At 35.6% G+C, this 72,089-nt stretch overlaps 2 protein-coding genes and 1 pseudogene across 14 annotated transcripts in view; all 3 read left to right on the plus strand.

Annotated features, from left to right (window-relative positions):
- Nucleotides 1–17,608: 17,608 nt before the first annotated feature.
- Nucleotides 17,609–17,708, plus strand: LOC113254173 (U6 spliceosomal RNA; annotated as a pseudogene).
- Nucleotides 17,709–18,680: 972 nt separating this feature from the next.
- LOC113254033 (phospholipid scramblase 1) lies at nucleotides 18,681–47,598 on the plus strand. 13 transcript variants are annotated; one of them, XM_057315783.1, is made up of 10 exons: nucleotides 18,859–19,399; nucleotides 21,791–21,853; nucleotides 22,944–22,969; nucleotides 25,824–25,910; nucleotides 30,175–30,419; nucleotides 32,052–32,094; nucleotides 34,762–34,982; nucleotides 36,414–36,575; nucleotides 44,488–44,649; nucleotides 47,065–47,598. In XM_057315783.1, exons 3-10 carry the CDS (start codon nucleotides 22,957–22,959, stop codon nucleotides 47,101–47,103), a joined length of 972 nt encoding a protein of 323 aa, XP_057171766.1. In that variant the 5' UTR covers nucleotides 18,859–19,399; nucleotides 21,791–21,853; nucleotides 22,944–22,956; the 3' UTR covers nucleotides 47,104–47,598. The 13 variants fall into 13 exon arrangements, with proteins under 13 accessions (XP_057171773.1, XP_057171766.1, XP_057171765.1 ...); XM_057315782.1 differs by lacking the exon at nucleotides 21,791–21,853 and adding an exon at nucleotides 22,694–22,852; XM_057315789.1 differs by having other exon boundaries at nucleotides 18,861–19,399; nucleotides 25,830–25,910.
- Nucleotides 47,599–67,062: 19,464 nt separating this feature from the next.
- Nucleotides 67,063–72,089, plus strand: part of LOC113253622 (phospholipid scramblase 1-like) — a 14,410-nt gene continuing 9,383 nt past the window's right edge. The window contains exons 1-2 of the mRNA XM_026496567.1: nucleotides 67,063–67,128; nucleotides 72,005–72,047. Coding sequence (XP_026352352.1) covers nucleotides 67,063–67,128; nucleotides 72,005–72,047 — 109 coding nt within the window. The remainder of the gene's footprint in view (nucleotides 67,129–72,004; nucleotides 72,048–72,089) is intronic.

Raw genomic sequence — 72,089 nt, forward strand, 5'->3', positions numbered from 1 at the left:
GATAAATACCTAGAAACATACAACCTACCCAGATCCAATCATGATGAAATAGAAAATCTAAACAGGTCAATAACTAGTAAGGAGATTGAATCAGTACTCAAAACCTCCCAAAAAACAAAAGTCCAGGACAGGATGGCTTCACTGGTAAATTCCACCAAACATCAATCAGTGAATGAATGGATGAAGAAATTGTGGTATATATACGTACAAGGGAATATTATTCAGCGGTAAAAAGAATGAAACCCTGCCATGTGCAGCAAGATAGAAGACCTCAAGGGGATTATGGTAAGTGAAATAAGTCAGACATAGAAAGACAAGTCACAGAGGAACGGAGAGGTTAAGTGACCTCCTTAATGTCACAATACAGAGCCAGGTAGCCTGGATCCAGAATAGAGGCTCTTAGCCACCTCAATATGTAGGTATTTGTTATACTATTCTCTGTATTTTTCCTATGTTTGAAACAGTTTATAATTGTTTTTTTAAAGGATCTGAAGTAAATATAACAAAATGTTTTAAAAAAGATTAACAAAGTATAATTGCTCACAAATGTCAAATATTTAACATATCTGTACCTATAATTAATCCTGATTAAATACATTAGATGATGCATCATTCATAATGTTCATATATAAACATACAATATGCAGTGTATCATAAAAAGAATAGAATTTTTTAAAAACTACAACAATTCCAGATCCAGGTAATATGGATTAAGTACAATGCATCCTGTCTTTCCCACTTAATAGTGCTATAAAACCTGGATTGGACATAGAGCAGCTATTTAAGGCCTCTGAAAATGTAACAATAGAAGCCAGATTCAATGAAGATCCCAAAGAGCTTTTGATCATGTGGGCTTTATCTAGTGACATTTGCCAGATTTAGAAATTAGAACAGTAACAGTTAAAAAAAAAAAAAGCACAAGTTCACATTGCATTAGCTGTCAGAGTGGTGATGTTATCACCACATATCACAAACCTCTGGAAATTTCCACTCTATAACCATATGAGAGAGGCAAATAACATCTTTGTGATAGAGAAGATAGTTTTGACCACATCTTGAGAACGGCTGCCTATGTGCAACAAATAAAGAATAAATATTGTTTTGAAGCACACATGAAATATCCACCAAATTATAACAAAGAGAATGAATCTTTGAACAAATATTTTAAAAACTAATTTCATACTGAACATAAGGCAAAAGTGGGGGGGGTGGGGAGATTGGAATACTCTAACAAAATGTTAGAAAAAATGTTTAGAATTGAAAAAGACAATTCTAGGTAATAGAGACACATGTTCTTAAATGTCCCTTCCCCAGCCCTGGTTCCCAGCATTTACTTGCTTAAGGCTCTCCATTCACATAGAATCATGGCACAGTTAAGAGGGATAGCAAATTCATGCTCTACCACTACTTTTTACACTTGGGTTTACATTGCCATTGAGAAAGAACTCGTTTTAATACGTTAGGTTTTATATTTAAGAGACCCTCTACATAAAACTCTCCCAATTTTTGGACCAAATTCAATGCTAGCAAGGCCATATCTGGGGTGGTGGAGTTGACCAATACCAGTACTCAAATATCCTTGAACATTCTCAACTCTTTCAGTGCTCTGTAGAGAAAACCTCTCCATTAAATCTCTTATTATCTAAGAAATACTATGAATAAGGTAAGTGACTCAGCATTCACCAAAAAACATCTACGAGAAGTTAGCAGATGTCATGCCTATACTAGAAATGTTAGACTTATGATGACCTATCTAAATATTTTTGAAGCCTGTAAGAAAAAATATTATGTAGATTACTTTTGATTTTTTATAAGGTAGCATTAATTTCTGATATTTAAGAGACTTTCAGTAAAAATGATTTTCCTTACTTGGCTTTAAGAATGTCAGGGGCTAGGAATAAGCTTTACTTTTTCGAAGAAATTTTTACTTCAATAGAAAAATATTTAAACTATGGTTTAGAATTTTAGAACACATAAACAAATATAACACATGATAAATATAAAATGAATTTGGACAATATTAAAATGTGAATTTTAAGGGTGACTTAAAAATATCTTAAGATATTTTAGGCCTAGCCATGGACTCTGGCACGAAGGGATAGATAGTCACTTCTTAATAAATGATGTTGGGTAAATGGTATAGCCATATGCAAAAGAATGAAGTTGGACCTTTATCTTATACCATACACAAAAATCAAGTCAAAATTGATTAAAGAGTTAAACATAAGACCTGAAACCACAAACCTCCTAGAGGAAAACGTAGGAGAAAATCTTCCTGTGGTTAGTCTTAGGAATGATTTCTTTTTGATATGGCATCAAAATCATAGGAAACAGAAGCAAAAATATATAAGTAGGACAATGCTTCTGTGCAGCAAAGGAAACTATCAACAAAATGAAAAGGCAGCCTATAGAATAGAAGAAAATATTTGCAAAACATTTATCTGATAAGAAGTTGATATCCAAAATATATAAAGAATGCATAAAACTCAGTAGAAAAAACATCTAATTTAAAAATGAGTAGAGAAACTACATAGACATTTCTCCAAAGAAGACATATACATGGCCAACATATACATGAAAAGATGTTCAACGTCACTAACCATCAGGGAGATACAAATCAAAACCACAATGAGATATTACCTCATACCAGTCAAGATGGCTACTGTCGAAAAGGAAAAAAAAAAAAAGAAAAAAAAAGACAGCAAATGTTGGCCAGGATGTAGAGAGAATAGAACACTTGTACATTGTTGGTGGGAATCTAAATTGATGCAGGTGCTATGGAAAACAGTATGTAGTATCCTCAGGGAAAAAAAAAAATCATGAGACCCAGCAATCCCATTTCTGAAATATAACCAAAGGAGATGAAATCAGGATCTCAAAGATATATCTGTACTCCCATGTTCAAGGCAGCATTTACCACAATAGATAAGACATGGAAGCAACCTTGGATGGATGAAATTGATAAAGAAAATGTGGTTTATGCATGTAATGGAAAATTATTCAGCCTTAAAGAGAGGCATTCCTGTTATTAGTGGCAGTGTGGATGAACCTACAAGGCATTATGGTAAGTGAAATAAACCAGACACAGAGGGATAGATAATACATGATACCACTTACATGAGAAATCTAAAGTACAACTCATAGAAGCAGAAAGTAGAATGACGGTTGCCAAGGTTTGAAAAGGGCAAAATGGGGAATTATTAGTCAAAGGGCACAAGTTTCAGTTATGCAAGATGAAGAAAGATCTGTACAATATAGTGCCTATAGTTAACATTACTATTTTGTATACTAAAAAATTGCTAAAGGAGTAGATCTTATATTGTATGTTCTTATAAAAAATAATGAAAAATAAAGAAGGCAGGAGGAAACTTTTGGAGGTGATGGACTTGTTTATGGCATTGATGTGGTAATGGTTTCATGGATGTACACTTATGCCCAAACTCATCCAAGCTAAATATATTAAATATGTACAGCTTTTTGTATTTCAATTATAACTCAATATATTATTTTTAAAAATCTATTTTAACTACTCAATGTTGTTTCTACACCAGCAGATAATATGTTATTGGTACACTGTCATATGAGAGGACTAAATGGTATGTGATGTGAGAAACAAAGGTAGAAGAAAAATGATTAAATTTCCATACTACATACAGCCCATTGACAAGTCCTTGAAACAGGCAGAGTGATATTCTTCTAGGAGCTCAGCTGCCTTGATGTTAATACTTTGCTAAGGGCAAAAGGCAATTTTAGCCCGACCCCCAGAATCCTGTAAGTCTACTTTAACATATAAAAATTCCTTAAGAAACTTCCTTTATCTCTACCCCCAAAATACATGCTGGCAATCATCATTCAAGCATATGACCCACCAGTATACATTTGAAGAGCCTCATGACTGAGATTTAATTAAACAGTAATAAATGACCTTTTCCTAACAAGAGCTAGCCCCCTCAGGATCCTGGAAACCTTGTTTCCAAAATACTTGGGAGGCTTACACTATCCCTAGCCCCATCCTAACTTGAAAATATATAATGGGCCACTCCTCATGACCTCAGTGCAGCACTTTCTGCCCATAGGTCCTATCCCTGTGCTTTAATAAAACCACCTTTTTGCACCAAAGACATCTCAAGAATTATTTCTTGGCCATTGGCTTTGAACCCTAACGTCTTCTCTATGTCAATATATACTCACTAATTTGATATTTCCAAATGACAACAAAAAATCTGGTAATATGACTAGGGTCTTATTGCGACAAGTAAAGAATAAAGGAAAGCAAAGAACGAAAGCTCACCTACATTTCTTATCTTTGTTATCTTCACTGTCCTCAGCAAAGTGAGTCATACCACTTTTGGTAACTCTTCTCCAATTTGTTATTAACAATTGTCATAAAGCCAAATGCAGATAACCTCCAACCTAATCTGTTTTGCAATAAACAATTTTAATTTGAATAGGGACCAAGACTGTCATGAGAAGTTCCTTGGTCCATATTTTTTTTCTCAGTAATGTGATAAAATGATGACATTTCTAATTTCATTATATGTAATTAAGATAGAACCTCTGGACTCCTGGGTGCCTGGGTGGCTCAGTTGGTTAAGCTTCTGTTTTCGGCTTAGGTCACGATCCCAGGGTCCTGGGATCAAGTCGCACATCGGGCTCCCTGCTCAGGGGGGAGCCTGCTTCTCCCTCTCCTTCTGCTGCTCCCCCTGCTTATACTCTCCCTCTCTCTGTCAAATAAATAAATAAATAAATAAATAAATAAATAAATAAATAAAATCTTTAAAAAAAAAAAAAAAGAAGAAGAAGAAGAACCTCTGGACTCCTATTAAAACCAGTTAGTAGTAGTGGCAGTCGTCAAAATAAAAATAGGAGTAGCAGAAACAGGAGTCTTAATAGAAATAGTAGTTTAATTATTGCCCTTCCACAAATCTACAAATTTGGGTCATTCTCTCTTTCACTCCCCAGTTAGCTGTTTTTTAAGCATTGGAGTCTGAGGCAGGTCTTTTAAAGGGAGAAGAGAAACATGTGTTTTCCTTATACACAGAGTTAAGTTTGCTGGGAATATGAGGATGGAATGAAGGTATTTGTGGAGTGACAGCTCTCTAAAAATTCTGTGCCAGCCAGATGTTGGAGAGAGGGTCTAAGGCTGTTTCTATGTTTAGATAACCCTGGACCTGGTAAATGTCTGATAAAGGCCCATACTAGAGATGCTTACCTGTCCTAGGAAATGGGAGAATTCCATTCAGTGGTGGCAGGCTGCTCAGGAGGAAGTGCTGTGTGACTGCACGTGTGTTCCTTGGTGGCTTTGTTTGGCTGTGATTTCAAGGATCAGAACCTATGTAGAAGTTAGTTTTTAGCCACTTTTAACTGTTGCCTATGGAAAGAGGTTAGTACCCTCTCAATTAGGTAGCCTAGTCTCTGGGTGAGTCCAAACCTGGTTGCAATGGTTACTGCTTCTTTTAATGAACAAGGTAGACCCGTGGTCCTCTCCTAACAGGATATCCAAATTCATTTTTCTCTTTCATTTCCCTTCTTTCTTCCTCTCTCAGACTCTCTCTCCCTTAGATGGTACATAAATTGAGACTTCACTCTTTCTCATCCAGGATGCAAGAAAACTATAATAGTTTCACAATATGCAGATGGTCACAAAATTGTCAAAGGGTCAAAGTAATTAAAAGGTCAAAGAGAAAGAAACTAGATTTGAGGGCACCTGAGAAAAAAAAAAATCAGCTTTCTACTCATTTACCATACAGTGAAGCAAAGCAATCCATAAGGCCTCCGGTTGAAATCTGTTATTTTACTCCCTCCAGCATCTATATAAGTGGGCTAAATATCACCAGATGTTTGAGAAAGGCCTCAGACAAGAGAGAGAAAAACAAACAAAAAGAAAAGGAAAACTTGGAAAAAACGGATACATTGCTGAAAAAAAATAGCCAAAAAATCCCCCACTCTAAACCCCATAATAAATATCCTCTCAGACATAAAAAACGATCTACAAAACAAAGATAGAAAACTATAAGGAAGGACATTGCAGGGGCGGGGGGATGTCAGCAGTTGAAAACACAATAGCAAAATTTTAACTTAGGGTATAAAAGATCAATTGAGAAACATCTCAGAAATTTTAATAAACAAAAAATAAGGAGAAGGAAAACAGGGAAGAAGAGGCAGAGAGGATGGAGAGAAAAGAAGAGAGAATACAAATAAGAAAAAGGTGAATTTGAATATCCTGTTAGGAAAGGAACATGGGTTTACCTTGGCCATTAAAAAGAGAAGTAATATTTGTAACCGGTTTTGGACTCATGGAAAAAACCAGGCTACTCTTGTCCAGAGGAAACTAATCTGGGTGGTTGTTTTTTTCATTTTCCAAGAATGAAGGAAGGGTAGAGGGCAGAGATAAGTGAAGCCTGTTTCCTGAATTTATGTGTTCCATTTCACATTTCAGGAATACTCTTTTTCGAATCGAATGATCCATCTCTTCTGCGATGGGTAATTTCAAACAATTTGTGAGAGAGTCCTTGAAGTATTACTTGCAAAGAATGGCTCAGCTCTAATTATAAATGGAGAGGAGTGCCTGGGGGTCTAAGTTGGTTAAGCTTCCAACTTTTAATTTCAGCTTAGGTCCTGATCTCAGGTTTGTGAGATGGAGCCTGATTTGGACTCTGAGCTCAGTGGGGAGCCTGCTTGAGATTCTCTCTCTCTCTCTGCCCCTCCTCCCTGTCCCTCCCTCTCTTTCTCTCCCTCTTTAAAAAAAAAAAAAAAAGAAGATAATGCTCTTATTTTCAGAGATCCCTCTGTATTTCAGATCCACTAAGCCAATTCTATTCATTCTTCAAGCCTCAAACTTCTCTGAAGAATGGATTCTGAATTTTCACTCTAATCAAAAATAGGTCTTTCCATAGCACATCATACTGAGACCTATTGCTGTCTCATTTGGAGCTAAAGAGACCTATATTTTTTATTATCTATGAGCCCAAGGATAAGTACCAAATAAACAAGCAGCTTTTTCCCAAGCCTCAAAGCTTGAACTATTTTTATAGGCACAACAGATGGTAAAGTTTAACTTGATTTATCCCTGAGAGGCTGTCCCCTCGGAAAGGGAATCGGCCTTGCAGAACCCCCGGTAGAGTGCTGAGGGGAAATCAGGACTGGTCCACATAATAAAACAGCTGTAACTGCAGGGTTTGGACCCCACTACCCAGTCATGCAGGGGAATAACCGGTGCTCCCTCAACCAGTAATAGTGAGTAGAGGAATAGGGCTGACAGCCAAGGTTCTGACATAGCTCTCTGCTATCAGCATTAGATTATATTCAGGAATTAAAATCAAAAGTATAACTGGCATGGCATGGGGCCCAAGCAATCAGAATAGGTCCTGGAGTGGATGGAATTATAAAGATTTGGGCGCCTGGGTGGCTCAGTCAGTTAAGCATCTGCCTTCAGCTCAGGTCATGATCCTGGGGTCCTGGGATTGAGCCCCACGTGGGGTTCCTTGCTCCGCAGGGAGCCTGCTTCTCCCTCTGCCTCTGCCTCTCTCTCTCTGTCTCTCATGAATAAATAAATAAAATCTTAGAAAAAAAAAGAATTATAAAGACCCTCCCCCCCCAATTTTCCATTTTCTGCTTATTTGATCAACAGCAGTCTAGGTACTGCTGTGGAAGTTATTAAAGTTAATCAGCTGACCTTAAGATGGGATAGTCTCCTGGATTATCTGGGTGGGTCCAATGTAATCACATGAGGCCTAAAAAGCACAAGAGGAAGACAGAAGAGGCAATAAGAAGGTGCAGCAGAGATGGAGGTCAGACAGACTTCAAGCATAAGGAGAATTCAACGGCAGTCACTAGCTCCGAGGTATAGAGACCCTTGTGGGAAGGCCCCTAGCTGACAGCCAACAAGGAAACTGAAATCTGCCTCTAACCACAGTGGATTCTGCCAACAACTTGAATGAATTTGAAAGTGGATTATTTCCAGAGCTTCCAGTTAAGAGCCCAGTTGGCAAAGGCGTTGATTCAACCTTGTGAGACCCAGATCAGAGAACCCGGACAAGCCAACCCAGACTGCTGACCTGCAGAATTGTGAGATGACAAAGTTATGTTATTTTAAGCTGATAAATTTTAGCAGCAATAAAAATCTAATACAAATGCCCAACCTGTAGTCAAGCAACCACTATTGGCCCTGGCTATGCCATGTAATGTTTTACTTGAAACTAGTGTTACTGCCCAACTAACCGCTGAAATACAGAAAGTTGTGTGGTTCATATTTCTTCCTACACTGTATCTACAATTAAATAACACAAAACTAAATGTCTGAATATTTTTTCTCTATGAAGACTAGTCCCACTTTGGACGCGTATTTATTACCAAGGACAAATAGCACTGACATCTAATAATTTCATATTTAGGATTGTAACCCACTCAAAGCATTCTAGAGGCTCACATGTTTGATGTAGGAGATTGTTCACAGCATTATATATATTAATAGTAAATAAACTATGGCACAATTATTACATGAAATATTATGCAACCCTTCCATAAATTTTTGAAGGAAAGGATTACTATATATTAAATGAAAGGGGGATATTAAGTTGTATCAACTGAGTCTAATTTTATTATAAATACAAAACATTTGCACATGCAAAGAAGACTGAAGACAAATACATTGTGTTACAGCAGTCGTTAATATGTGGTAGTTATTAGTAATTTTTACATTTCTTATATATTTTATAAAATATATTATTTACAACTTGATTTTTTTAAAGCAAACATTAATCTGTGGAATTGGTTTGCTATGTAAACATATGCCACTGATTCTATATATTACTTTCCCAAATTAACCTTTTAGCACTTTTGTTTCCTCATTTTCCAAAATAAATGGACCCAAAGGACCTAACATCTCTTTGAATACAAAAATTCTAACAATATCTAAATATAGAAGGGTCAAGAAAACCCGAGGTTTATAATATATCTCCCTAGAGTCATCACTTGGATTTGGCATTTTGCTATTTTTCTCTTTCGTGTCACTATTGCATACGTCCCTCATGAGCATTTTCTGAATACTGAGCATGTCATCTCTTAAATCACAACAAATAATGTTTCTGTTTTTAATGTTTCTGTTTTTCATCCTACCACTACATGAGTGTTGAAGACAATTAAGACAGTAAGAACAAGGGGCGCCTGGGTGTCTCAGTCGGTTAAGCGGTTAAACATCTGCCTTAAGTTCAGGTCATGATCTCCTAGGATGGAGTCCCACATCGGGCTCCCTGCTCAGTGGGGAGTCTGCTTCTCCCTCTCCCTCTGTCCCTCCCCCTGATTGTGCTCTCTCTGTCTCCCTCTCTCTCAAAGAAATAAATAAAATCTTAAAAAAAAAAAAAAGACAGTAAAAACAAGAACAGAAAGCATTGGGAAACTGCTATCTTAATTTTTCTTTAGATTATTTTAAGTAATATTCTCATGTAAATGACAACCAATAGAATGGTTTGTGACTTTCCTTTTCAAAACAGTTATGCTTTTATCATTGCCTTATAATAACATTTGGCATAACAAATAAGGTTTGTATATATGTATATAAGAAAAAATTTTTGATTATATTCATTATTTTAATGATTATATAGAGAGGCTACATTTATCAAAACTATTTTTTATTTTTTTAAGATTTTATTTATTTATTTGAGAGAGAGAGAGCATTAACTGAGGGAGGGGCAGAGGGATAAGCAGACACCTTGCTGAGCACAGAGCCCAACATGGGGCTGGATCCCAGGACCCTGAGATCATGAACTGAGCTGAAATCAAGGGTCAGATGCTTAACGAACTGAGCCACCCAGCTGCCCCTATCAAAACTATACCATTAAAATTATACTTTAGCATCTACCTTAAAGCTTAATAACTCTATGCATAGCAGTTTTAACTTGGAAAACCTACTCTTTAAAAAAATATATTTAATTCTCTAAGTAGAAATATAAACAAATGTTTAGGTGGAAGAAAATTTGATACAACCCTTTTGGAAAGTTTGTTAGCAAGATATATTAAAAGAATTTAAATGACGAAGCACATTGACCCTGAAATTTACCTGGTAATTTAGCCTCATTAAATGATTCAAAAGAAAAAGGGGTAAATGAATATTTAACTCTATTTAAAAGATTTTCTTCTAATATTAGCTTTAAAAAATCTAGCATCTCTCCTAGATTGTTTGAATTCCTCACCTAGATTAAACCTAACTGCTTAATGCTCCAATGTGCATTAACACTGTAAGTCTAAAGGATGAATTAGAAATTCGAAACTCAGTGAAAGAATGGTTTGGAATATCTTTACCAGGCTAATAAGCACAAATTACATTCCTTAAAATATCACTATATTTAAGCTATCACACACGGCTATGAAATTTTTTTTCACTATTACCTGTTTACAGATGAATATACGATTAAATAAATAAATGCAATTCCTGCTCTGGTATGAATTTAAAAGATTACCTTGCAAGTGAATTTAGTTCACCATCTGAATTTACAAACTTACACTGAACATCAAACAACAATTTCTTCTTTTTTCCACAAAAGACGTTAACATCATGTTTTTACTGGAAAGATTGAGTTTAAGGTGTTCTTTTTAAAATGTAGTTAAAATGTTGAATTACCACCAATACCGAGCTGGCGAAAGTAGAACTAATCTCTAACAAAACCATGATACATGGTTGCCATGTTACTACTTGTTGTCACTGTTGATTCCATTGGCAACTTGATTCTAGGTGGTACAAATAAGGAGTAAAGTGACAGAAGAGAGAACAAGCAGAAGGCAAACATGATGCAGTGTAATTAAGTAACTGATGTTTTATCTATTGACCTTTTTAAATATATAATCTATATGCTGAACTCGGGTTGACATAGGACATTCTTATTACAATGACTTATTGAGGAGCTGAAGGCATTGTTGACCTTCTATGGGTTTCTGTTTGTAATGTTTTACTTTGTTTTGTTTACATTTGACACTCACAAAAAAGTATGACATGTAAGCCCAGCCTCTGACTCAGTAACCAAATATTTGTACTTCATAAGCATGAACCCTTATAATCTGAATATTAAGTTCTTCAGTTAGAGTTTTGTAAAAGTGTTCCTTCTCTTGTTTTTGCTCCTGATACATCCAAGAAAGTTTATGCTTTCAACTAACAAAGGTTTAGTCCAATGAACTTGATTCTCCTTCAGGTCTCTCATTACATCCTCGTGGTTAATAATCTTGATATTTGCTCATAATTACTTTTAAGCATGGTTAGCAGTAATTGTAGTTTTTGTTTTTTAAATCCTAAACTTATTGTTTATATTTTATTGCCTTCCCCTTTATTCTGCAAACCACTGTAATATGGTTTCCACTCCTACCATTCCAATGAAGTTGCCCTTGTTAAGAATGGTAATGGCCTTTTAAATGTTAGACTCTATGAAAACTATTAAATCTTCAACTGAAAGCCAAAACAAATGTAAATTAAAAAAAAAAAAACCTCTTTTGTGGTTAGATTGTCTGGCTTTTCCTTCTAAACCTAATAATAATTCTCTCTTTAGATAGCCATTTGATATTGGCTAAATAAATAGCATCTTTTAGGCCCCTAAATTTAATCATTTTGTTTTGTTTTGTTGGTTTGGATTTTGAGTAAGTGAAATTGTTTGATGTGTACGAAGTGAAGAACTGAAAGAGGTGAGCTTATCCAATGGTGACTGATGCTACAAGGGGTAAAACTTGCAAAATGATTCAGCTCTGGGCCCCTCCCAGGGTGATCTGATACTGCAGTGTGGTCACTCTCACTCTGCCCACTGAAACACAGGATCTCCACCCCCACCCATCTCTGTCTCTCTCTGTTTTCTGCTTGAAAAAGAATGAGAACTACAACATTAGAGGGACCTGGAACTACAGGGTGAGATCCTACTTTCTTTCCACTCTGGTTATATCCACCAACAAGGCTTCAAATTCTGGCAAAAGATTATGAGATATGTTTTCTGTTTAGTGACCTCCCTTTCCATCTAGAACTGGGGAGGTTCTGTTTAGTGACCTCCCTTTCCATCTAGAACTGGGGAGGTGGAAAGGACAATTAATTAGGCATTGTGTTTAACCACAGGGTATGTGGAGCACTCTTTTTCGTCATTGGATACAAACTGAAGGACATGATCTTGTGACTTACACATAGCACTTGGCCACCACAACTGCAACTTCTTTTCCTTCTTTGCAGCTTGTGACACTTTTACTTCTCATTAAAAGTCTCTTTCACGTCAGTTTTAGAAATAGCATACTTCTGTTTTCCCTCTTTGTCTTCCCTTTCATTTTTTTTTCTTTTCTCAGGCAAAAGATAAAAAGTCCATGCTCTTTAAATGTTGGTGTCGCTTATCTCCATGCCTGACCCATTCTTCACGCTGCAGTTTCAATGGATGAGTCTACCTGTTTCGATAATTTGATTACTGTGCATATTTCTGTTTCTCCCAACAGGTAAGTAGGGATATCTTAGTCATCTATCGGTTGTCTCCACTTTGTCCCATAGGCATCTCAAACGCAGCTAATTTAACTGGTCTCTATCCTAATCTCAGTTTGTGATCCTTATCTATATGTGTGTACTACTATCCATTCAATTGTTCAAGATGAAAACATTCTTGCTTTTTTTTTTTTAAGATTTATTTAGTTATTTGAGAAAGAGAGAGACAGAGAGTGCTGGGGAGAAGGGCAGAGGAAGAGGGTGAGAGAGCCTTAAGTAGATTCCACGCCGAACACAGAGCTGTATATGAGGCTTGATCTCACAACTCTGAGATCACGACCTGAGCTGAAACCAAGAGTCACTTAACCAACTGCACAACCCAGGCACTACAAAAACATTCTTAAAATAATTCTCTTCCCTTTCCCTACCCAAAATCTCACCAAGCACAACCTATCCTTCCTTTTTTTTTCCTTCTTTCTATCCCTGGAATATGTTACTAATTTTGCTAAACACTACCTCACTATATTTTTCAGTATTGTATTGTTTTATGTCTGGAATTGTCACTAAAATGCTACCCTTGTTTCTCCTATGCTATAAATCCACACTAATTTCGTTTTTCTAAAGCAAGAACCTAATAGTGTCCTTTTCATACTTAAAATTATGTTATCAACCCACTCTCCAACATCAAACCCAATCCCTTTGCATAGTGTATGAACTTTTACCTGTGGTCCCTGCCTACCTTCCCCAGGATTGATTAGTTTAGATAATCATAACTGCTATAACCAATTTCAATGGCTTTTCTTAATTCGAGGCTATTTCTTGCTTACTTATCAAGGTGGAAGTTTCTAGTCTGTGGGTGGCTTTTATTCACATGGAGTTTCAGGGCCACAAGATCTTTCTGTTTTGTAGCTCCACCATTTCATAGGTCTCATCATCTTCAGCAACAAGCCAATGGGAGGGAAAGAGCATGGTGAAGGCTCACCTAATTCCTAAGAACCTTGGCTTAGAAATAATGTACGTGTTTCTTCTCACAGCTATTGGCTGCAATTCTGCCACATGGCCAAGTTAGCTGAGCACTTATTGGCAACAATTCTATCTCAAGAAAAAGAAAACACAAATTTTGGTGAACAGGTCATTGTCTTTGCATCAATATCAAGAGTTCAACTCCTTATCCTGCCCCCTCTTACAGTGTAGCATACTTAACAACTTGTACTTCTGAAAGACACAGAGGCCTTACTTTCCTTATGTCCCAGTCTTGTGCTCATGGCTGTCTTCTACTCTTCTTTCAAAATTTAGCTGAAAAATCTTTTTGTATAGAAAGTCATTACAGAACTGTTATTTCTGGATAAATATCCTGTCTATATGTTCTATATTTTCCTGTTGTAAGAGGTGCTTGGAAAATCTTGATAGACTCAGTTACATACATTTTTACCTTTAAAATGCCCATTCCTCTTCTCAGTGGGACTGGAAAAATAAGAGTATTGAAAATGAAACCTGACTCATTTGGAGTGATTCTTAATACAAATTTCTGAAAATATTGTTAGTAAGGTAACAGATTTTAAAATTTTATAAACAGTTGAGACCATACATCTGGCAATGTGTAGTTTTTTGTTAAGGAAGAACTTTTGGTTTGTTTTCATCTTTAGTAAAAACCTGTAGAAGATGATATAAAAATCTTTTGCTTAATAACAAATTCATTTCCTTATCTTTCTGGGAAGACACCAGACAGCATCTCCCAGCTTGTTTTGCATTTCAGTGTGGCCATTCAACTAAGTTCTAACCAAGGAAGTGTTACCACAAATGATGTGTGTCAATTCCAGGACTGGTCCGTAAAACCCTCCCACATACAACTAACTTCTCCTTTCTTCTCTCCGCAGACTCAATGTCTAAGCCCAGAAAAATCTTGGAAGCCATATACTAAAGATGCCAGTGTTGCCATTAGCCTGGGTCCTTCAGTCATGCTGTAAAGCAAAGCCCCCACCCCACCAAAGGAGAACACTTCAATTTGGTTGGTCTATCATGTAAAAAGAAAAAGGGGGAAAAAAAGCTTTCTGTTGTGTCATTGAAGTTTGGAGGTGGAGATTGATAATGCCACCAGCATTACCCCAAATAATATGGCACAATGTGACAACTAAAGAATTTGTGTTTGGTAATCTAATTGGAAAATTAAAAATCTTTGCTAATGTAATATTTCAATACAGAAAGTTTTGTCCTAATACAAATAAACTTGAAGCACTAGATGTCAGGATCTTCTCCTGCTGCTTCCAGTATATCAACTGACCTTCAGGCTGTGGGACTCATGGAGTTAACGTCTATAGCACTTAGCCTAGACAAGAAAACAGAGCTAAGAGCAATGAGGAGAATTTTAGAAAGAATATTTTTAAGATTCTCAATGGTACAATGCTTTTGACTAAAAATAACCTTAAGTAGCTTAAATAAAAAGCCTGAATCACAAAGAGCTACAACCGAGGTGTAAAACTTAAAAATCCTATACACAACCATGCAGAAGAGGACACCAATAAAGAAGCTTGCTAATTTTGAGTACGAAACTGGATAGAAGACAAAAATAAATATCCTTGGCGTGTCCACACCCACAAGCAGCCTTCACAGAATAAGTCATCTGGAACTATGTAAGTCCAGGATCAGTGCAGCAGGTCATCAGTATCATCAAGTTCTGGAGCTCTTTCCACATTGGTTCTATCATCCTCAAGACTTGTCCTCACATAGCCTCAGGATGGCAGTTACAATTCCACATATCCATTGCCATGTACAAAGAAGAAGGAGGCATATACATACCTACATATAGGAGGCATATACACACATATATGTATATATATAGGTATGTGTATATGTGCACATATATGTATGTGTATCTGTGTTTACATACATATATACACATGCACATATACACATATAAATAAAATTAAACAGGAAGCACATTTCTAGAAGTCCTCTAGAAGATTTTTCCTTAGCCAGATCTGTGTAATATGCCCACATGTAAACCAATTGCAAGGAAAGGAACAGATTGTCTAGTAATGAAAAATGATCCTTTGGTTTAGGACCCTCCTTCCATAAACATATTGTTTCCCAATACCTTATTAAAATAGGATTCCCTTCAGGTCTATAATTGATCTACTGATTCAGAAAAACTGAAGGTAGAGGTTCATAAATTGAGTTTTAAGGAGAATTTCAGGTAGTTCTATTGCACACTAAAATCTGAGAACCGGGGCGCCTGGGTGGCTCAGTCATTAAGCATCTGCCTTCAGCTCAGGGTGTGATCCCAGAGTCCTGGGATCGAGCCCCACATCAGGCTCCTCCCCTGGGAGCCTGCTTCTTCCTCTCCCACTCCCCCTGACTGTGTTCCCTCTCTCGCTGGCTGTTTCTCTCTCTGTCAAATAAATAAATAAAATCTTTAAAAAAATAAAATAAAATCTGAGAACCATTATTTGACCATGTAAAAGCAGATAGTAAGTTTTGGGTACTCAGCTGATAGTTTATACCCTACTTAAACATCTTCTAATTAAAGATGGTACTCTTCTTCAGAGATTATAATAAAATTAAATCAAAGACAGTTAAAACAAAACAAAAACACAAAAGCTGTAAAAACCACAAGGATTACAAAAAGATGATAATGTACACGGGAAATAGATTTCAACAAATTTAAGAAAATGGAAATAAGAGTCAAATGTAGTAACTATTTTGTAAGACATAGGAAGTTATAAAATGTGTAAAGAGGGATGTAACAATAAGAAGGTTCAATTTACCTCCACAGAATCCCAGAGAAACTAAGCACTTAGTGATGCCAAATAAAGGGGAGGATAAAGTTGAAAATTAGAAATTAAAGTGAGGAATGCTTGAAAGCCTATCTTCAGAAGACTATTCAACCCTTGTCATTCACTACCCCATTGAGAGAATGTGGAAATGGTATGTACCACCCTAAGCAATGTGTATAACACTTCTGCTTAAAACAGAATGGAAATATCTAGGGATTCAAGAACAATATTCATCAAGGAGGAGAGGTTGAAAAATAACATTGGAAATGGAATCTATTGGATCTCTACAGTTTTACTGCCCCACCTACAGCAGAAGTTCAGCAGTTAGGAGCTAAACCATAAACAGAAGCTTCTGCAAGCACTGGAGACTCTGGGCATCTACTCTGACTACCATAAAAGTGTTAAAACCAAAGATAAATTTCAGGCCCACAAAGAAGGAAAAACTAAGAGAAGACACCCACTAAAACCTGGGTTCATTGAATTACTACCTTTTAACATGAAAGAGAAGTAAACCCCACCATGTAGGAGGGAAGAGCACAGAGAAAACTTACCCTCTCGACCTTGGTGCCAGATATGAGAAAAATGGATCTATCTATCTATCTATCTATCTATCATCTATCTATCAATGTAAAAATCCTTAAGTTATAATAACAGCATTGATTTCAGACAGAATGGACTTTGAAGGAAAAGCATTACACTTCATTATTTATAAAAGTTCAATTTACCAGGCTAATATAACTACTTTTAGTTTTTGCCTTATCATGTAACCACAAAATATAAGGGAAAAAGTCAAAACAAGAAGAAATAGACGGGGTGCCTGGGTGGCTCAGTTGGTTAAGAACCTGCCTTCTGCTCAGTGGGGAGTCTGCTTCTCCCTCTCCCTCTGCCCCTCCCCATCCTCATCATTAGTATGCTCTCGCAAGTTCTCTCTCTCTCTCTGTCTGAAATATATAAATAAAATCTTTTAAAAAAAGAAGAAACAGACAAATCTATCATTATAGTGAGAGATTTTGATATTCCTCTGAATAATTAGTAGAGTAAGCAAAGTACTAAAGTAACAGCATAATTAAGAAATTGACTACTACAAAAAATACAATACCATATTCAACAATTGAAGAATACACCTATTTTTCAAGTATATATAAAATATGTACAAAAAAATGGCTGTGTACAAAAGGGCCATAACGCAAGCCTCAAAAAATTTCAAATGGTTGAAACCATTCACAGCATGTTCTTGGGCCACTATACAATTATAAATTATAAGAAGATAACTAGAAAATTCTAACTTCATTGTAATTAGGAATAAGCAGATATCAAGAAGGAATCATATTGGATGTTCTGGTATATAGTAGGCTCTCTAAAATAAGATGCAAAGCCCAGAGGTCAAAAGTAAAACACATAGGTGCTCGCTTTGGCAGCCTATAAACTAAAATTGGAATGATACAGAGATTAGCATGGTCCCTGCACAAGGATGACAAATTTGTGAAGCGTTCCATATTTTTTTAAAAAAGTGAAAAATACAGTAAAAGATGATTAAAAATGAAAGAGTTTTGAAAGCAACTTTAAGTAAGATATAATCCAGAGACCCACTAGGCAGAAAAAAAAAAATCTTGTTTAACAAATGAGGTGTTAAATCCACTAAATATAAAGAGCACAACAAATCAGCAAGTGGAAAAAATATCCCAATCCAACAGAAAACTCTGTGTTAAATATCAGACATATCACAGCACAAAATGGTAAAATGTTCAGAAATCCAATGAAAGATTACTCAATATCACTAACAATCAGAATTAACAAAAACAATAATAGGGTCCTATTTGCCAATCAGAATAATGAACATTTAGAATTGATATTCAAGAAGTGGAGAAATGTGGTAAAACAAGCATTTTCATACTTCAGTGGCAGAAGAACAGAATGATGGGTTTTCTATAGTGTATACACAAGGATATGTGCAAGGATGATGACTACAGCATAATTTCTAATTATAAAAAGGGAAATAAACTACACCCAGATGATTAGATCAATGAGACCATTCTGTATTAGAGGCAAGGAGATTTCTAAGATGCATCCTAAAGGAGAAAAAAAATGCACCAGAGAACAGCCTGCACGAAACAATCCTCTTTATGTAAAGAAACACTATGTATGTGTGTATTTATACATTTGCATATATAATGATATTTATTGAGTGCTTACACAGTGGCAGGCATCGCTCTAAACTTTTTGCATATTTTAACTTCTTTAATCCTCAGAAAGATTTTATGAGATAGATACTACTAATATACCCTCATTTGACAGATTTAAAAAGAGGCACAGAGATTGTAATTTGCACGAAGTCACAGAGATGAGAATGTGTTCAAACCTAAATGTCTGGTTTCCTCCTTCCTTTTTACTTCTTTTCTCAATTTCATTTTCTATTCTCCTCCCTTCACACCCCCTCTTCCTTCCTGCCACGTATTTCTTCTCTTACCAAATCTTAAAATGTCTGTCGCCAGACTCTTGGGAGGAAAAGGGGAGGGGAGGTGGAGAAGGTACGTTTTGCTTTTCTCCATATTCAGCTTTATTGTTTGGAAGATCCTGTGTTACTTTTGTAGATAAGATATTTTAAAGAAAAAAAATCAATGAATCCTTCAGTTTAACAAATATTTGTTTATTGAGCCTGTTTGCGGGAGGGGGGGGTGAGAAAAATTAAACATTCTAAACACATCTAGTCAGTTTGACTCTTAAAAGTTACTAAGCGTTTGGTGGAGAATGAGAGATAGAGGGAAAACAGAGACAGAATGAGAGAGTGAGAGAGAGTAAGAGAGACAAACAGGGAGACGAAGACTAAGAGACCTAAAGAGAAAAACTACCATGAAAAGAAAAAAACAAACTTGACCCCTCATTCGTACTCTGAACCGCCACTGCTCCCAAGCTTTGGAAGCAACAGAAATCTAAGGGATGGAGGTTAAGGACAGAAGAACGGAAGTTCCTGAGAGTTTAGTGCCCACGACCCCACCCCGATGGCGGCCACTCCCCTGTTAATAACTTTCAAGTTATAGCTGGCGTCGACCTCCCAGTTCATTGTTGCTCTTGGCCACAGACCTTTGAAGTCTTTGCAGGGAGCAAGAAAGCGGGCAGGGGCAGCATCTCCGCCGCAGCCGGGCGCTCGCAGCAATCACGCCCTCCAGCAGGGACACGGGCGCTCGGGGACAAGGTAGGGGAGCTCTTTTGTGTACGTAGGAACCAGGAAACGAAACCGAGAGAGTTTCCCGGCGCTAAGGTCGCTTGGAGGTTGCCATACCTCGCCTCGAGGCAGCATCGGCACAGCGGCAGCCACAGGTGGGCGCGCACCGAGCTGGAGCCGCGCGCGTTCCCAGGCAGGGTGCGCGGCGCTGGGGTTGACTAGCGGGGGGGGGGGGGGGGGCGGGGCGCGAGAGCTGACGGGCTGTGTTTGCGCTGGGTGGGTGAGTCGAGGGTGGCGGTCGGGGTCCCGACGACCCCCGGGAGCCACCCCGGAAGCAGAGCGGCGACTTGCGTGGGGCCCCCTCCGGCCGGGCAGGTGTTTCCTGCCTGAAACCTCTGCAGGCTCAGCGCGCTCTTAGTACTGTATACCTCTCCGCCGCGCTGAAGAACCTGGCGAGAACCTGAACTCTATATCTGCCAGCATATTGGGGGGATTAGGAGGGATGATTAATAGACCCTCTTAGCTGTCATTTAACAGTAAGTATTAATTAGGTGTATGCCTGGACCCCAAAACTGTGCTAGCCACTCTGGAACACCAGATGAATTGGAAAGATAGAGGTGGTTTATAGCTTAGAGGCTAAGACCATTAGCTCCGAGTCCACCTTCCTAATTTGAATCTTGTCTATGCTACTTAATTTCTGTGGACTCAGAACCAGTTTCTTCATCTGTCTTCCTTGCCTCATCTCTGAAATTGTGTAAAGATCAAAAAGGAGTTACAAGAGTTAGTGTACGATATACATCAGTGTAAAGCTGTTGGAGCTGTGTCTAGCACTGCCCCAAATACTTAGTAAGGTTAGCTTTTAATATTTTAAATAGTAAAATCCCTACTTCTCCAAGATTATTATCTGCTTCCTGTGTGGTTTTATTTATATAGCTACTTCTGGAAGTCCTAGAATGGCTACTTCCCAGTTCCAGGAACAGGCAGGCATTGTTTCTCCTAGTTTAACAATTTAAGAAATGTTAGTACAAGTGTCACTTAGGGGAATTATCAAGTGATTCATGATTTCCTTTTTCATCGTTGAACTTTCTTAACAGCAGAACTTTCTCAATACCATGCCCGGGAGTATGACAACTGCAGGGCTTTGAACACTGAATAGATGCAAGGAATGAAGAATATGTGAAAAGGGAAATGACTGGATTTCTGCAGTTGCATAGAAAGTGGCATGTAAAATAAGCGGCTGAATCAGGGACTAAGCAACCTTCACATTTTCACAACCTTAGAACGGAAAGGAGTGAAATAATACTGTACACATCTTGTTCAGTCAAAAAGCACCCGTTCAGTACCTTGTTCTGGACAAGACAGGCCATGTTCTGGCCCTTGAGAGCATAGAATGCAGGTAGAGAGACATTAAATGGGTAAGAACTGTCCCTGTATACTTCTGTATCCTCATGTCTGATGATCTCCCTCTTTTTTTTTTTTTTCTGTAATCCACAAACCTTTCATTTCCTTAAGTGAGTCAAGCTGCCTCTAGCCACAGGACTTCTACCTGTTCCCTCTGTCTATAATCCCTCACTTCTCCAACTCCCACCCATGGCCTGGTTGATTTTAGACTTACTTTGGCTCTCAGATTGAAAGAAGTTAGGGACATAGAATTCTGTTATTGTCTTTAGAGCAGTAATGTTTTGCTAAAATCGTTCAGAACATGCATCCATATCTTGGGACTCAGAAAAATGTTAACTGGTTTGTTCTTAAACAATTAAGAAGGAAATGTGGATAAATAATGCAAATCTAGTTTATCCCTGGTTTATAGGTGTAGTAGTCTTAGGATCTTCCAAAATTAGGGATTCTTCCCTTGGGTTCCAGATTGTACATTAATATTTTTTTAAAGCAATAAGATAAAAATTTCAGGACCCCAAGAGATGGGTCAAGGATTTCACTGTAATATGAGTTGTGGAGCCATGACTGATGTCACTTGCATTATTTCTCTTCCCTGATGGAAGAGGTTTATAATTTTCAAATAGCCCAGAGCATCGATGGGCCTTATGGTGTCTGATAGAATAATTTTACTAGAGATACACTTACATGAATATAGTATATGATGCACTAATCTCCTCAGAAGCTCTCATTCAACAGAATTAGGGAAAAGTGTATAGCAACCAGATTATAATTTGAAGTTATATATTTGTCCTGAGGTAATTAAGATTCCAGTGGCACCATATATATGACTTCCTTGGAGACGGTTTTTCTTTAGTACAGGATGAACATGATGTTCTTTTTCTTAGAAGTTATTCTAGGATTTATTTCTTAGTAAGAGTAGTGGGGGCATTATTGAAAAGTTACTGTGTTAATTAATTAATTCACCCAAGACTCAGCCTAGTCATTTCCAAAACTGAGTGACATTACCTCTTGTTATGTTACTAGACTCTTAAGTTTGAGAAAATCAAAAGATCTTTAAAACAGCAAACAAGTGGACAGAGTGACATGGTGAGTATCATCCTTATTCCACAAGTGCTTTATTCTACCGGGCACAAATACAGGTAGAGCTGTCACTTAACATTTTGTACCCGAACTTATGACATACATTTTTCATACTTGAGATATTATGTAATTGCAAAAATTCTAAAACCTACAACACAGTGAGGACCCAGATTTTGTTCTGTAGTAGTTTTGCCATCAGGGACTCATTCTCACAAATCTGTAGTTTAAGACTAAAAATAATGTAACCAAATAGGAAAGAAAAGAACAAATACGGACAAATAAGCTCTGCTTTAGAGTCTGTTTAGTTTCTTTTCTTTGGGTCTCTGGGCAAGAGGTTTTGCCTCATGTGTTCATTGTAATTAGCAGGCAGAAAGGGGGTTGGGACGTAAAGTGAAGAGAACAGGGGAAAAGAGATTGAGTAACTGGAAGGGGGAAGTACTGAGTGCAATTTTTTTTATTACTATTATTTTCTGTGGAAATAACCTAACACAAAGTTTTGGTCGGATTGTGGTATTGCTGCAACTAGGACAATTCCTGAGAGTGGGTTCTCTGGCTAAAAGTGTATCTTGAAAGATAGAACAAGGGATCAGGCCTTTTCACATGTACTGTTCAAGTTGGGCAGACCATATCCATAGAACCTGGAATCCAGAGATATTTGCAGTAGTATGGTTTAATGTCTAACCCTTCTGTCCTGGTAAACTATGTCTAGAGTTCAGCCCTAAGTCTGGGTGCCGGATCACACACTTCTTTTCTGTAGATTGGAAGGCTTCAGTTTTGGAGTTTAACTTGGTTGCAATGTGGAGTCTTAAGATCACAGAGTTTTCCTTTTGGCTTTCTGCCTCGTAGGACCCTCTCCTCGCAAAGGTTTGTAGAAAATGTCAACCATCCAGGGGTGACCATCAACTTCTTAAGTTGTGCTCAGAATCACATCAACAGGGAATGGGATCAAGACCAAAGGCTTTAAATGACCATTCTGGTAGACGAGATGAATAGAATATCCTATGTGTATGTATAGTTTCAGAATATCTTGTTTCAACAGTCATATTTGACCTATAAATTTGTAGACAATGTAGTAATATCTGGTCTTCTTTTTCAGAACTCTTTAAATCATGGAAAAACAAAGTAAGTAATATGTGTTTACTTTCATTTTATAGTGTTAAATCTGTTGTTAATATGTTCTTTGTCATAATGTTTTATTCAGCAAATCTAGATATAATTTGCTTTGTTTTGTTTATGCTTCAGAACTCAGAGTCTAGTTCATTGTTTTGACTGTAGTGACAATGTACACATAAAGGTACAACCACTAATTTTTCCTGTAAAAATAAAAAAACCTTAGATAAGCCTAAGGAATTTTAGTCTTACTGGGAAATATGTTATATAATTTATAGTATATTCCATCTAGATCAGTTTTTCCCTTTTTATGTGTATTTTATATACATAAACATCATTCAACTCAAATTAACAAATAATAAATTTAATGTCAGTCCATTGTAATAAAATCTTCAGATACATCGTTGCTATATATTTCATAACATATACATGTAAACAGGTTTAAATAAATACCAATCATATGTTATGGCTTTTTGCTATCAAGAAAATTCTAGGGACGCCTCGGTAGCTCAGTTGGTTAAGTGGCCAAGTCTGGATTTCAGCTCAGGTCATGATCTCAGGGTCATGGGATCATGCCCCGCATTGGGCTCCATGCTCAGCATGGAGTCTGCTTGTCCCTCTCCCTCTGCTCTTCCCCTTTCTCTCTCTCTCTTTCTATCTCTTTTGCTCTATCTCTAAAATAAATAAATTAAAGAAAGAAAGAAAGAAATAATAAAATCTTAAAAAAAAAAGAAAATTCTAAATAAGATGGGTATTGACCAAACATATAATAAAAGACTTTGTCTTTTTTTTAAATCTAAAGTTCTGAAGAGAAAATAATACATACGGGGGAAAGTATGAAAAACAAAATCCTGTTTTGTGAGATTTATATTCTGTTAATTTTTATTTAGATACCAAAGAGACGTTTATCTCTCACCACAATGTCAGCCTTGCTAGATATATTAGATACTCTGTAGGACTAGAAACCTCAGCTTTCCTTCATTAAATTTCTTCTCTTAATGTTTGTTATATTAATTTAATTTTACTTGCAAAACTCAAGGCTTTTTAAATGTAAATTGATACAGTATTACACTGCTATAACCGCTGTAGCATCAGGATGCTTCAGATCACTTTAGAAACATTCTTTTGGCCAAGATTATAGTCACATTTTAACTCTTCATCTTCACATATATAATTAATTGTGTGTGTATAAATGTGCATAATTAGGAATAAAATGTATATATGTATGTAAACATATAGAGAAGTAAAAATAAAATTTCTCTATAACATGACAGTCCTATGATATCTATAAATTATTTTAAGTTCCATTTCACAAATGTAGAAATCCATTCATCATTCATATGCTCTTTGGTCTATTTGACCACTTCCCTATTAGCTTGTTTTCCATTTATATGAATTTCTGCTGAAATTCCTAAAACTAGGATCAATGCTCTGGAACCAAAACCCCAGAGATTATGAGCTTCTAATTTCTTGAATCTATCAGCTCCTGGATATGTATATGTATTTACTATTGTTCAAACAATGGTACCTATTAAGAGGTGCCAAAATGTAACATATTATTCAAGAGTAGATCTGTTAGTCAGACTTGCAGTGTGTTTTCTTGAGATCTGGTAATGTGATCCCACTCAGGTTGGGAGTGGGGCTGTGGGCAGGGCCTTGAAAGCTAGAGAACTAGGAGGTAGGCTGCCCACTTGAAACCAACAAACAAGGGAATGGTTCGGATGGAATGACCTGTGGTATTTCAGAGATCTGTAATAAATCGGGGTATGTTGCACTATCTGTTCAGGGAAAAGCCCGGACGGAAGTAGAAGATTCTTTGTTACCTGAATTTGCACAGGCTCCATGGACTCCATTCTGCTGAAGTTATTTTGAAGCCAGTTGAATGGAGGAGGAGGGTGGCTCACAATCCAGCTTTCCTACTGAAACCACATGAGTTGAGTGGTCTTTGAAGGCCTATGGTAAAGAAATATGTAGAAAATATATCAGATTGAAAGTTGACTTACTTTTTCTTCTGTATTAATGCCATGCCCTCATCATTCTGTAAGAAACTATTTTGACCTTATAGTGAGCCAGTCATAACGAAACATGGTATCAGTGCAATGTCCACTAGACCATAAGTTGCATGAAGACAGAGGCAGTGTAGTCTCAGAGCTCAACCCAGAGGCAATACAGGAGGTGCTCAATGAATATTTATTGTCTGACTGGGGTGGCTACTAAATGAGTGACTAGAAAACACAAATATGAAGAACTATTAAAAATATTCAACAAAGTTTAATATGTTAGTTTATTGTAATTCAGTCAGTTATGATTTCTGTAAGTCAGAATCAGTCAAGTATTAGGAATTTCCTATGGTTCGACCTTATTGGGGTAGTTGCAGAGTAAGCATAAAAAGGATATTTAAATATTGAAATGTATGCATTATTTTACATATTTTAAAAATAATTCTTATAGCAGTAATTATAGATATCTTTGAAATCATCCATAATGTTTCCATTACAATCCCTATAGCTTTCTTCATTGTCTGTATGTGGTTTTAAAATACTGTTTTCCTAATTCCAACAGAATTAAAATATGGAAGTGAACATTCATTAGGCATATTTGAAAACTAGAAATTCAGCCCTAGCAACTCAGCAGTCTCATTTTATCCAAAAATGAATTTTTTTGAAACAGGATTCTACTGCGAATGAAGTCTGATAGCAAACATAGCTTTTGTTAAGTGAAGAATTCACTTTATCAATTTTAGTACAGTACAAGATCATATAAATGAAATTATCTATGGACAATGTATTTTTCTTTCTAAGGACAATGTATTTTTCTTTTTGACATATGTTTTACTAAAGTAGATATATGTTTGCCTCTCCCTGAGTTGCAGATGGGCAAATGAATGCTTCTTATCCAGGAACAGATTTACCACCTGGATATCCCCCTGAATATCCTTCAGCAGCATTCCAAGGTAAAATATTTGTTTAAAGAATAAAACCCCCCAATTTTTCAGTTATCAGTATTCCCCAAAGGGTGTATGTATGTATGTGTCTGCCTGTCTCTGTGTGTGTATTTTAGTAGTGTCTTTTACTAAAAGTGCAATAATGAAATTGGCAGCCTAGTTCTTGATTTTTTTGCTTGACCATGTAGTATCAAAAATATCATAAAAGTAATTTTTACTCCTACAGGATAGTAAAGATGTAAAGTAGAGTCAATAAAAAATAGTCAGGTTACATTTAGCAAATAAAGTTTGCGCATAAATTAAACCCCCAAAAACACATTTTAAGTAAAAGATTTAATTGATTTTTCATCTGTTCTGAAAATTGTCATCATGTAATCACGTTTAAGAGATTTATCTTTGGGTATTTTTGAGTCAGGTATTAGCTGATGGTAATTGTGTACAGTGAGAGTCACAGAAAAGAGATGACTACTTAAAACTGGAAGCTGTAGGTAATAAAAATGCAGCTGCCTGGGGATAATTCTTATTTTCATTTCATAACATATATGAAAGCTTTGCTTTTGTATACATCCTGAATAATGCCTTGCATCTAAGAAAAGCAGTTGAATCATATCACTCCATACTAGAGAGTACATTTTTCCCTTTGTACCAATGAATAGAAGACTTCAGAGATTTTCATTTAAACAAATGCAGTTATCAAAATTACTAGAACTTTACTAAATGGCAAAGTTCATGGTGCACCCAGATTTCCAAGTAGTCAGACCACTACCATCTTGAGAGACCATCCTGGGGATTTAGGATCAAAAGGTATCAGGTTTGGGCAGAAGGGTGTATCTGTTTTGTTTTCTACTCTGAGCAAATCAATCTGCTTGGGAACTAAATGGCCTGTTTAATTGTCTAGCCAGAAATTTCCCAGTAGAGCCTGGATCTCATGCAGATGTTTGCAGTTATGAGAATGTGAGCTAGAAAATCTCTATAAAGTTATAGTTCTCAAGAGTGCCTGCACTTAAGTAGTACATGGAAGCTCTTAAAAACACTGTACCAGGGCACTATCCCAGGAAAATTAAAGCAGAAGCTCAGGTAGTGGGACCCAGGGGTTAGTAATTCTTTAAATTCCCCAGGTAATTCTAATGTGCAGCCAGGGCTGAGAACCACTGCTCTAAATTCTTATATGGTGATTGTTTGAAGAATTATTAGCAAGCTGTAATATTCATCCAAGGCACTTGGAAAATGATTTAATCCACTCCACAGCTAATTAAAAGTAGGTGGTACATAATTAAGTTCAGTTATAATCAGACTTGAGAGTTTGTGAGAAAAAATAGCTTAATTTTATTTCTCAAGTCCAAGGCCACATATAGTGCAGGTCTTAATATGGCAATGATGCTAACAGTAGTGATATTTTAAAATTGAGAGCTCACTGTGCATAATGTGGGATTAACTCATTTAATTCTCAATCTTATGAGGTAAATACTATTAATTATCCCCACTATGCAGGTGGGGAAAAGGCATAGAGAAGCTGTATCAGGCTTCAAGTTCTGGCTTCTATACTTAATAGTTGTGCAGTGGTTCAAACAAGTTGCTATACCTCTAAGCCACAATTCTTACTTATAAAATGGGGATATTTTCCAAATCAGTTTTGTTTGGCGATTGAATGAGAGTATATGTAAAAAACCTAGTACAATGATTTACAAATAATAAGTGACAAATATTTGTTGACTGTTATACTAATAACAGATTAAATCAATTGGACTTCATACAAATGAAAATATTATCCAAATTTCAGGTAATTCTGTATGTTTAATCCATTGATTAGGGAAATAATCAACTATCCTAAGAGTCTCGAGAAGATTGAAATGATGCTAATAATGTAACCTGTTAACTCATATATCCCCATTTGGTTTGCCTGTGGTCTGATCTTTGAGCTGTAGCTAGTGATCTTTAAAAATGCTTATCTGTTCATATTACAGACAGTATTCAATGTGTACATAGTGGCTTTTTGTTGCTTTTAGGATAAAGGCCAAATGCTTAATTTGGTTCACTAGACCTGAGGGGTTCCCCTGCATTCTCTTTAACTGTCTCTTAAACCTGACTCTCTGATATTCAAGTCCACAGGCCTTTCCACAGATGAGTAGAAACCCTGCGTGTGTTACTATCCCAGAGCTTCTCTATGAAACCTTTTCCCCTGTGCCCCTGGTCTCCTCAACTCCTTTGTCTCCTTTAGATCTCAGCTGAAAGGTGCTCTTCAGGGAAGCTGTCCCAACTCCTTCCTTTTCTCTCTCCCCATTCCAACACTTTCTTTTGGCATATATAGTCATAAAAATCTGGTCTCTTTTTTCGAAGAGTTTATCTTCGACTCTCGTTAGTCAACTGATCATACTCGTGTTGTGGACCCCTAGACTAAAGGATAAATATAAAGTGACATTTCCCATTAGGCAGTGAAGTCAGGGAGTGCATCTGCATTTCTCATTTTAAATCCCAGTGCTCAGCACTCCTAAAAATTGTGTAAGATATAGATCAGATTATGGAACTCACTTGTCTGCTTAAAATCCTCAAATCACACTTAGAATGAAGTCTAAACTCCCTATGATTGGGCTCCCTAGTTGCACGGCTCCTATTTCTTCACTGACAACAGTTTCTACTCTTCCTCTCCGTGATGATGTTTCTGTCTTTCTCAGACATGCCAAATTCATTCCTAAAGTCGAAGGTTTTTGCATTTGATTTTCCTTCCTCTTGAACATTTCTCTTCAGATCTTAACACAAAGTTTTTTCTTTCTCATATTCTAGATCTCAACAGAGTTTTTTTTTCTATCTAAAGTAACTAGTTGATACCTTTCCCTCTCCACCATGCATTTTCTCTATGAATTCAATCTGAAATCTTTTTTAAAGGATTTATTTTCTCTTCCCCAAAAGTTGCCTATAAGCTCCTGAGGACAGGTTGCCTTGTTGATAGCTGTGTCCTCCAGTTCTAGAACAGAGCCAGTCACATTGTAGAACATTGGTAAATATTTATGTATTGTAAGAAGGAATGAATTATAAAAACTATATTTAAAAGATATTAGTATGAGATTTAGTCTCTCTTCTAAATCTTTTAAAAATGGTGTATTTATTTTGCATCAGTGATTTTTTTAAAGTATTTATAAATTATATAAACTAAGTATAAGTTTTACATGGCCTTTCCTGTTAAAATATTATGAAACACATTCCTTTGAAATTATATTCCATTCCTGTGGGATTGCTACTCTGTGGACTATTCCTGTAAGCTTATGAAACTTCATTGTAATCACAGACTCACATGGAATTCAGAATATACTCTTATTAAATTTCTTCCTCTCCTGTGCTTGTTAAATACTTAAGACAAGTTTGCCTGTTGTAACTTTTTACTTTCCTTGGTTCTCAAATTGTATTTTTCAGAGTGCTGAGAGCACTAAATTATGAAATTTAAATTTGTAACCTAACTATCATAAAGGATTTTTTTTTTTCATGTAGGGAGTCTTAGGATTAAGAATGTGCCATGGGTTAAAAGTTCAGGCCAACTGTTAACCCAGATAAGCATCTGGACAATACCAGAATTAACGACATGCTTTTACCTCTATACCAGAGTTTCTCAACAGCAACACTATAATATTTTGGGATGGATAATTCTTTTTTTTTGGGGGGGGGTTACTGTTGGGGCATTTCAGGAAATATTTAGCAGCATCACTGGCCTCTATCTACCAGATGCCAGTATCACCCTCCACTCCTACTGAAACAACCAAAAATGTCTCCAAACATGCCAGATATTCCTTGAGGGGGCAAAACCACCCCTAGTTCTATATATAAAGGAGGTCCTATTTCCTACAATTCCAGAATTATCGTATTTTTATAGAGTGCTTTGGTTTTAGAAATGCTGACTCAAAGCCTTATTTTGGGCCTTTGACACAATGCCATCTCTCTTTTCTATTAAGGCATTCCAGAATCTTTATGTAGGTGACTCTAGATCATTGTTGGTTTTCTGTTACTTTCTTAGGTTTCAAGAGTATTTTCAACTGAGTTTTGAACATTGGATAAGACTTGGGCCAACTCTGTTCACAGTCCCAATCCCTATATGAGTGGATATGAAACCACAAATATTTCATTGAAAAATTGCTGAAAGATAAAAACATAAACTTTAAGCTTCCTAGAAACAGGATTTCTGAGCTGAAGTTTCAGTTTATATAGTTTTAGGAGTAATCCCCAAAGAATTCATGTTTCAAATTTCCTGTGCAGTTACAAATTATTTCACCTGTTTGTATTTCAGGACCTCCAGGACATACTGGCTACCCTGGCCCCCAGGCTGGCTACCCTGGCCCCCAGGCGGGCTATCCTGGCCCTCAGGGTGGCTATCCAATTCCACCAGCTGGTTATTCAGGTGCTGGCCCAGTAGGCTTTCCTGTCCAACACCAGCCAGTGTATAATCAGCCAGGTGGGCCTGCAGGGGTGCCATGGATGCCCGCACCACCACCTCCATTAGACTGTCCACCTGGATTGGAATATTTAAGTCAGGTAATTTCAAATAAATGACACACTCATAAAAAAGAAAACTGTGCTTATAGTTTACTTAATGAAATTTAAAAATGACTAATTCACAAACATTTGAAATGGTAAAACAACATTTTACGCTAACAAATTACTATACTTCTTCTAGGTCAAGTTTACTTTTAAAGCAAAATACAAAGGTCTTAGGAAATTGTGTTTTCTATGATTTTTAATATAATCTGCAGTAATGGCCAGTAGCAAACCTTTATTAAGCACTATTTTCCAGACTTTGTTCCTAAGTATAACACATGTATTATCTTATTCAATCCTTGTAGAAGCTCTATGTTATATAGGTGTTATAATTATAATCATTTTACAGAGGAGGAAACTGAGATCCAGAGAGGTTATATAATTGACTTGGAGCCAAAACACTAAAGAAGTAGGAATGGCTTCTTACTTCTAGAACCTTGGTTCTGGATCTCACTGTCTTTAATCCCGACACCAAATAACTTCCTGGAAGGTGAAAAGAAACATTAAACTAATTTTGGTGTTGAGTGTCAGTATAGTGGTACCAAAAACAAAGGGTTAACATTTTGTGTATAACATGATTCACTTTTTATTATAATTAACAAAACTGTATTTTATGATGCTTTTTGTTCTTTGGGAGAACCAATTATTAACACCACCAGTAAGAAAAAAAAATCCTGGATTTTAGTGTACTGCATGATACCATATCCTAGCAGTGTGAGGGTTAGTATTTGCCCAGTGTTGGAAATCTGGTGGGTAGAGTAGGAATATAAAATTCTGTGTGTCTGATCAATAAACAAATAAATATATTCCTGTGGTAACCAACCAGTTTTCAGTAAATGAATTGGCTCTTTTGTACTCTGTACTCATTTAATTTCCCACAACGCACTTGGGCAGCATGTATTGTAAGAACTTTTATAGTTCATACATTCTCTGACAGATACCTTAAACAGATTCTTTTTAAAATCAAGGCCTTACAGAATATAGGGGGAAGTTATTACCTGTTCCAAAAGATGATATCAAGCACCCTTCGAATTTTTTTTTAGATTTAGAAAGAAGCTCTTTAAATGGATGAAGAGTCTTAATATTTCTTTTTTTTTTTTAAAGATTTTATTTATTTATTCATTCGACAGAGATAGAGACAGCCAGCGAGAGAGGGAACACAAGCAGGGGGAGTGGGAGAGGAAGAAGCAGGCTCACAGCGGAAGAGCCTGATGTAGGGCTCGATCCCACAACGCCAGGATCACGCCCTGAGCCGAAGGCAGATGCTCAACCGCTGTGCCACCCAGGCGCCCCAGAGTCTTAATATTTCTTAAGTCTTTGCAAGAAGGAACTTTAAAAAAAATTTTTTTAGAGGGATTCCACTGTAAGTCAATTTTATTTGACCTGAATTTGCCCACATTAATAGTGAACACTTTCAATAGATTGTTTTTTTGATTAAAGATACATCAACCTTAATTTTATACTTTTTTAGGCATTAAAGTTTAGAAGTAAGATATGCTATTATTAAATATTGATAAAGATTAATAATTGATTTTATACATTCCTTATAATATAAAAACACTGATATTAATTTGGTTGGTATAAAAAGCATGGAAATATAGTGCAATTTTTTTTTTTTTACTGTAATAGATCGATCAGATACTGGTTCATCAGCAAATTGAGCTTCTGGAAGGTATGTATTCATCGTATTGATCATATTTCTAGAAAGAGAAGATGTTTATACAGATAAAGGCATATAAGCAACCACAAATGTAGCACTTTCACTGATGTGGAACAGTTAAATCTGATTATTTACAAATGTCTCTCTTCATGATAATGAAATGATGGTAATCATCAGTAGCTCATTTCTGGAAATTAGGAGTCAGCTGGTAAAATACTATTACTCTGAGCATTTGTCCTCATGGTATATACCCCAACTTAGAAGGAAACCATTCAAAACTTACTTTTTCTCCCACTTCTCTCTAGAAATCACTTCAGCTGTTTTCTCCCCACCCTATGATGATCTTGATATTGACACAGAACCAAATGCACTAGTTCAGTGACCTTAGTACATTTCTAAAGCAAGTAAACTTCTTCAATTTGGATGGGTATGTTTTGGAAAATAGTATTCTTGCCCACATTTTTTATTAGGAGCTCACATGAACCCTGTAAGACCTTTGTTCTGTGGGCTGTAGATTATCACCTTGGGTACAGGGATAATTCAGTGTTGGAGAATGCTGACCAGCAGGCCTGGAAGCCCAGCTTCTTATAACAGGACTCCTGCTCATGTGAATGGCCAATAAGTATTTCCTTGGGTACATCACTCCTGAGATGCAAGGTAACCTTAGGAAGCCACTAGATGATTCAGGATTCTTGCCAGGGGAAGAGAACCTGGATGGATTCATGAACCACAGTGTCTTTCTTCTAGATATAAAGAGTTTAATGAACACTCAACTAGCTTTTAGAATATATGTTAAGGCCTTCTTCACCTCTCTGCCAATTCCCTTTCCACTGGTAGAAATTATAACATGAATTTTAAGAGTAGAGCAATAGATGTGGTTAGAATATATAGTTGTTGCCTATTTTATTTAAATGGCTTATAATGTACATTGTTAGATATTTATAATGTTCTTGTTTTTGTTAGTTTGTGTATACTAAGTTTTCTCTGGAAAGGTGTTCTTTGTTGTTTGATAATTTGTACTTTGAGTTTTTTAATGTTTTAAGAAATTTATTTTTGACATTATAAAGTCAAACCAAACCAAAACAGACATTGTACGTTATACAGCACTCCATTTATAGTTTTTAAATGTATAAGTTTTATATATATTTGTGAGATATGTATGTATTAATCATGAAAGATAAAGTCCAAATTTAGTAGTTATTAATTCTTCAGTTTTCTAAAAGCAATGTCTTTAATTTTCTTGTTTTCTTTTCATCTCAATGAAAGTGTATGTTGTAAGATTATGATAGTATGAAGAGATGAAGATTACTCCATTTATTTTATCATCCGAGTCTACGACAGGCACTTACACACTTCCCAATTCAAAAGCTTATAGACAGTAATGATAACCATAGAGTTCTTTTGTTTTATTCTCATTTTTTTAGTAACTAGAAGGTAACCTACAGATTGTGTAAACCCATTGATCTCATTTTACAGATAAACTAGCTGAAGAATTTTGAGATTAAGCTACTTAATGAAACACTTAGATAATAGAGTCCATGTTATGAATCAGTTTAATTTTTTTCTCACAAAACATGTGACTGTCAGATGTTGAGGTCAGGGGTGGTTCTTTTAAAGAGAGTCCAGACCAAAGGAACTTAAGGGAGGTCATGATGATAGAATTTATGAAGGACATCTCTATCTGACTAAAAGTATCCACACAGACATTAGAGAGTGTTTTTTGTCCCATATATATCTTTTAATCATTCATTATTTTGGTGGCTCTGACATCCCATGACCCACGTTAACAAGGACTATAGACTAGTGGGACCATTAATTGTTCCTTTCTGGCTCTAAGCAAGGAGAGGTTTGCAATGTGTGATTCAGTATGGGAAGCCCATTGGTAAGATATCACATGGGCATCAGCATTTAGCGTACTTCTGTCTCCCCATGAAGAGATTAGCCCCTCTAGAGTACAGAGCTTACTTAGGATGTCAGTGGTCTAGATAGCCTAAGAGTTGCAGCCTTGGTTGCCAAGCACCTCTTCCCATTGTCTAATACCTGTCTGCCACTTCTGAACAACTACTGCTGAGGTAAACAAGGGTGCTCCAGGCCCAGTGTGATGTTCTAATTCACCTTCCATTTTCACCCTCTCCCTTTCTACTGGGCATTAAGAGCAAGCCCTCTCATTACCTTCCCTCACACAGTGCAAAAACATAAGCCATGAATGTGGTATATTAAAAACCAATTTATTCGATAGCATATTTCATAGAGTATAAACATAGCAACCATCCTATATTCCCCTACATAATTGAATATGTGAAAACTATACCAAGCAAGTGGATATTTTCTGCATACACCTCGCACAGCTAAGACCATCTACAGCACTGCACCATCCCTCAGCAGCAGTCTGACTTTCTGACATGAGTCTATGGAATTAGGAAGGTATGAGTTGTTTTCTTTTCCATGTCTCCCATAGGGACTCTTAATTTCTCTATGCCTTAATACCCTCTCCTTCTTCTTTCCCTTTCCCTTTTATCCTCCATCTAGATCATCTCTAAACACCTTTCCTTTTCTTTCTCCCTGTGTTACTTAAAGTATCATCTAAAAATGGCATAACTACATATTATAGTATCTTAGGATAGATTCAATATTCTTTTAGCATAATGGTCATAGTGATTCCCTCTTTTATGTTTGTAGCCTTCACAGGTTTTGAAACTAATAACAAATATGAAATTAAGAACAGCTTTGGACAGAGGATTTACTTTGCAACAGAGGATACGGATTTCTGCACCCGAAATTGCTGTGGGGCTTCTAGGCCTTTTACCATGAGGATTCTTGATAATATGGGCCGAGAAGTTATAACTCTGGAGAGACCACTAAAGTGCGACTGCTGTTGTTGCCCTTGCTGCCTTCAGGAGGTCAGTGAGCAACTACCAGGGTCATTTGTAGAGTAGTTCAGCAATAGTTTTTACCCTTTCATTGAATTTATGTAATCAAATGAGATTTAAAGGAAAATTGGTCCATAACCTATTGGTTTACACTTGAGAGTAAATTGTCCAAGAAGAAAGGCAGTGAAAAACAATAAACAGCCCCATGTGTGTCTTGTGGAGTTGAGATCAGAAATCTCAGAGACCAGGCTTCTTGATCTTCATGTAGAGCTGAGAAGGTAGGGCACCTTGTTCTAGTCCCTTACCTACAATGAACATGAAAAGCCTAGCCAAAGCCAGAGCAGTGATACCATAGAGAATATCCTACATGTGTTCATCTCACAGTTTGGGCCAACCTCACAGAGAGGCCCTCTCTGAAAAATTTCAGTGCTGTTTTTTTTTATATATCCATAAAAATTATGAATGTATTTGAGCTCCCTATAAGAGGTATACACTAGTTGTGAGTACCTTTAGTTCCATAAAGACCTGGTGTCTGTTTAATTTACTTGGCAGCCCACTGCTAGAGAATGTGGATCTCAGGGGAGATGCTGGGGCACAGGGAGTTTATAGAGAAGGTGATTTTTGCCTATATCTCCATTGGCCTGAGACCAGCCCTGCCGGGGCCGCTCAGTCATTCCATAGAGGGAGCTGTGCTAACATGACAGACATAGTTACAAGCACATGAATATTTGAAATCTAATACTGTATTGTATTTTAAAAAGATAACTGAAGTTGTTTGTGCTGAGTTATTTATTTTCCATATCATTTAAGTTAGATATAGTAATATTTATCCAGGAATACCTGAGGAAAAACTTGAGAGTTTGACGGAATATGCTCTACAATGTAAAGCATACGTTAAATGTATTACACTATTGTAAAAAACGGGCTTAAGAAGTCATTTACTAATGAGCACACTGAGGCCCTTTCAAGGTCACCTAGCTAAGTAGCAGAGCCAAGATTCCAGGCTTCATTTTCTTTCCATTTTAGTACCATTGCTGCTCATATTTAGAAATTGCACCACTGATCAAAGCTGTGCTCCTACCTCTAAACCACTGTTTTAAAAAAGTTTAAGAAAATAGTTCCTTAACAATTTAGACGTTTTTCATAAATCTGGAGATTAAAAAATGTACAAAGGCCAATGGAGCAAAGTTTAAGAGTGGAGACAATGCAGTGCAGCCTGCCCCAGTTTGTACCTCATCTTTTCTTCTTTGTAGTTGGGAATCTGATACAAGTTAATTCACTTCTCAGCTCCTCAGTTACTTTCTCTCTAAATAGGGATAATAATACCAACCTTGTAGGGATGTGTTAATTATTAAGTGGTGCTTGAAACAGTGTCTGACACTTTGAAAGTATTCAATAAATGAGTTGTTACTAGACATTATAATTATTATGATGTATATATATATTATTTTGCTTTTGTAGATAGCAGTCTATGCTCCTCCTGGTGTACCTGTAGGTTATGTTATTCAGACCTGGGATCCGTGCCTGCCAAGGTTTACAATTCAAAATGAGAGGAGAGAGGATGTACTAAAAATTATTGCTCCATGTCTTCTATGCAGCTGTTGTTCAGATGTTGATTTTGAGGTAAGAGTTGTGATAGGGTTTACAGGTCTTGCTTTCCTCAAAAATGATAATATAATTTGGGAGGATGTTACAAATAAAATAAATTTGTGTGGCCTGATATTTCAAGAGGAAGACAGTGTGCTTTTATATGTAACTTTGGTCAGAGAGGTGGTTAATGCTCTGATGAAGCATCAGTGTTGATTATACTAAATGGAAAAAAGAGGAGCAGAGCCTATAGTCAAATAAATAAGTATAAGCAAAACATCCAACATTTGAACGTGGTGGTTTCTATATGGACGCTCCGTATATTACCCATTTACAATAAAATGTGAACCTCGTCATCTAAGTCTGATTGCCAAGGCCTGTGAATCCTTCCTTAGTCTGAAATACAGGCTGCCAGTGCTCTAGATTCTCTTCGAAGTTCTGACGTCTTTGAGTTCCTACAAAAAGCTCACTTATGCAAAGAGAGTTTTAAGAAAGATAGTGTAAGATATACTTCCCAGTTATGCCTCTCTTTATCCTTGTGTTAAATTCGATCACTGTAAACCACAATTTATCTGTGTATTTACTACATGGAGGAATTTCATTACAGCAATTTTTCCATAGATGGCCTAGCCTTGTAGCCCAAAGTATTTAGTTGCAAAGGTATAAAAATAGAGAGATTTTATAACTTAATCCTGATCTCATGATTCTCTTTGGAAAATCATAAAATATGTTAAACTAGACCAACATTTCCACAAAAAGGGGCAAAAATTTAAAACCGAGCAGGGCTGCCCCCTTATGATAAGATGTATGAAATCTGACATTGTCCCCTGACTTCCTATAGTTTTCCACTGTCCAGCTCCATTCTTTATATTATCTGCCTGGCTCCTCTAATCATGATTTTCAATTCCTCTGTTAGACTCTGGTTATATAAAAATGAAACCTTCCCCTCAGTGATTTCAGAGTCAAACGAGAGACACAGGCAATTCTAAGAAAACACGTGATAGAATAGAGACTTTTTAAAGACTCTTACAAAGGCATATACATAGTGTAAGGGGGGAAATGAGGGGGTATATACTATGCATGTGTAAACACTTTATAGTTTTTGTATAATAATAGTTCTCTGTGTAGGGTTTATCATTCCTATGAAAGAACCAGAGGACTGAGAGGTAACTGTGTATTCGGGGAATATTAATAGAATTTTTGCTGACATATACTTTATTTGTAGAAAATAAGTGAAAATACTGGTGCAACAAGTGAAACTGGACTGTGAAACTTTTATATTTAATGCTAAGGAATTTAGAAATCTCCCAGCAACCCTTCTCAGTGGATGCCTTAAAGCATCTATTATATGTAATGAATTAACTACTCTCCTGCGCATCCAGAATGGTGCTAACTAGGTAACATCTTTGACAGAATCGAGAAAGTAGTTCCTTGAATCATCTTCTGCAGGCTAGGAATTTGAAAGCAGGAATTATCATTACGAGGAACGTTTGAAACGTTTGAAAGCAGGAATTATCAGTACGAGGAACAACTATGGAACATGGACTCCATCATAGTGTTAATGGCATGGAAACAGAGTAGATAATGGCCTGAACACAGCAGGAGCAGGAGCCATTCTAAAGGAAGAAATAATTCAGAGACATTGCATAAGTATACCAAGTGGAACTGATTCATGGCTTTGAAGTCAGCTGACCATGAAAGAAAATTTGGAGATGATTCTGATTCATATTGTTGTAATATCTGATGTTTAAGAAGCTCAATGAGGGGCACCTGGGTGGCTCAGTTGGTTAAGCATCCAACTCTTGATTTTGGCTCAGGTCATGATCTCAGGGCTGTGAGACTGAGCCCTGCGATGGGCTCCACACTGGGCATGGGCATGGAGCCTCTTAAGGTTCTCTCTCTCTCCCTCTGCCTGTCCTCCCACCCCCACTCTCTCAATCCATCTCTGTTGCTCTAAAAAAAAAAAAAAGAAAGAAAAGAAAAGAAAAGAAAAGAAAAGAAAAGAAAAGAAAAGAAAGAAAAGAAAAGCAGCAGCAGCAGCTGAATGGATAATAGGCCATTAGCCAGGTTAACAATCTTGGAGAAGTTGATTTGTGAGAACCTCATAATTTGTATTTGAGTTATGTTGGATTTTTGGTATGTAGAGAAAAAGTCTGGGATGTTTTCGTCATATAGATCCACCATATAGGTGGAAGTTGTCCCAAGGGTGAGTAGAAGAAAGACAGGCAGGCTTTTTATCCCATGGAGGCAATAAGGGAATTTGTCTCCTTCCAGGACTTTTGGTAGAGGGGGACATCCATGAAACTGCTAATACATTATAGTCCCCTCTATGAGTCTGAAGTCTGAATTCATACCACTGTTATGGATGAGGAACCTCATAACATAGAAATTGATCCTGAATGGTGATACAGATGACAGAATTGAATGCAAAAGCACACTAGAAGGAGATCACCAAAGACTGATCACCAAAACACTCTCTGTTCCTATAGAAAAAGCTGATATTCACATGAATAGATCAAAAATCACATAATGTTCTAAGAATTAATTCACCACCAACAAACTGCTTATAATAGAACAGTCTGCAATCAATCATATAAGAAATATCTAAATAGACATTAAAGAGGCTAAAGAAGAAACATTAAAGGTCATAAGGGGAAAGTGAGACTATTAAAAAAAGGACAGGAGGATCTGAAAACAAACCAAATAGAAATTCCAGAGATAAGGAACGCTCATTGATGAAACCTCATTGGAAGGATTAAGCTGAAACCCCTCATTTGGTTGAGCTGAATATTAGATACAGGTGAAGAGAGGATTAATGAACTGGATGATCTATATGAGGAAAATAAATAGGAGAGTGGGAAAAGATAAATTTGAAGGAGCCAAAAAAATTTAAAGGAATGTGAAAGCTAGAATAAACTACTCTTGCATGTGCCAAAGAGAAGCCACAGAAAAACAGAATTCAGAGAATGTTCAAAGAGACAATATTCAAAGAGATAAATGGGTAAAAATGTTCAAAGAGATAATATTCAAAGAGATAAATGGGTAAAAATCATGCAGACTTGATACCATGGTTTCTCAGATTCAAAAAGTACAAGGAGTTCTGAGTAAGAAGAAGAAATGACACCCAGATACAACTTAAACTGCAAACTTCAAACTAAAAAGTAAATCTAAAATCAGCAAGTGGGAGGGGGGAAGGTTATCTCTAATAAATAATTCCCTGACCATTAGGGATTATGAACGTTTTACTCTAAATATATTGGCGACTTGTGTTTTCTCTCTTTGAATTGTCTATTCGTATCCATTGCCTGTATTTTTATTGGGTTGTTTACTTTTTTCTTGTCAATTTATAAATGTAATTTGTATGTTGAATACATTGACCCTGCATCTGTCCTCTGATCTGCAAATAGTTTCCACAAATCTACCCTTTCTTATACACACACACACACACACACACATATATTTATATACATATATATGTCATATATAGTCACATATATCTATTTTAATATCTTCTCATTATCCTGTCTTGATTATGAAGTTACTCCCAACTTTATTTTTTTTTACTCCTTTTTTAATCTTTTCATATTTAAATCTTTAACTTACCAGGAATTTTATTTGTAGAAGATAGGATCAAACATTTTTTTCCTTCAGATGGCTAGACAGCTGTGTCATCACAATTTATTAAGTAAAGTATTCATTCCTTGCTGAATTGAAAAACTATACATTAAATTCTCATAAATAATGGGATCTATTTCTAGATTCTCCTCTGTTTCATTGATCTAATTATCTGTGCTTACAACAGTGCCTTATGATTCAATTATGGCAACTTAATGTTGTATTCTATATCTAGTCATAGCCAAACAGTCACTTATTATTCTTCTTTATCATATTTTTTTGCTATTATCAGATTTTTCCTTTCCTGTGAATATTAAGGCAATTTTTCAGAAGTTAGAATCCTATTAGTATTATATTAAATCTGTATACCATTTTTAAAAATTAGCATTTTTATGATGCTAAACCTGTCTCATCCCAGAAGCGTGATGTCTTTTTATTCATTCATATCTAATTTTATATTCTTCATAAGATCATATGGGTTTCTTTATATAGAACATCTTTATTTTTTTGGTAAAATTTTCCCAAATAATTTATAGGCATGATCACCAATAAGAAGGAATATAGATGTATTAGGTACTTATTCTTAATATTGAAAAAGGCTATTTATTTGTTTACCCTTTACCCAGTCTTCTGACTGGATTCTAGTATTTAACTTAAGAAACATTTTTTGCTTATTTATACTAGGTTTTTCTAGTTATAAAATTACAGAACAAAATGAAATCATTTTAACTCTTCTTATTTTTATTTACCAATTAGCTCATTTTCTTTTCTAGTCTACTTTAGAAGCAAAACTGAACAGTAATGCCAATTGTGAGAATACCTACCAAGTTGATGACTTCAATTGAAATAGCAGCAAATGTTTCACAATTTAGAAAGACATTGGCTATTATTTTTCATATTATTTTTCTAGTCCTATTTTACCTAGAGCAGCAATTAGCAAAAAAATTTTTTAAAAGATGAAATAGAAAACATTTTAGACTTTATGGGCCATACGGTCATTGTATGCAACTATTCAAGTCTGTCATTGTAGCATGAAGATAGTTACAGACAATATATAAATACTGCATATAACTGTGTCCTAATATGACTTTTTTTTTTTTTTACAAAAAAGGTGGGTAGGCTAAATTTGGCCCACTGATCATTGTTTGTTGACCCCTGATCTAGATTTTTATTAAGAATTGATACCTAACTATCTAAAAGCGGGGTATCACAATGGTCATGAGTATAGACTCAAATAGAGTGCCTGGGTTTGAAATCCTCCCTGTGACTTCTTGTGAGCTTAGACAAATTATTTAACCTCTACTTGCCTCAGTTTTTCCATATGAAAATTGTGTTTAATAATAGTACATATTTCTAAAGCTATCGAGAGGGAAAAATATCACCTAATACTTCTAAAGCATTTATGTTATACAAATGCTTAATTAGCAAATAAATAAAATGCTTTTACAGCACCTGATATACTGATATGTTTTGAATTATATGATGTTCTAGCATTATACAATTTATTATACTATATTCTTTTGATACTTACCTAGGTTCTATGTGCTAATGTTCTATTTGAATTTTTTTTTAAAGATTTTATTTATTTATTCGACAGAGATAGAAACAGCCAGCGAGAGAGGGAACACAAGCAGGGGGAGTGGGAGAGGAAGAAGCAGGCTCATAGCGGAGGAGCCTGATGTGGGGCTCGATCCCATAACGCCGGGATCACGCCCTGAGCCGAAGGCAGACGCTTAACCGCTGTGCCACCCAGGCGCCCCTCTATTTGAATTTTTTGCATTTATATTTATAAGATGAGCCTATAGATTTATTTTTAGAATACCACTATCAATTATCAGTATAAATGTATAGGTATATAATATTAGTTTATTATTTCTAGAAGTTGCAATCATTTTATTGTATAGATTTTCCATTTTTAAATACCTAGAATTTAGCTAAAAATTATCTAATCCTATTTACTTTTCAGTTGTAAATCATTATTCACATTTCTGAGCCTTTTCATAAAAAATTACATATTCTACTTAACATAAAATTTGGTAAATTTTTAAATTTCTTACTATAGGAATAAAAAGGAGAAATGTCAATATTGGTTAAATTTAGTGGTAGGATTATGGTGGTTTATAAATTATCTTTTGTATATTTCATTTAAAAAACTTCAAAAATAAAAAATGACTAAATTTAAAAATAAATATAAGGTTTTATTACTAGCTTCAAACATACTATTAACATATAAAATAGAGGTATGCAGGGGAGCCTGGGTGGTGCAGTCGGTTAAGTGTCTGACTCTTGGTTTCAGCTCAGATCACGATCTCAGGGTCTTGGGATCCAGACCCATGTCAGTCTCTGTGCTCAGTGTGGAGTCTGCTTGAGATTCTTTCTCCCTCTCCTTCTGCCCCTCTTGCTCATGCTCTCTCTCACTCTCTCTCAAATAAGTAAATAAATCTTTAAAAACAAACAAACAAGAAACACAGGCATGCAAGAGGAATTTGTATTGGTCTGTTTAGCCACAATAGTGTTGCATAACAAATAATCCCTAAAACTCAGTGGCTTAAAACTACAGGTATTTATTCTCATGCTATTGGATATGTAGGTCAGTTGTGTCTCGGGGAATATACCCAGGCTCAGCTAGATGGCTCTGGTTTGGGCTGTAAGTTGGCCTCAGTTCTACTCCGGGTATGTTCATTCTGGATTTGTAGCAAATGCAGCTACTTGGATCATGTATTTCTAGTAGCTGATCACTGGAGAGCAAGAGCCAGGCCAAACAACTTAACCATGTTTAAGGCCTCTGCTCATGCCACAACTATTAACATTCCATTGGTAAGCAAATCACATGTCCAACCCTAACTATCAATGTACAGGGACATATACTGGGCCTACAATTGGTGGGGGAGGGTAGTGCATGAATATTTGCTGAACGGTAATCTATGCTATCACAGTCATATTAGAAGTTTATTTCAGATTTTTAAAGAACCCATCCACCTATACCAAACTAAAATGAGTCGACTGTTTTTAGTTTCCCCACATTTTTAAAAAGATTTTATTTATTATTTGACAGAGAGAGAGAGCACAAGCAGGGGGAGTAACAGAGGGAGAGGGACAAGCAGACTCCCCGCTGAGCATGGATCCCGACACAGGACTCAAATCTAGGACTCTGGGATCATGACCTGAGCTGAAGGCAGACACTTAACCAACTGAGCCACCCAGCACCCCAAGTTTCCTCACATTTATCTTGCTGTTCTCAACCTGAGCTAGGACTTCAGTGGGTGTTGCTAGCACTTGTGGTAACTTGTGCACATTTGAAAAGGACACTTCTTTTCCTGGTTTGATGTAACTCTGCATGCACATACCATGGACAGTGTGGGCTACATTCATCCCCCCCTACATACCTACTTGGTGAGGTGCATTTGTCCAGCCACAAAATGTTCAACTTTTTAAGATGGCCCTGGGCTTTCCTCAGGCAGAATTGTAAAATTAGAAAAATTTTACTTTGGAGCTCTTTTTATCATCTATCCTCCTTCTTTTTGTTGTTCACTGTCCATCCACCCCACTGTTCAGTCTTACCCCAACCCTTGACCTGCAGCATCCCATCAAGTTACTTATTGGTTATTTTCCTTTACTCAAAACTGCCAGTCTTCTTTTCCAGGCTCTTTGCATTTCATATTTTCCTACTGATGGTGGTAATGAACACTCCCATCACATTTAAACACTCAGCTTATATAAACTCTCTGGGCTTCTTACAGCATGGAGGATTAATTTAGTACCTTCCTGATGGCTTCTAGAAATTTCACCAAAGAGACATTTTATATTTGTATCTTTTTCTGCTTAAATTTTGTTTTAGAGAAACGGAATTCATTTATTACTTATCTTATTTTTTTTAAAGATTTTATTTATTTATTTGACAGAGAGAGAGAGACAGCCAGCAAGAGAGGGAACACTAGCAGGGGCAGTGGGAGAGGAAGAAGCAGGCTCCCAGCGGAGCAGGGAGCCCAATGCGGGGCTCCGTTCCAGGACCCTGGGATCACGACCTGAGCCAAAGGCAGACGCTTAATGACTGAGCCACCAGGAGCCCCTATTACTTATCTTAATGTAGAATAGAAGATGTTAAATATTTAAGCAAAACTACTTTCATATAAGTTCTCTGCAGCAAAGAAACAGGTTTCTTTTTTCATGCATCTAAAGGTAGGCACAAGAATCTACATCCATTTAATGAGTGATATAATGTTCATATGTAAGTATTGCACATAATTTTGATACAGTGTTTCATTTTATTTCAACTTTTAGTTTGTTACCAGTTTTCTAGAATTCCTTAAGAATGTATTTTTTTTCATTTTAGATTAAATCTCTTGATGAAGAAAATGTGGTTGGCAAGATTTCCAAGCAGTGGACTGGTTTCGTGAGAGAGGCATTTACAGATGCTGATAACTTTGGCATCCAGTTCCCTTTAGACCTTGATGTGAAAATGAAAGCTGTGATGCTTGGTGCATGTTTCCTCATTGTGAGTCTATTCTTGCTAATCTTGGGCTTAGGTGGTTTCTCTAGTATCATTCTGAAAATGGTTTAGTAAATTGTACATTTTTAAATGACCTTATTAAATTTATAGGTTTTATTCCAAGGGGCCCCATTTAATTCTAGCTCCAAAATTTCATTTTCTTCTGGTATTCTGGGTTTGCAGGTGACTAGTTTCTCTGGAGAGTCTATGCAGTTTCATATGGTAACAGAAGGACCTCATGTGTTAAGGAGGGGCCCTGGTCTTTGGGGTTTTTATTTAAAAATTGAAATCAGTGCTGTGAAAAAGAGTTTGAATTTGGGCTTACATGGAATAGACTCAGTAAAACAAGATTTCGTCCTGATTTGTTATTAAATTAAATCATCTAATACAGGAGTGCAAACTGCAATAAGAGTAAACATCCAATCAAGCCATTAAGCCAAACTGCCATTTGAGAGGAATTACGTGCGATAGAGCAGTGATTCTGAACTTATCTTCACATTTAATCAGCTAGGGAACTTTGAAAAACCCCAAGTATCAGGCTGTACCCCAATTTAACTAAATTAGAAGCTCAGAATTAGAAGTTTGTATAGCTCCCAAGGTGGCTCCATATGCAGCCAAAATCAAGGACTTCTGGGACAGAGCAATAGTTTCAACCCTAGCTGTTCAATAGAAACACCTGGATAGCTTTCAAACTCCCTATATCAAGATTGCATCCAGATAGTAAATCAAAATCTCTGGAGGTGGGACTAAGCCTGCAAGCTGTTTAGAGCTGTCAGGTGATTCCAATATACAGGAAAGGTTTGGAGCCACTAGATGACCATCTTAAACACTGACATGGGACGCAATTCCAAAAAAACTAAAAAGCGAGATAATATACAGAAAAAAGATCTAGTCACTTCAACAAATAAGTGTCAGTAAAATAAAAAGATAAAAATAATATAAAAAGAGAGAGAAACTTAAGAGACATCAACTTAATGCAGTTTGTAGACCATATTTAGATACTGATTTGAACAAATGACATTTAGAAGGAATTCAGAGAAATTTGAACATTGACTGGCTATTTGATGATATTAATGGATTATTATTTTTTAAAAATATGCTAATGATATTGGGCTTATATAAAAACAAAAGAATCCAAATTTTTAGGGGCACACACTGAAGTGGTTCAGTATAAAATGTATGATATCACAGATTTGTTTTTAAAAATATGCTAATGATATTGGGCTTATATAAAAACAAAAGAATCCAAATTTTTAGGGGCACACACTGAAGTGGTTCAGTATAAAATGTATGATATCACAGATTTGTTTTTAAATAATGAGGGTGAAGGCAGGGGGATTTAGGGGAAAGAGTAATTAGTGAACCAAGATTGGTCATGTTAATAATTATTAAAGCTTGGTGAGTAGCCATTAGGATTTTATTTTGTTATTCTATCTAATTTGGGATAGGCTCGATATTTTCTGTATAAAGTTTTAAGTATAACCACAGTTTGGTTTAAAAACTGTGTTTTCACTGTTTATTTCACATGAAAAATAAAATTAAACTTAACATTAGGAAACTGACCAGAGGTACACACACACCATAACCAAAAATACGGTGTGTAAAGGGAAGCAAGGACGGGGGTCGGGGGTTGGACAGATGAGAAACAGGATTGGGAGTTGTGTTGGGGTTATTAGGAAATGACTATAGTGTACATTGGGCCTCTTCTAAAGGACTTCTAAAGCTTGGACAACATCTTGTAGACATGAGGAAGATACTGAAAATTATTTAGTTAATTGGTTGGTTTTAAACTAGGTAAAATAAAATAGTTATAAATCCAAATCTCAGAAAGATAAATTCTGGTGACTATGTAAGAAATGGATTGATGAGAGGTAATTACAATAGTGCAATTGCAAGTGAATGATGATAAGGATTAAATTATTTCTTTGTGAACAGATAAAGGAAAATGATAGATGTGAGAGAAAATCCATAGGAGTTGATGGAAGTCATAGGGAAGAGGGTCTGGTTAGACACTGATATAGTGAGACAAATTGGGGACACAATGGACAAGTTTGCAAGAGAAATAATAAAACTGGGCCCCCAAAAATCTAAAATCCTTGCTACCCTCTCAGATGGCTGTCATTCTGAAAAAATCTGAAAGTTGTACATTGAATTCCAGTCTTCAGAAAAGTTGTATTACTAGAGAAGGAGTACAAAAAGATAAGGAAGGAAGATCAAAAAGAGGAATATTCTGAGTGGCATGAGAAAAAGTGAAATTTAGGAAAATTACCAGAGAATAAATTAAATTCATGCAGGTAATCAGTAAGTGAATAGAATTACAGGATTTACTTGCTATTATATTGGAAAGCTATTAACTTTTCCCAGATGTTGATCTCTGCTTGTTTGCTGAAAACTCATTTCTGTATTTTTGTTTTTATCTAGGACTTCATGTTTTTTGAAAAGAAAGGAAACGGAGAATAAAAAGGAACATGGTAGTGGATTAATGAAAGTCTCCTCAGAAAGTTTGAAGTCTGTGTATTGATTGGGACTATAGAAAAGAAAAGCTCACTGTTTTTTTTTCTTTATCGAAATGACTTATAGCACATGTGAATTATAGTGTGATGCCTGAGGCTCCGGTTACATATGACTTTTCAAATTATGAGTTTATTTTTTATATCACTTACTTATTAATGTTTCCACAAAATTCATATGTTGAAGCCCTAATATCAGTGTAACTTAATCACTCTAAGGAAATAATTAAGTTTAAATGAGTGTGAATGATGTGGCCCTGATCTGATAGGACTAGTGTCTTCTCTTCATGCACACAAATCAGGGAAAGGCCTTGTGAGAACATACAAAAGGGGGCATCTAGAAGTCATAAAGGAAGCTCTCATCTGAAACCAGTCATGCTGGCACCTGGATCTTGAACTTGAACCCTGAGTACTGTGAGAAAATAAATTTCTGTGTTTAAGCCTTCTAGTCTGTGATATTTTCTTATGGTACCCTAGACTAACATACCAAATTAAAATCAAGATATTAAAAGAGTTTCATTCTTCTTGGAGGCTCTAGCGTACAATCCTTTTCCTTGCCTTTTCCATCTTCACAGGCCACCTATATTCCTTGACTTATAGCTTCTCTCCATCTCTAAAACCAGCAAGTGCTTCCATTGTAACATTTCTCTGACTCCAATTCTGCTTTCTCTCCCACATTTAAAGGACCCTGGGGATAACTTTGGGCCATCCTGGATAATCAGGGATAATGTCCCTATTCTAAGGTTACTTGATTAGCAACTTTAATTCTATCTGCAACCTAATTCATCCTTGCTATGTAACATAACATGGGCTTTAGAACATGGATATTTTGGGGGGCCATTATGCTTCCTGTTGTGTGTGGATATATATTAAACATGTGTATATATGTATATATTTACATATATGTATATATTCCATATAAATATCCATAAATAACATACAGTTTTACTTTTCATATGCTTTAATAGGATATAAATGGCATCATACTATATATACCTTCTGCAACTGAAATTTTTCATTCACTGTTTTTTCTTTTGTACCTTGCCCATGTTGATATTTGTATCTCTGGTTTGCACATTTTTATGGTTATATATAGTATTCAGTTTTATGAATATAATACCATGTATTTACCTATTCTGTTCTGGATGGGCATTTTGGTTGTCGCTAACTATGATAGTTAATATTATGTTAACTTGGGTAGGCCTAGGTACCCAGATATTTGGTCAAACATTCTACATGATTCTGTGAAGGCATTTATTAGATGAGATTAGCATTTAAACTAGACTTTGACTAAAGCCAGTTACCCTCCATAACATCAGTGGGCCACATCTTATCAGTTGAAGACTTTAATTTAAAATGATTGACCTCCCTCAAAGGAAAGAGAATTCTGCCAAATACTCCTTTCAGACTCAGACTGCAGTATCATCTCTTCCCTGGGTCTCAAATCTGTTGACCTACCCTACAGATTTTGGATTTGCCAGCCTCTAAAATCATGTGAGCCAATTTCCTTAAAATCTCTCCTCCCTCCCACCACATTCCTCTTCCACCATCCTAATACACTAACTTTTCTCTATCATCAATGTTACAGAATATTTCTATGCATGTCTCCTTATATGCACATGGAAGATGTTCTCTGAAGCTATTCCTATTATTGGAATTGGTAGTTCCAAAAGTATGAGCATCTTCATTATCATGAGATATTGTAACATTGCTCTCCAAATCAGTTATACTAATTTATTGTTTCAACAGCAGCATATGAACATTGCTATTGCTTTACATACCCACCACATCTTGATATTGTCAGTTTTTGTCAACTGATATTTTTAGAAGGAATCTCATTGTTTTAATTTGCATTTCTGAGATTTCTAGTGAGGTTGAACATATTTTCATTTGTTTGTTGGATGTTCATATTTCCTCTAATACAAATTACCTTTTTACATACTTGGATCTTTTTTTTCCGTTGGTTGGTTTATCTTTTTTCCTATTGATTTGCATGTCTTTTTCAGATTACTAATCTTTTATAAGTTATATGCTTTGCATGTATTTTCTCCCAGATTGTGGATTTTCTTTCATATTATTTGTGATGTCTTTTTTTGTGCAGAAATTTATTTTTTTAAGGATGTTATTTATATATTTGAGAGGAAGAGAGAGAGAGAGGAGGGGATGGGGTGTGGGGGAGGGAGAAGTAGACTCCCTGCTGAGCAGGCAGCCTGCAGCAGGGCTTGATCCCAGGACCTTGAGATCATGAACTGAGCTGAAGGCAGACACTTAACCCACAGAGCCACCCAGGCACCCTATGCAGAAATTTAAATAGCCATATTTATCTATTGTTTTTCATGGTTTGCATTTTTGGGGTGTTTGTTTTTGTTTTGCAGGTTTGTATTTCATAGGTCATTAATCCACTTGGAACTGATTTTTTTTTTTTTTTGGCATAGTGTGAGAGATACCTAATTTTATTTTACATAAATAAGCACTCCAATATCAATAAATTGTTATCTTTTCTCTGGTTTCTGATACTTACCTTTACCAGAATCAACTTTCATAGATGTTTTTTTTATTTGTTTCTTGGTGTCCTGATCCATATATGTGTAAAAAAAGTTCCATATTTTTATATCAATAATTCTCTTCAAATTTCCTTGGCAATGTATTTTCTCTTGAATATTATTTTGATTTGGCCCTTTTAAATATCTACCTTTTAACCATAGACCATAGATCAGGCAATGGGGAAGAGCATGCCATAGCAGGATATTTAATGTCTTGTTAAAATGAATTAGTCTCTAGTAGTTTACCAGGTATCTATTATTTATCTTAGTTTTTTTTCTTGGCTTTCTTTGGAAGCAAGCAAGTTAAATCATGGTAAGAAAGAGATATGATAGTCAAAATAAACTTTAGAAGTTTGTCAAATTTTGTCTTTTAAAATGGTACCTACTCCAACATTATCGATTTTATGTAAAATATTTTAGGATACACAATGCATATTTTTAAATCACTGGATATTGCAGCTTTTTATTTGGAAAGAAATGTTGGAAAGCAGAGGTTTTGAGGCTGAAGTATATGTGGTGTGGACCTAATGAATGACGGCTTTTTATGACTTGTAGGATAGTTTTTATTTTATATTCACACTTCATGTAAGTGGAACTTAAATAAATAATGTTTTGTGTTTTTTAAATAAGAAATGATTTAGAGATACTCTTAATGCAAATGGTACTATATGGATTATACAATCTGCTGTTGTATAAAATAGGGACAGCTATCTATTTTACTTACTGTTAGATTATTAAATTAATTAAACTAAGTTAATATTAAGTTCATTATGCATGAGAATGGATAGTCATTGGCCAGAGAGTGAGGCAGAGCAAGGAGAGGAAGGAGGCAGAGCCACGAATGTTTGCAGGAGTGTTAGAATGTAGTGGGAATCTGGCCATGCTGGGGTGAGGTCTCAGTCACGCTGAATCTGCATAAGCTTCACTCCCCCTGATCCCGGCAATGGGGCACTCACCACATCATGTAACAGCGGCGTCATAATACGGGAAATCTACGTGCACTAAGATCACAAGTATTTAGAGGTGTAGTTACATGTGGACTTAGTGGTATCCTCCTAGGGGAAAGTCTTAGGAGAAAATTGTTTCAGAAATTAAGGGAGAGACAAAGAAAGTATTTCAAGTATGCTAAGTGGCTTGACTTTCAGGCTCACAGATTTCTAAGCATGTCAAGCCTCTTGTTTCCCCTGCTGACTCAGGTCAGAGTAAGTGTAGTTACCAAATCATGTAGGGCATGACTGTTTGGACCTGTTCCAATAAATGGGAACATGCTGTCTAGTCTGTTCTGCCAAAAGGGGAAACCCAGGCCTGGGAGAAATAAGTGTGTATTTCCTGATAACAGTGATAAGAACAGTCACAGCAGGCTTTAATTAGATTGCTGCCCTTGTCCTTCCGTAATTACCAGGAGTTTCAGCCACTTGTGAGGTTGGTGGGTGGAGAACAGGGAGTCTTAGTGTAAATACTTAAAAATACTCAGTGTAAAGAATGGGGGAAGATCCAATGTACATCATGGTGACTCTAGTCAACAATTCTGCACTGTATACTTGAAATTTGCTGCGAGTAGATCTTAAATGTTATCACACACACACACACACAAACAAAATGGCAACTGTGAGATAATGGATGTGTTAACTAACCATATTGTTGTAATCTTTTACACACACACACACACACACACATATATAGTGATCACACTGCACACCTTTAATTTCACCATGTTGGCAATTATATCTCAGTAAAGCAGAAAAAAGAAACGAAAGAAGGAAACAAATATTAATTAATAAATTCCCACTTATCCATCACCAAAACCAAATGAACAGAAATGCTCTTGATTTGCATCAGCTATGTTCATTGACTCATTTTTCAATCTGTGATGCAAAATAGAAAATATATACCCTGGGGACTCGAATGCTCAAGCAGCTTCTGCTGATGCCCATTTGTTTTCTTGTTCATTGTTACTCATGCCAGACCCCACTCAGGCATCTAGGGTGAATAGAATGAAATTTCCGCAGAGAAACTCCTCAGGTGGACAAAGGTCACACCCAAACAAAGTAGCCTGCATGCTAGGTGAGGAATAAAGAGCAAGCATTGCATCAACTGAGATTGTGACTTTGAGAGCCGTGTTTTAGGATTCATATTGACTAGTCAACTGAACCTCTCATTATTCAACTGCCTGCTAGTTCCAGGCAAGTAAGATAAATTCAAGGGGCTGGTGTAAGACATCAAGGAGTAAGGTAATGCAGGGGAATGGAGAATTGTCAGTGCAGTCCAGCCTCATATTTCTCAAATTAAAAAACAAACAAGCAAACTACTTTGCTAGCCAAATCCTCGCCTGCTGGCTGGCCTAATGAAGTCAAAGTTCTCCATTTGTACTGACCTACCAACAGGGTTATCACACCTACATGCTACTTTTCAGAAGCAAATAGCCCACAGATAAAATGTAGGTACCTAAAACAATGTATTACAAACATCAGCATTTTCTCATGATTAGAAGTGAGAAATGGGACACCCAGTGTCTCAGTCGATTAAGCGTCTGACTCTTGATCTCAGCTCAGGTCTTGATCTCAGGGTCGTGAGTTCAAGCCCCCACATGGTACCTACTTAGAAAAACGTGGGACTATGGCAATTTCCAATTAGTTAGTACCCCATGTCTGCTACTTGTTTGCTTTTATGGATTCTGTATTTTGGACAAATCATATAACCTTTCTATGTCTCAGTGTCTCACATGTGTCAGTGGGCATATTAATTGGGGGGAACCAGTTCATTCACTTGTGGCTGTACCTTGAAATACTCTCAATACACACCAATAGGTGGTTGTGATGATTCAGTGAGTTATTATATGAAAAGTTCCTAGAACCATGCCTGGCACATTGATAGTAAGCACCGCAATGGTGTTACCTTTTAAAGTGAGATACTATTTTTAGCTTGATATCTGAGATCTTTTTATCATACTTACATAGTTTGGTTTTTCTGAAATTATTCAATTCCTTTGCTTTTTAAAAAAGCACTTAAAAATATAATTTCTAGTTCACTTTGGAACAAGCATACCCATTCCACCTAACCAATCAGCTAAGGGTCTTTTGGCACAGTGCTTGTCAAACATTAGCATGCATAAAAATTACCTAGAGGGTTTGATGAAATACAAATTGCTGGGCCCATTTTCATAATTTCTGACTAGAAGATCTCAGGTACCGCCTGAGGATTTGCATTCTAACACTTTCTAATGTGATACTGATGCTTCTCATCTGGGCACCAGACTTGAGAACCATTGCCTTAGCAAATGAAAGGTAATATTTCTTGGGGAAAGAAATTTGAAAATGTAAATAGCAAATTTAGTTCTCTCTGTGTACATACGTAATTACACACACACACATAATTAACAGATATATAAATTTGTTAACATCATTTACTATGTAGTTAAAAGGTAAGACTTATTTTTTTAAAGATTTTATTTATTTGAGAGAGAGAAAGAGGGAGAATGAGTGGGGGGAGAAGCAGAGGGAGAGAGAGAAGCATGCTCCCCACTGAGCAGGCAGCCCAATACAGGGCTCCATCCCAGGACCCTGGGATCTATGACCCGAGCCAAGGCAGACACTTAACCAACTAAGCCACCCAGGCACCCCCAAAGTAAGGCTTATTAAGGGAATCATGTAAGTACATGTATTTAGGGTGTTCAACATTTATTTAACATTTCTACCATTGTTAAGTTGCCATTGTTATAATGTGTTTTAAATATATTATTTCAGGGCACCTGAAGCAAAGGTTTCTTTCATTGGTTATTCTCCATTTTATAACACATAGCAAACATTTAAAATGAGTCAAAAACAGGGCACCTGGGTGGCTCAGTCAGTTAAGCATCTACCTTCGGCTCAGGTTATGATCTCAGGGTCCTGGGATTGAGTCCTGCATTGGGCTCCTTGCGCGGTGGGGAATCTGCTTCCCCCTCTGCCTGCCACTCTCCTGGCTTGTGTTCCCCCTCTCCCTCTGACAAATAAATAAATAAAATCTTTTTAAAAATGGTTTAAATATATTATTTCATAAACGTGGGATTTTTATTTTCTCAAAATGACTAGCCAATCAACTTGTCCTTATCTGATAGGACTTCACTGCTCATTCAGGGCAAGAAAGTATCCTGAATGTCCTCCTTTATGCCATTTTTACCCTTCCGTGGTATAGCTCCAATTTAATAAATAAATACATAAATAAATAAATACTTTTTCTTGCTTCCAGATGTGATTTGTGTTTGTGTTTATGAGATTTTCCGGGATTTTCTTTCGAAAAGTGGTATTCCTTTTGAAAAAGAATATAATTATGAAGTGTTTTAAGCTATGTGACATTGAATTTTTAATTAGCATTAGTTGCATAGTAGTAGATAATTTAAAGAAGAAGGACAACCAAAACAATAGTCAGCTTGTATTTTGTAAATGAGTTTTGCTTATTTAAATTTGTACTTATGTTCACAGGATAACGCTGAAAAACATTGCTCTGCCAGTTGTTGTAAAAGTGGCAACAGGTACTCGTATGTAGGGTACTGACTCTAGTTTCACCATACCTGGCATATTTGTGGCCAATATTTATGATTTTTTTTTTATGAACGTAGGAGGGAAATAGGGTTTAAAGTGAGAAAAACTGGACATTTCCAGGAACAGATTTAAACTGATAACTGATTTTATTACATTTTCTTATCTTGCTGAAAAGGTTGATGTACATTATTATAGCAACCACGTATTTAAGAGAAAGAGTTGATTCTTATCACTCCTTGTTAATGTATATAGTGTCTAAAGACGCTAATGACCTAAGTCTTCTCTCGTGGTCAAATTATGGAACAAAGTCATCTGGAATTTTGCCAAAAGATCAGACAGTACTCCCAGCTCAGGTGATACCACTCAAGACTTAAGTCTTGGTCTTAAAGTAAGAAAGATCTATAAAACCCAATTTAATGAGTAGTCTAGATCTCTCATTTTCATGCTTGGTTTTCTGCACTCTTCTGTGTTATTGGATATGTCACAAATCTCCATCCATAAAGGGTGGAACTGATCTAATTTTCAATTGAAGAAATCATTCCAGGTTCACCTCCATGACTCTTCAGTTTTATGGGAGTTGATATTTAGTGAATTAGTCGAACCACTCTATCAATAGAAGTCTCTTAAATAATTGATTTCATGTAGCCTTAAGGAATTAAGAGTAACTGGTAGATAATTAAATTCAATCAGATGAGCAGGTAAGAAATGGGTAAAACTATAGCATTTTGCTTATCAAATAAAAATATGATCAGGATTTGATTTCAGCTCTTGAATTTTCTAGCTGTGTAATTTTGGATGAAAATCTTAATGAAAACTCTTTAAGCTTTGGCTTCTTTATTCCTATAATTGAGTTAATAGTTCCTTCTTTTTAAGATTTTTGCTAGGATTAAATAAACATTGTTTACTATCATTACTATTATGTTTATTGTTAATGCACCAATTCTCAACTCAGATGACGTTATACTGTAAGCATTTTTTATGACTTTCAGATGTTGCAGAAAATGCTGCGTGATAATATTTTTTTTTAAATAATTTTATCTATTCCTAGGATTGGTAATATATAGCTAGTGTTTCCCACACTGAGGAAAGAAGTCCTCTCTTAGACTACAGTGCATATTTGTGACATAAGCTTAGGTTTTGACATATGATTCAAATAATAATTATATATGTGTGCATACTCATTTACTAAACAACTTACACACTCCATAGTTTCATTTTCCAATTTTAGTTTTCCAAATTTTAGTTTTCTTAAAGTTTTATCTTAAATTGTGAACTTATAATTTTAATTCATCTTGATTTCTACATACTAAAACAGGAATACTTGAATTTCCTTTAGTGTTCAAAAAGGAGGATTTGAGAGTATATGCACAACTGGAAAATTGTATAACTTGATGAATCATGAAAGTATATTTTATAGGTAAGAAAATTGTGACTCTAATGTTTTTAAGATAGTTAAGATACAGCTCACGGTATGAATATAACCCTTTAACAGTTCTGGGTTTTGAGGTTTCTATAAACCTTATAATTTTGTATAAGTAGGAAACATAGCTTATTGTTTTCAATGACTGAAAAAAAGGAAATTAAGAGGGTAACTTTGGATAAAGAGGTTTGGGAAGAGGTAAAATGTTTCTTTCAAATTTCTGGAAATACTAAAATTTAAGTGAAACATAATGTCTCTATATTTCTTTTAATCATTTATTTATTTCTGTTTCCTGCAATCCATGATGTGAGGTTACTAGGGCCAACAGGGTACAGTTCTGGGATAGCTCATTTGCACCTTGCTGGTCCAGAAAATGGGGAGGTTTTCAATGTGCAAATTTGGTTGAAGGCTTATGAAACGGTACTTCTCAAGAACATTCCCTTGTACAAGGTGCAAAAAAGTAAACCAATATTGGGAGTGTAGGGACCAGGACTGCCAGAGAAGCATTAACTTTATATCCTAATACACATGGAATTATTCATAGAACTAATTAACTTCAAAATTCTGAATGGAATGTTTCTTTGCCGTGGCTGCTTGGGCATCCTCTCTTCCTCACAACAACTTTGAGAGGCTGTGGATGTGGGCCAGATAGAGGATCAAGTCTCTTCTAATTCACCTCCCAGGTAGCATTTCACACAGAGCTTCCAGAGACTAATGTGTTCCAACTCTCAGTCACCATAAATGACTTCTGTGCTTTTTAATGCCTATGGTCCTCTTTGTGGCCTATCTAATGGAGATTTTATAGCTTATAGTAGGAAACTACAATCTTTAGGCAAAAGGATCTAAAATTTTGCAGAAGCCTTATTACTGCTATTCTGATATAAGTGAAAAGCTGGCTGCCTTTTTGGAGAGGATGCCTGGGTTCCTGGGTTTAGGAAAAATCTGAGATCCCACTGAGCTTTCAGTATCCAATGTAGGAAGCAGACATTTATATTTCTATCTACAGAATAGGAAAAACAAGCATCATAGCTCATGAGTAACAAATCTCCTATTTCTGACTTATAATCGGCCACATATATGAAATATAACTGACCCTCCATGAGCCTCTTCTTTTCTGCCCTGATACATTTTCTCCCACCATACTACCTACTCCACTCCTTGATCCACCTCAACAACTCCTGCTATTTTTCTTCTTCAGCATACCTGGGTTCTCTTTCTAGCTCCGCTATTTATAAATCTAAATGACAACAAAACATTTTGAGGCTCATATTTTTTCATCTGTTAAACTGGGATGAAGCAGAATAACATCATTAAGTGACAAAACTGGAGTTTTGACAATCACCTATACATGTGAGTGCCTTTGTGAAGCCCAGGAGTCCAGCAGAGATATTCCAGCACACCTCTGGAGGAAAAACGTATCAGAGATTAGACACATTGAAGAGGGTAAGAGAAATAGCTTCACTTTACCCACATCACCCTTCTCCCAAGGCAGCAGAGCTCACTGCCAAGAGAGACCTTTTTGGTTCATGATTTCTGCATACTGGAAAGTCTAAACAGGTAAGTTCCTAGCTTCCTCAGATGTGCAAAAGAGACCCACTTCTTTCTCACTGTATCCTGAATACTGAGTAGAACAACAAAGACACAGCTGGGAGAACTGTATCTAAGACTATGGGGAGAGCATCAAAGGACATGGATCCTACCAACTCTGTCACGAACTCCATCTATAGACCACCCACAAGCCACTGGGGATGCCTCCCCTGAAGACCCTCCCAACTGGCCCACAGGTACCCCCAACACTCCGTGTGCCTCACACACACACATCCCCTTATTGAACATTTCCCTGTGCATACTACGAAAAGTGGCAAAAGCAAACTTTTCCAGATAGCTAGTGAGCACAAAGAAAACAGGTTCAACTATGTGGAACTAGAAAAAAATCCCACAAACCTGAGCATTCAGCACTGACCTAGGGAAAGCAAACAGGAAGCTGTCAGCACATGGCCTGGCTTCACAGCATCAAGAGAAAGCATACAACCTTAAGGATTACCACCAAGAAGGAACAAGAAATGTGAAGCAGGCACATCCATAAAAAATATCTCAGAAAGCCTCAGGATCCCAAAGTGGGCTGACGGACATATAAGAAATGAAGAAGAGGGCATAGTGCTTATTTGAAGTAAGAATGGCCAGGAACTTCCCAAATCTGAGGATAGATTTGGACATCAGGTTCATAAAGCTCATAGACTCCCCCAAAATTTCAATTCCAAATCTTTTCTCCAACACACACTACAATAAAACTGTCTAATTTTTTAAAGATAATTATAAAAATAACAAGAGAAAAAAAAACCCTCACATACAAGGGAACTCCCCATAAGGCTATCAGCAACTTTTTCAGCAGAAACTTTGCAAGCCAGGAGAGAGTGGGATGACATATTCAAAATGCAGACAGAAAAATCTGCCAACCTGGAATATTTCACTTGGAAAAGTTGTTCTTCAAAAATGAAGGAGAAATAAAGACTTTCCCCCAAAAATAAAACCTAAAGGAGTTCATCACCAGTAGACCTGCCTTACAAGAAATGCTGAAAGGAGTTCTTCAATGAAAGAAATGAAAGAACACTAATAAGTAACATGAAAACTTATGAAAATATAAAACACACTGGTAAAGGTAAGTACATAATCAAATTCACAATACTCTCATACTGTACTATCATAGTGTGTTAATCACTTAACTCTAGTATAAAAGTTAAGACAAAAGGATTAAAAATAACTATAATTTGCTAATGAATACACAATATAAAGAGAGGTAAACTGTGACTTCAAAACATAAAATGTGAGGGAGAGAAATAAAAGTATGGAGTTTTTGTATGCAACTGAAGTTAAGTTGTTATCAGTTCTAAATGGACTGGTATAGTTCTAAGATGTTTTATGTAAGCCTCCTGGTAACAACAAAGCAAAAATCTACAGTAGATACACAAAAGATAAAGAAAAGGGAATCAAAGCATAGCACTATGGAAAATCATCAATTTACAAAGGAAGACAGCAAGAGGAGAAGTATAAAATAGCCAGAAAACAATACGATGGCATTAGAAATTCTTTACCTATCAATAATTAGTATAAATGTAAATGATTAAAGTATCTGAGCAAAAAGTGTCAACCAAGTGGCTGAAAGGACAAAAACAAAACTCAACTATATGCTGCCTATAAATAACTCACTTCAACTTTCAGGACACACCTAGACTCAAAGTGAAGGGATAGAAAAAGATATTCCATGAAAATCAAAAGAGAGCAGAGATAGCAATACTTATATTAACAAATAGACTTGAAGTCAAAGATCATAAACAAGAGACAGATGGTAATTATATAATGATGATAAAGGGTTCAATTAACAAAGAGGATAAAACAATTATATATGAACCCAACATCAGAGCAGCTAAATATATCAAACAAATACAAATAAATCTGAAGGGACAAATACAATAATAATAGACTTCAATACTCCACTTTTACCATTGAATAGGTCATCAACACATAAAATCAAAAAGGAAACAGTGAACTTGAACCATAATCAAATGGATCTAACAAACATATATCCAACAGCAGCAGAATACATATTCTTTGCAAGTACACATGGAACATTCTCCATGGATTATATGTCAGGTCACAAACAATTCTTAGCAAATTTAGGAAGATTGAAATTCTACCAAATATCTTTTCTGATGACAGTAGTATGAAAATAGATATCAATAACCGAAGGAAAACTGGAAATTTTACAAATATGTGAAAATTAAGCAAAACACTTTATAATCAAAGGGTCAAAAAATAAGAGCGTTCAAAAAATATCTTAAAATAAATGAAATTGTAAAAGAGCATACTAAAATTTATGAGATGCAGCAAAAGCAGTTCTAAGAGGAAGTTTTTAGCAATAAAGAGCTACATTAGAAAAAAAGAAAAATCTCAAATAAACATCCTCACTGTACACATAAAGAAATTAGAAAAAAAAAAAAAGAGCTAAGCCCAAAGTTAGAAGAAGGAAAGAAAAATAACAAAGATCAGAAAGAAATAAGTGAAATAGAAACCAGAAAAACAATAGAAAATATCAACAAAACTGTGCTGGGTTTTTGAATGGATAAACAAAATCAACCAACCTTTAGCTAGACTAAGAAAAAGAGTGAAGACAAATACATCAAATCAGAAATGAAGAAAACATTATAATTGATACCACAGAAATATAGAGAATCATAAGAGACTACCAGTAACAATGATATGTTATCAGCTAGATAAATTAAAATGGATGAATTCCTAGAAATATGCAACCTACCAAGACTGAATCATGACGAAGTAGAAAATATGAATTAGCCAATTTCTAGTAAGAAGATTGAATCAGTAATCAAACAAATTCCAACAAAGAAAAGTTCAGAATCAGATGGTTTCATTGGTAAATTCTGCCAAACATTTAAAAATGACAATCCTCTTCAACCTTCCAAAAAAATAAGTATAGTAGTTAGTCAAGAAAAAGATATAAAAGGCATTCATATTGGGAAAAAAAAAAAGTAAAATTATTTCTGTTTGTAGATGACATAATGCTATATATAGAAAATTTGACAGACTCCTATAAAAACCCATTAGAACTATTCAACAAATTCAGTAAAGTTGCAGAATATAAAATCAACATACAGAAATCAGTTCTGTTTCTATATGCTAACAAGGAACTATCTGAAAGAAAAATTAAGAGAGCAATCTTATTTATAATGGTATCAAGAACAATAAAATACTTAGGAATAAATTTAACTGAGAAGGTGAAAAACCTTTACACTGAACATTTGCAGACATTGATGAAAGGGATTGAAGACAAAATAAATGGAAATATATCCCATGTTCTTGGGTCAGATGAATTAATATTGCTAAATGTCCATAATGCCAAAAGCCATATATAGATTCAATGCAACACCTAACAAACTTCAAAAACAACTCTTCACAAATTTTTCAAAATCCTAAAATTCAAACTGAATCAAAAAAGACCCCCAATAGCCAAAGTAATCATAAGAGAGAAAAACAAAAATGGAGGCATCCTGATTTCAAACGATATGCAAAGCTACATTAACCAAAACAGTATGGTATTGGAATAAAAACAGACACATATATGGAACAGAATAGGGAGCCCAGAAATAAACCCATATATGCATATTTGATCAATTAATTTTCAACAAAGAAGTCAAGAATGTATAATGGGAAATGATAGTCTTTTCAATAAATGGTGCCAGGAAAAACTGGTAGCCACATGCAAAGGAATGAAATTGGATGATTATCTTATACCACACACAAAACCAACTAAAGATGGATGAAAGACTTGAATGTAAAACCTGAAGCCATAAAATCCTAAAAGAAAACAAAGGTCAAGCTTCTTTTTTTTTTTTTTAATTTTTCATTATGTTCAGTTTGCCAACATATAGTACATCATAAGTTTTTGTTGTAGTGTTCAACGATTCATTAATTGTGCACAACACCCAGTGCTCATCCCAACACATGCCCTCCTTAATACCTATCACCTTAGCTTTTGACATTGGTCTTGGAAATGATTTTTTGGATTTGACAACAAAAGCAAAGGCAATAAAAGAAAAAAATCAAAAAGTGGGACTACAAACTAATAAGCTTCTGTTCAGCACAGGAAACAATCAACAAAATGAAAAGGCAACCTACTGAATGGTAGAAAATAGAAAATATTTGAAAATCACACATCTGATAAAGGTTAGCAATGAAAATATATAACAAACTCATACAACTTTATAGCAAAAAAGAAAATCCTATTTTATTTTATTTTTTTAAAGATTTTATTTATTGATTCGACAGAGATAGAGACAGCCAGCGAGAGAGGGAACACAAGCAGGGGGAGTGGGAGAGGAAAAAGCAGGCTCATAGTGGAGGAGCCTGATGTGGGGCTCGATCCCAGAACGCCGGGATCACGCCCTGAGCCGAAGGCAGACGCTTAACTGCTGTGCCACCCAGGCGCCCCCTTATTTTAAAAAGGGCAGAGGAATTGAATAATTTTTTTTCCAAATAAGAAATATAAATGGCCAACAGGTACATGAAAAGGTGCTCAACATAACTAATCATCAGGGAAATGCAAATCACAACCAAAATGAGATACCACCTCACACCTGTTAGAATAGCTATTATAAACAAAAGGTAACAAGTGCTGGAGAGGATGTGGAGAAAAGAACATTTGTGTACTCTTGGTGGGAAGGTAAATTTGTGCAAACAGTATGAAAACCAGTATGGAAGTTCTTAAAATAGTACTACTATAAGATCCAGCAACCTTCCTTTTGGGTATATATCCAAAGGAAATGAAACCATGATCTTGAAGACTCCCACATTAATTCCAGCATTATTCACAACAGCCAAGATATAGAAGCAATCTAAATATCTGTCAATGAATGAATAGGTCGAGAAAATATGGTACATATACACAAAAGAATACTATTCAGTCTTAAAAATGAAGAAAATCCTGCCATTTGTGACAACATGCATAAATATAGAGGGTGTTATGCTAAGTGGAATAGCCAGACAAAGAAATACAAATACTGCATGATACACTTGTGTGTGGAATCTTAAAAAAAAAAAAAAAAAAAAAAAAAAGTTGAACTCATAAGACAGAGGGTAGCAAAATGGTGGTTGTCAGGGCCTGGGGAGTGGGGAAAACAAAGAGTTTGGTAAAAGGGTATCAACTTTCTGTTACAAGATGAATATTTTCTGAGAATCTAATGTATAATGTATGACTATAGTTGAAACATTATATAATTTAAATTTGATAAGAAAGTAGAACTTAAATGTTCTCATTAAAAAAGCAAGTAAATATATGGAGGATGAATGTGTTAACTAACTCAAAGGGGAGAATCCTTTCACAATGTATATGTATATCAAATCATCACATTGTATACTTTAAATATCTCACATTTTTATTTACCAATTATACCTCAAAAAACCAGTATGGTACTGGCATAAAAACAGACACATAGACAAATGGAACATAATTGTGAGTCCAGAAATAAATCCAGATAAGATCGACTAATTTTTGATAAGGGAGCCAAGAATATTCAATGATGAAAGGATAGCCTGTATATGCATACCTAGGAGATATTGCAGGTTCAGTTCCAGAACACGACAATAAAGCTAATGTCACAATAAAGTAAGGCAAATATGTTTTTTGGTTTCCCAGTGCATATAAAAGTTTTCTTTACACTATACTATAGCCTATTAAGTGTGCAATAGCATTGTATCTAAAAAACAATGTACATATCTTAATTTAAAAATACCTTATTGCTAAAAAATGCTAATTTTCTGAGCTTTTTAGTGAGTCATGATCTTTTTGCTATGGACGGTCTTGCCTCAATGTAGACAACTGCTGACTAATCAGGGTGGTGCTTGCTGAAGGTTGGGATGGCTAATGTGGTAATTTCTCAAAATAAGACAATAGTTTGCTGCATCAACCAACTCTTCCTTTCATGAAAGCAGAATTCCTCTGTTGTATGTGAGGCTACTTGACAGCTTTTTACTCATAGTAAAATTTTTTTCAAAATTAGAGTCAATCTATTCAAACCCTATTGCTGCTGTATCAACTAAGTTTATGTAATATTCTAAATCCTTGATATTTGTTTCAACAATCTTCAAAGCATCTTCACCAGAGTAGATCCCATTTCAAGAAACCACTTTTTTTGTTAATCCATAAGAGGCACCTCCTCATCTGTTAAAGTTTTATCATGAGATTGCAGCAACTCAGTCCCATCTTTAGGATCCACTTCTAATTCTATTTCTCTTGTTATTTTCACATCGCAGTTACTTCCTCCACTGAAGTCGTGAACCCCTCAAAGTCATCCATCAGGGTTGGAATCAAGTTCTCCCAAACTCTTGTTTATGCTGATATTTTGACTTCTTCCCACGAACCCAAATGTTCTTAATGGATTCTAGAATGGTAAATCCTTTCTTAGAAGGTCTTCAGTATACGTTTCCCAGACCCATCAGAGGTATCACCACCTATGACAGCTATAGATTTACAAAATGTATTTCTTAAATAATAAGACTTGAAAGTCAAAATTACTCCTTGATCCATGGGCTGGAGAATGAATGTTGTGTTAGCAAGCATGAAAATGACATTAATCTTATTGTACACCTTCATCAGAGCTCTTGGGTGACCAGGTGGCATTGTCAATAAGCAGTAATATTTTGAAAGGAATCTATATTTCCGAGCTGTAGGTCTCAACAGTGGGCTTAAAATCTTCAGTAAACTATGTTGTAAACAGATGTGCTGTCATCCAGGCTTGATTCTCCTATTTATACAGCATGGGCAGAGTAGATTTAACATAATTCTTAAGGGTGCTAGGATTTTCAGAATGGTCTATGAACACTGGCTTCAACTTAAAGTCACCAGCTGCATTAGCCCCTAACAAGAGAGCCATCCTGTCTTTTGAAGCTTTGAAGCCAGGCATTGGCTTCTCCTCTCTCGCTATCAGTTCTAGGTGGTATCTTTTTCAATAGAACGCTGTTTCATCTACATTGAAAATCGGTTGTTTGGTGTAGTCACCTTCATTAATTATCTTAGCTAGATCTTTTGGATAACTTGGGGCAGCTTCTACATCAGCACTTATTTTACCTTAAGTTATGGAGAAAGCTTCTTACCTTAAACCTCATAAACCAATATTTGTAGCTTCAAACTTTTCTTCTGCAGCTTCCTCACCTCTCTCAGCCTTCCTAGAATGAAGGAGAGTTAGAACCTTGCTCTGGGTTAGGCTCTGACTTAAGGGAATGTTTGTGGCTGATTTGATCTTCAATCCAGACCACTAAAACTTTCTCCATTTCATCAATAAGGCTGTTTTGCTTTTTTATTCATGTGTTCACTGGAGTAGCACTTTTAATTTCCTTCAAGAACTTTTCCTCTGCATTCACAACTTGGCTGTTTGGTGTAAGAAGCCTACCTTCTGGCCTATCTTAGTTTTCAACGTGCCTTCTTCACCAAACTTAATCATTTCTGGCTTTTGATTTGAAGTGAGAGACATGCAACGTTTCTTTTCACTTGAACACTTAGAGGTTAGTGTAGGGTTATTAATTGTCCTAATTTCGATATTGTTATGTCTCAGAGAACAGGGAGATCAATAGAGAGGGAGAGAAAAGGGGGGATGACCTGTTGGTGGAGCAATCAGAACACAGAAAAGCATTACTCAATGAATGTTTCTAGCACCTCAAAACAATTATGGTAGTCACATCAAAGATCATCAACCACATTTCACCATAATGAATGTAATAATAATTTTAAAATTTTTGAAATATTGTGAGAATTACTAAAATATGACAGAGACATGAAGTGAGCAAATGCTCTTGGAAAAATGGTATTGATAGACTTGCTGGATTCAGGGTTGCCACAAACATTCAATTTGTAAAAAATGTGATATCTGCAAAGCACAATAAAGTGAAATGTATTCAACATTGTACTAAAAGCTCTTGCCAGATCAATTAAGCAAGAAAATTAGATAAAATCATCTAAATTGGAAAAGAATTTTTTTTTCCTATCTGGAGATGGCATAGTCTTATATAGAAAACCCTAAGGGCTCCACTAAAACATTATTAGAATTAAAAAATGAGTTCAGTAAAGTTGCAGTATTTATAATAAATGAAGTGAAATCAATTATATTTCTATAAACTTGCAGTGAACTGTTGTAAAATAAAAATAAGAAAATAGTTATTTTTATAATAGCATCACAAAGAATAAAATACTTAGGAATAAATTTTACAAGAAGCATAAAATTCTGAAAATCAGAAAATATTGTTGAAAGAAGTTAAAGAAAATCTAAAATAAAATTTTGTAGATCCTTGTGAATTCAAGTCTTGATATTGTTAAGATAGCAATACTCCCTAATGTGATCTACAGATTCAATAATCTCTATCAGAATCACAGGTAGCTTTTTTTGTAGAAACAAACAAAAATTACAAAAATCGATAAATTGGACTACATTAAAAATTTTAAACTTCTGTGCTTTAATGGACATCATCAAGAAAGTGGAAAGACAACCCACATAATGGAGAAAAATATTTCCAAGTCTTATAATGGGACATAATCTAAAATGTATAAAATCTTTCATAATTCATCAGCAAAAAGACAAATAACATAGGTAAAATGGGCAAAGGATTTGAAGACAGTGTTCTCCAAAGAATATATATACAAGCGGCCAATAACACATGAAAAATTATTCATCAAAATTAGCCATTAGGGAAATGTAAATCAAAACCATAATGAGATACGCCTTTACACCCACTAGGGTGTCTATAATTAAGAAGACAGACAATAGCAAGTGTTGACAAGAATGTTGAGAAATTAAAACTCTCATATATTGTCAGAGGTAATAGAAAATGTGTGGTCACTTTGGAAAACATTTTGCAGTTCTTGAAAATGTAATCATAAAAATTTAAATAAACAGCAAAACTAAAAAAAAATCTCTTCAGTTTTCATTTTTTCCCTTTTGCTACTATTCTTTCTTCATTTCTCTTTATCTCAGCTCTCACTTCATAGTCTGGTTATTTGGAATGCAATCTATTTAAAACTCACTCTTGTATTCTGTAGTAAATATCTTTCCAAAACACATCTTTCCCTTATCATGATTGATGTTTATCTCTTGCATTTATGTTATCTCATTTCTTTTTTTATTTTAATGTACCTGAATGCAAGTAAATCTTACAATATCCACCTCAAAACAATGTAATAAATTCTGTAATAACTTAAATATATTCACAAGCACTTAGAATCATTCTCCTAAACTTTGAGTTGGAAGCATGGATTTGTGCATTTATTTCATAATTTAATTCTGACACAACCTGAGGAAAATACAGAGAATAATGAGACTAATCAGGGCCAAAAAGAAAATTTTGACACCAAATAGATTTGTTTTAAGTTTGTTAGAATTGCGGCACTACAGATAGGTATTTCCCCAAACCTCAGTATAAAAATTTTTATCTGATCTTTATCCAGAACACAATGTTGTCATGTCCACCATAACATTGTTCTCAACATTGGAGGGAAAGAGTCCATCTAGTCATTGTCAAATGATTCTGAACCTAAGACTTAAGTGTATTTAAGTAGATCAAGGGCCACATAGAAATGTGTATAACAATTTGCATAGTTGACGATACTGGTATTAGCTGGGACTTCTTTATTCCTGAGGTTCTTTTTTGGTTTTAGTTGAAAGTCTGCATAAATAAAACCCTAAATATTTCAGTTGAAAATAATAAAATAAAGAAAAATAAACATGAAGTTGAAGTTGATTACTGTCTCTAACCAGGTTATTTGTTCCATGTTAGATTTTATAGATACAAAGAGAAGTCTCTTTAATCTGTCACACTCAAGCATTTATACAATCTTGGTTATGGCTTTTTGTAATCTTCCACCCACGATGCAATGGATGCAAGCACCAGGGACAATATCCACCTGTCCACCTGGACTGGAATATTTGATGCAGGTATGGTAATGTGTTTCTTAACTTATCTGAGTAGTAGTAATATGAATATGAATATATTCAGCTTCCTCATATATATGAATTCATATATATAATATGAATATGAATATATTCAGCTTCCTCATATATATAATATGAATTCATATATATAATATGAATATGATAATATGAATATAATGAATGATAATGTGAATATAAATGAATAATATAAATGATAATAAATGAATATAAACAATAATATGAATATAAATAATGAATATAAATAATATGAATTTGTCTCAAAATACAATTTGTGTTACAGGAAAATATTACCTATAGATTAAAATACTATATATCAAGTAACATTAAGATTTTTACATTTTATTTTAATTTGAATTTTAATTTTTGATTGAGGTTTTAAATTTACATTGTCAATAATGTAACATTGTGATTTACAAATGTATTTCCTGGTAAGTCCACTTAAAAATAAATACTTGCTTTTTAAAATAGGAAATTGGATTTTGCAGAATGTACATTAAAACTGGCTTTAGGAATTTTCAGTTCATCTAACTGCTTAGGTATTAGAAGCCTGGTATGCAAATGTGATATGTGCACACCAATACTAGGAAAATGTCTCCAGTTCTCTACCAAATTTAATGACACTGAATTACTATTTTGTTTATTCAATCAATTCTGATTTAATTTCCTGTTATGCTGTTTCTGAATAATTATCTTTGACATTTTACATGATTAATCATTGGCCACATCTTATTTTTCAATTCTTAAAAACTAAGGAGGGGGCACCTGGGTGGCTCAGTTGGTTAAGCAACTGCCTTCAGCTAGGGTAGTGATCCCAGGGTCCTGGGATGGAGCCCTCAGAGTCCCTGTTCAGTGGGGAGTCTGCTTCTCCCTCTCCCTCTGCCCTTCCCCTGCTCAATCTCTCTCCCTTGCCCTCTCTTTCTCAAATAAAAAATAAAATCTTTAAAAAAACACAAAATACAACTAAGGAGTATATACGTTCCTTCTTAAAAAAGTTATCTATATTTTCATTGCTTAATTATAAAATTGTCACAAACTGATATCAATCTAAGAAGATATAATGTTGAATGTGGATAAAAACTATAGTAATTTTTTTACTTCAAAGTACAGTACAATATTTCTCTCTGAATCAAAAAATTATTTTTAATGTCTTTAAAAAATTTTTGTGAACCAAAATATTGAGTATATTATTAATAGAACCAAAAATACATTCTACAGACTGATATTTTTTCATTTACTTTTTCTTGTTTTTATTTTAATGCCAGTTAACAGTGTTGTATTAGTTTCAGCTGTACAATATAGTAATTCAACACTTCCATACATCACTTGTTGCTCATCACAAGTGCACTCTTTAATCCCCATCACCTATCCCCCCTTCATTTCCTTTTCCTATGGTTACAAAAAAAAAAATGTTAAAACTTCACATTTAAATTAATAGACAATGAAATGTTTCTTCTTAAAGAAGCCTTAACTATGGCAGAAACTTTTTAATATTTTCTATCGTAATAAATAAAAAGTTGTAATTCCATTTCTTAGTGTTTGGAAGGTGTCAGTGAGCTAGGTATGTCTCCACATATTTCACACTTAACAAGCTTATTTAGTGGGGGTATATTTCATAAGTACTTCTCCCTTACATGCAAAGGAGGAAATCTAATCAATCCATCCCAATTTCTCTATGTCTGAAATTCCTCAGCTACCAGATCTTTTGGTTTAAAGAAATGCTAGAATGATTTCAAAACCTAGTTAAGCGTTGTGTATGCAGGGACACAGCAACAACTCATAAAGAGATACCATGTAGGATCTGAGTGTTGCCCATGCTATTTTTTAATTATCTTAAAATATAAGCCACGGTTATAAGTGAAAAGCAGTCAGAAGCTAAAGATTTTATACACTCTATAACACCAAATCCTCTCATGGTGTGGCCAGTTTTATACATCCACCAGAGGGTCCTGCCTCCTTTGAAATAACATTCCCACTGCACAGATGATTGCAGTCTGACCCTCTCTTCATTCACATTTTCTTTTCTGCTTTACACTTTCACATCTCTATGCCACCTATCTTTTCAGATTTCTCATCCAGAATTTAGATTGTTATTTTTTCTCTGTCTACACATGTCTGCAGGCAGCCCTGAAAGCCCTTTGTTGATTCAGTGTTTGCAGAGAAATGCAGTTAAACTCTGGTAGTGAGGTATCCCTTGCAGACTCCCACACGCCTCCCAATGTTCAGGAAGAAGCTAGAAAATGCAATAGTAAAAACTAGATAGAAAGGAACCCAAAGCTTTGAGGCTAATAGCCTCAACTTAGAAGATAACTTTGACTCTATAACCATTGTATTCATTACACAAAGTATTTAAACTCTTCGTGTGAGTATAATACCTGCTTCTGCTTCCATTGTTTCAAGCTCGTGGGTCTTTGTGGTAGTCATGTTGGTCTTTGACAGCTACAAACTCAAAGGGTACTTTTATCAATACAGTTTCGCAAAAACATTTACAAAACTAGCTTTGAAGAAATCTAGATGGTTCCTTTAGGCAGCATTTGGATTGGTCATTGTATTTTCTCACAGTGATGTTGGTCTGTGTAAATAAACAATGTAATGACTCTTCAGTTCATCATTGTTTTGTTTTGTTTGGAGTATAGTTGAGAATGTTATATGAATTTCAGATGTATAACTTAGTGATTTGACGAAGTTGTACATTGTGCTATGTTCACCACAAGTGAAGCTATCATATGTCCCTTTACATCCATCGCTATTACAAATCACTGATTGTATTCCTTATGCTGTACTTTTTATTCCTGTAACTTATTGATTCCATAAGAAGCCTGTATCTCCCACTCCCTTTCACCCATTTTCCCCAACTTCCCACACCCACTCCCATCAGGCAACAAATACAGTTCTCTGTATTTATAGGTCTCATTCTGCTTTTCATTTGTTTGTTTGTTTGTTTTTTAAGATTTCACTTATGAGTCAAATCTTATGGTATTTGTCTTTCTCAGCCTGACTTATTTCACTTAGTATAATACTCTCTAGGTCCATCCATGTTGTCTCAAATGGCCCAATTCCATCCTTTTTATGGCTGCATAATATTCCATTGTGTATACATATATACCACATTTTCCTTACCCATTTGTCTATTGATGGACACTTGAGCTGCTTCCATATCTTGGCTATTATAAATAATGCTGCAATACACATAAGGGTGCATATATATTGTGTTTATTTTTATTCTCTGTAACCCACCATGTGGCAAGTGGTTCCAATCCCTCTTTTTTGCATTTGTCTTTTCATAGGGTTGCCAGATAAAATACAAGACAATCAGTTACATTTGAATTTCAGATAAACAAATATTTTTTAGGTTAAGTGTGTTTCATGCATTCTTTGGCATATATTTACAGTAATAATTATTCATTATTTAACTGAAATTAAAATTTAACTGAGCATTCTTTTTTTCCTTTTCTTTTTTCTTTTATAATAATTTTTTTAATTATATTATGTTAGTCACCATACAGTACATCCCTGGTTTTTGATGTAAAGTTTGATGATTCATTCGTTGCATGTAACACCCAGTGCACCATGCAATATGTGCCCTCCTTACTACCCATCACCAGCCTATCCCATTCCCCCACCCCCCTCCCCTCTGAAGCCCTCAGTTTGTTTCTCAGAGTCCATAGTCTCTCATGCTTCATTCCCCCTTCTGATTACCCCCCCTTTCTTTATCCCTTTCTTCTCCTACTGATCTTCCTAGTTCTTATGTTCCATAGATGAGAGAAACCATATGATAATTGCCTTTCTCTGCTTGACTTATTTCACTTAGCATTACCTCCTCCAGTGCCATCCATGTTGCAGCAAATGTTGAGAAATCATTCTTTTGGTAGCTGAGTAATATTCCATTGTATATATGGACCACATCTTCTTAATCCAGTCATCTGTTGAAGGGCATCTCGGCTCCTTCTACGATTTAGCTATTGTGGACAATGCTGCTATGAACATTGGGGTGCATATGGCCCTTCTCTTCACTACGTCTGTATCTTTGGGGTAAATACCCAGTAATGCAATGTCTGGATCATACGGTAGCTCAATTTTTAACTTTTTAAGGGACTTTCACACTGTTTTCCAGAGTGGCTGTACCAACTTGCATTCCCACCAACAATGTAGGAGGGATCCCCTTTCTCCTATTGTTGTTTCTTGCCTTGTCAATTTTTGCCATTCTAACTGGCGTAAGGTGGTATCTTAGTGTGGTTTTGATTTGAATTTCCCTGATGGCTAATGATTTTGAACATTTTTTCATGTGTCTGTCAGCCATTTGTATGTCATCATTGGAAAAGTGTCTGTTCATATCTTCTGCCCATTTTATGATTTCTGGTTTTCTTGCTTTATTTTTATTTACTAAATCTGGCAACCCTATCAATTTGGTCACAGAAAATCACTTACAGCATGTAAATTCTTCTAGTCCTCACTATCTTTCACATGGAATGGAAGACCTTTTTTCCTCTCATCCTTTACTTTCCAAAAGAGAGTATCAAGGAATTTTACCTACTTTTGTGATAGGTTTGGGTTTCTATTTAAGACATCTTTATAATTATATTTAATCTGTAATTTTGCTTTGGCTAAATGTCTAACGGTACTTGTAATTGTTTAATATTCAATAAAAACATTTTTAGAGTATACTGTGTATGGACAGCTAAAAAAAACACTTCACACTTAGACCAATATATGACATTTAACAGAAAAAATGAGATGTTGATAATGGATCAATTACTTTAAATATCCTAAATATAGGTATTAATGTATATGTGTTTTGGTAGGTGCTTTAAATTTAGTTTAATTACTTCATACCACCTATTTTTATTTTCTACTCTATTAGATAAATCAGTTACTAGTGTGTCAACGTTTTGATCTTCTGGAAGGTATGTGCCAAACACACTAATATATTCACTCTTGAATATGTA

Source organism: Ursus arctos, unplaced genomic scaffold (assembly GCF_023065955.2).
Source record: "Ursus arctos isolate Adak ecotype North America unplaced genomic scaffold, UrsArc2.0 scaffold_20, whole genome shotgun sequence".
Lineage (NCBI taxonomy): Eukaryota > Metazoa > Chordata > Mammalia > Carnivora > Ursidae > Ursus > Ursus arctos.

What these genes read in the sequence shown, in the direction of transcription:
- LOC113254033 (XM_057315783.1), top strand. An exon ending in GCCCTTGCTGCCTTCAGGAG is followed by an intron (nt 34,983 to 36,413) that starts GTCAGTGAGCAA and finishes TTGCTTTTGTAG; the next exon opens with ATAGCAGTCTATGCTCCTCC. An exon ending in TTGGTGCATGTTTCCTCATT is followed by an intron (nt 44,650 to 47,064) that starts GTGAGTCTATTC and finishes GTTTTTATCTAG; the next exon opens with GACTTCATGTTTTTTGAAAA.